At 40.1% G+C, this 67172-nt stretch overlaps 2 protein-coding genes across 2 annotated transcripts; one reads left to right on the plus strand and one right to left on the minus strand.

Annotated features, from left to right (window-relative positions):
• Positions 1–6774: 6774 nt before the first annotated feature.
• LOC149289302 (methylcytosine dioxygenase TET2-like) lies at positions 6775–22559 on the plus strand. Its single transcript, XM_089490717.1, has 9 exons — positions 6775–9826; positions 10221–10311; positions 12231–12324; positions 14276–14484; positions 15432–15582; positions 17709–17798; positions 18165–18302; positions 18910–19267; positions 21193–22559. Exons 1-9 carry the CDS (start codon positions 6775–6777, stop codon positions 22557–22559), a joined length of 5550 nt encoding a protein of 1849 aa, XP_089346843.1.
• Positions 22560–36984: 14425 nt separating this feature from the next.
• Positions 36985–58879, minus strand: LOC149289303 (inorganic pyrophosphatase-like). Its single transcript, XM_089490718.1, has 16 exons — positions 58741–58879; positions 53579–53643; positions 53308–53352; positions 51175–51228; positions 50957–51076; positions 50037–50123; positions 49058–49184; positions 48652–48779; positions 48090–48175; positions 47795–47864; positions 46933–46972; positions 38732–38893; positions 38489–38558; positions 37945–38068; positions 37268–37396; positions 36985–37116 (listed from the first exon to the last, which is right to left on the minus strand). Exons 1-16 carry the CDS (start codon positions 58802–58804, stop codon positions 36985–36987), a joined length of 1503 nt encoding a protein of 500 aa, XP_089346844.1. The 5' UTR covers positions 58805–58879.
• Between the last annotated feature and the right edge of the window lie 8293 nt (positions 58880–67172).

Consider the following 67172-nt stretch of genomic DNA (forward strand, 5'->3'; position numbering starts at 1 on the left):
CATTCAAACAGAATCAGAATTTCCACCAATAATTTGAAGCACTCACGGTTCTTGTATCAAAACAAAAAATATTTTTTATTCACTTCATAAAATCGATGTTTCTGTCCCTACACTGAGACCTTTATCAAAGATCCTTGATAAAGGGGCACCGGGGTACTTTGTATACAAATGAGACATTTTTTATTTATTATAGAAAAGGCGTAGACCAGGAGTTGTCTGTGTTTTCTAAGCTGACAGAGGTTGAGTGATCAGTTTAAAAGGTGGACTTTCAGGTAAAGAAGTAAAAGCTCCGGAGGACAGGAGAGTCTGCTGGAAAGGGACCAAAGAATATCCACAGGCACTTAGCCACTTTTGGAAGGTCTTGGAGATGGGACTGAGCAGGGAAATAGGAAGCAATGGATGCATAGGTCTGAGAATGAGTACCTGGGACTTCACTCTACACAGCTACTTTTCCATTGTTTTCTTTGGCGTAAATCTACATAGTGTTGAATAATGCTATTTTAGCCATTACTTTGAATCTTAGCATGGGACTTATTATTACCAGCAGATACCCCAGCTAGAGGAAGACTGTTGTAATGAACTTTGGATAGAATGAGAAAATATATTACTGGTCACAATTACTGAAATGGCCATAGCCTGTCAGTATAATTTTGAAAGGGTTTGTATAGTGCGAGGGAGAAAAGAGTGATGCAGGAACATGAAGTTGCTAAAATTGAGTCGGAGCTGGAAGTGAAGTGGAGTAAATCTTGGTCTTGGATAATAAAGTAATGACCCAGACAGCCCTTGACCCAGAGTAAGGACCTATATCTATGAAGTGTTGAAAATGCTGTCATTCCACTACCATTTCCACATCATCTTGAAGCCCAGCTACTGAGTAGTATAGTATTACAGTTATTCTTATCTTCATAACTAGTACAAGTGAAGCTTTAACCCCTTGATAACAATAAAAAAAATAATAGTTTAAAAAATGGTAACATGTAAATAAAATTTCCCACTGATGTCACCATCAGGGGAACCTTCAGTTCCAAAAATAGGCCAAAAAATAAATAAATATATATATATAAGTCCTATGATTTATCATATATGATAGTATGATTTTATGGGGTAAATTGTATTAGCCGGGTTCAACAATGTTCCAATTAACACGGGGGGAAGGATGTCCACACGTCTAATTTCCAATTTAAAAAATGCACACATCCCAAATGCGGCCTTTTAGCCCCCAGAAAACCTGGCAAACCCATGCATGTGGGGTATCGCTGTACTCAGGAGATGGATGTTGCTGAACACATATGTGGGTGTCACGTGACAGTGACATATACCAGGACCCGTTTATTTATACATGAAGTAAAATGTGTGTGGGGAAAAAAAAAGCAAAAATGACTACCACAAAGTTTGAGAAAGACTGGGGGTAGAATTAGTGCATGGAGTTAAAATACTAGCATTTGAAATACCTTGGGGTGTCTAGTCTTCAAAAACATATGGTTTGATGGGGTAAATTGCATTGGCCGGCTTCAAAGATGCCTAATGGGGGAAGAATGACCAGATTTGGAAATCTGGTTGCCCTATAATGTGCAGAAAAAAAGCAAAAAAACCATAAAAATTTTCATTTCAACTCAGGACAAATAGTAGAATCTAGTTGGCAGTTTTTTTCATTAGCTATTATAGATGAGTAAAAGATTTTTCAAGTAAGTCAGAAAAGGATTTTTTCAAAATTTTTCACCAGATTTTATACTTTTTTATAGTAAATGATATGATACAATCAAAATAATTACATCTAAAGAAGGCTATTCTTGTCCTGAAAAAACAATATATAACTTGTGTGGGTTCAGTAAACAGGAAAGAAGAAAATTACTGCTAAACACGAGCACTGCGGAAATCTTAAAACGGCCATTGTCACGAAGGGTACAAAAAATAAAAATAATTGTCATGAAGGGGTTAAAGGGGCAGGCATCTACAGTCCTTGGGGCTGCAAACAGGCCACAATTTTTATTATCCTAGCTTGAGCACATGCTCCTCACAGGTGATACAGGCACACTATATTCATTTTAAACATATATATATTTCTTGCAACTAAGAACTGTACTCCAAAATAAGTAAAGTATCAAAAGATATCACTAGTAGATCTTTTACTTTTATGTAACAACTGTAGGATTTAGCCATCAGAACTGGATAAGAATCCAAGTCTGTGCATCGTCCCACAGACAAAAGCTGTGTACCCAAAAGCATACCTAAAGGTTTGTCGGATATCTGTTTTTTTAGTGGAGCAGAAAGGAAAAAAAAAGGGAGCACATGGCCGCTGATAATAATGAAAAGCAAAATCATGGTATCGCTTTCCAGAAAAGGTGGCAACTCGGCATATGTATGATGTACTTAACAAGTTGTAGGACGCACTGAGAATGCCGAACAATTAGAGATCTGTTAGCAACACGCACTTTAAGTTCTAACAATACCAGTAAGCAAGAAACCTTGGGCATCCAGTCAGCTCAAGGATGGGGTTTACATGGAAGGCTTTGTGAGCTGAAATATTTTATTTATATGTAAACGATAGAAGTTTAGGCAACAGGTGTCCTACGTTTTCAGTAAAGAATTGCAGTGTATGTTTTTTACACAACTTCTGTATTTAGTTCATTTAGTGTTCTGTTCCATACACTGTCTAACCACTCACATCGTGTTTGATCCATCAGATGCCATTAATGCAGTAGGCTCTCTTGACCATGCAGTGCATGTATAGAAGAAGGCAAATGCTTGGCTCTCACTCTTGCTTAACCATACTGAAAACATATCGGATTTGTATCCAATATGTTGCTGTCAATCTTGGTAGGTGGGATCACTACATAGGTGTTCCTGAGATTAACAAGTCCTGCTTCACAGAAACTACTATTTAGCCAATGTGTCCAAGGTATTACTACTTTGCTGCAGGAGTCACCATGGTTGGCAAGACATGGAAACTACTATTAACCCCTTCAGTCCCCTATGGACGTACCAGTACGTCCAAAAAATGCATCCCAAGAATCCCCTATGGGCGTACCGGTACGTCCAGCCCTTCTTCATTTGACAGCCTGGACTCCCCCTTGCATTGACGGCTTTCTGCTGTCTGATCTGATGTAACAGCTTCTGGCATGAAAGGGGTACCAAAAACCCCTGAGATTGAAGGGGTTAAAGTTTGTGTCACACTCAGTGTACATTGTTGTGCCATCAACTGGGAAATGGGTATAGGTGCTGTGTTAGTTTATACATAGTGTGTGTGTGTACATGTGTTTAGGATCCAAATCCCCCCTAACCCCCTGATAGTGTCAGAAGTTACTATAATGTGTAGATATAGATATTTAGGAATAAAATACATATTCCGATAAATAGGAGTCACAAAGTAGGAGAAATGGTCCATGTGTTTTCCTATTCCTGGTAAAACTAGTATCAAGACATGGCACATTGCAGTTTATGCCAGCCTTTTCTTCAGGTGCTCTTTTTTTCTGATGCAATAATAAGTACAATAGAGAACAGTACAAAACCAACCCACCACTTTTTTTTAAATTGCATTATGTATTCTCCAGTAAAATCTGGTGCTCAAATATTATATGTGTTTGCATTTGTGTAACTTAAGTACCTTGGTATGTCGGCATTACTGCACAGTTAACAAAGACCTCATTTTTGTATATTGCTTAATGCTTATTAACATGACCTTGAATGGCTTCTGGAACTAAGAAGAAAAAAAAAGTTTATAGTTCTCTTTTGTCACGTTGGGAATACTGTGTCAATAAGGCTCCTAATATAAGAGAAACCTGGCACCCAACAATCAAATAACAGGATTATCTCTGATCGTTACAAACTTAACATGTGTGTTGGTTGAAGTCCCATTTGGAAAATAATTTTAGTGCCAACCAGTGTCTTACATTACCTGTTATGTTAGGTTTTTTACTATTCTGTAGTCTTCTTACAATGTTATAATTACTGTTATTGAGCATGAAGGATGGATGATTTATTCTTTCAAGGCACCGGGACATGCTATAACCAGATCTGTACTGTGTGGTTTGGGGCAGCACAGAGAACAACACAACATAGAGAGTCACACCATAAGCTTCCACGTGCATTAGTACAACTAGTAGTTTAAGAGCGATGCTGGAGTGTCAAAAAAACCAGTGAGGCGGTTGTGAGTGCACCACATTTAGCAGCATGATGCCCTCTACTCAATTTAAATGTAATATTGTGATTGAGGCAGCTGGAACTATAACCTTGCCATATGGAGTGCAGTTATGTTATGCCACTGCTCATGTACACACAGTTTTAGGGGATAGAGAAAATAAGTGGGCGCTGCTCTCGGTGTATTGAGGGCAGTACATCCTAGCCGCCTGGGATAACTACAGCAGTCCTTATTCAATGAAAAGATTCAAGGCAGCAACCACATAATTAACTTATAGTTACAAGTAGCCTGGTAAAAGGTTGCTAGAAACAATGTGGGTTGTTTTCAGTACCATACTGTCCAATTCCAGTTGGTGATGTGGATAAAAATCTGATCGTTTTAAAACATTCAACATAGGGATGGTAAAAAACACTTTATAAAACACGGCTCAGTTTTGCACACTCCATTGATGAATTTAAGATTACCCATTCATTTTTTTTATTTTTTTTTTTTAAATATATTTATTTAAACAACAAAAAAACAGAAATGGGTCATTCATATGCTGATGACTCGCTTTAACCAGGGAGAGTAATGATGTATTATGCAAGTGAATTTACAAATCAAAAGATGATAGAACCAATGATTTTGTATATAAGCGTGCACCCAAGCATTTCATTGTTACATGTGAATGGTGTACAGAAGGAGTCAGCACCTGTATTCTAATAGGAAATTGCAATTTGGCTAGCCCAACACATACGTGCATCAAACTGCCTGCCTGTTAAAGCGCAGCCCTGTCATTTTTGCATGGCAGGTGCATGTTAATGAGGATAACATTTACACAATAGAGCCTCTTCTATGTTATACGATAATTGAATATCTGTATTCATTCACTGTGCTTTTAGAAGATGCGTTATGGTCTTTTCTCTCGCAAGGTGAGGCTCATCTTAAAAGTGGTTGTCACCATTTTGTGTGCAAGAAGAAATGGATATTTGGACAGCAATCATCATAATGGCCAAAATTACTGAATAATAATTCACCAGATCTCCAGGGTAGTCAATGTCAGATGTCTTTACCCCATCATTGGCTACCTTTCACCTTTTTTATGATAAACACTCCTGTGATGGTCAGCCAGCTTGTAGCCACACATGTAGCACAGAAAGTAATAAAAGGTTAGACTGTAGCATGGTTCAAGGAATATACAGCTTGTACCTACACAAATAAAACTGTAACGTCATCTTTAGGATAGGAGGCAGCTGTGTTTAGTTCGCCGTAAACAGCAGTTTAGTAAATTAAATAACAGAGAGCCAGATGGGAAAAATATGGAAATAATGTGTTGTGTGTTGTACAGTGGTTTAGAGTATTGAAGTCATATATGCTAATTTGCAGCCTGCTTTCTTAACTTCAATGGTAAATGAAACATTGTAGCTGTACATAATGTGCCATTATTTGACCTGCTTACACTGTGTATGTTTAAATCTAACACCCCAATGAAATGAGGCATCTTACATTCAAATTGGACTTTTGATCCGTTATGTATGATATGTCTAGTATTTTTGGTGATAAGCATTCCACATCACTTTAGAGGGCTGTGCTTGATTTATGAAATGATACGTTGAATTGCCTGTGACTCTTACACGCTTTCATCTCGATAAGGATAAAGTGCAGAGCAAGTACTCAACGGTTTCATGGAGCAATAGCTTGTCTGCGTTGTCCACCAACACAGACTGCTAGCCTCAAACTTTCAGAAGCTTAGATTGTTTGGCCAGACACAAAGAAATGAATTGTGTAATGTAATAGTACCTACCAGCTTTACATGTAGGCAGAGGCTGTGTTAAAACTGTCAAAGGCAACAACTGACCCGCAGGTCTCAAGCCAGATGGGAGTGATGTGTTCATTTAGAAAGACCATAACATTATGTTTCATGTTACATTTTATGTAGAGGCCATCTGCAGAATCCGTAGCACTAGTACAATGTGGGGGTATAAGAAATTACCGATAACATAACATTTTACATAAACTGACAATAGACATACTGGTACAGAAGTAGGAGGATGTTCTGCATCTGCTAGCACACAGTGTTATCCAATGGCCAGCATAAGTAGCGTTGCTCTAAGAGACAGGTCTAAGCTCTAAGAGACAGTCACTACACCAAGCTAAGAGTGGGCTGCATAGGCAACTAAGATATATCAAGGACTGAGCTCAAGTCTTTTAGGGTGATGAACCTCTACACTTTATTATTATGAACACAGCGGAGTATCATTGTGAGAGTCAGAAAATAATCAGAAATGTGAAAGTAAACTAAAAAAATCCCATATGCTTATTTACAGGCATTTTATGTTATATTGAGAGCCAATATTGCAAAATTACTGGAATTTTCCAGCCATATGCTACATGTTACATGTAAGACATTCTGAAGCAGAATTCAAGATTTTTTTAAAATTCCGATCTCTTAGTGCTTTGTATGGTTCGTATGCATTTCAGTGTTTGCAGTATGAAAACTAATACTTTTTAAGACATTAATTTAAGTGTACATCTAATAATTTGACTCACAAGCTTTCATAAAATACATTGTCATGTAAAATAATGTTTTTTGTTTTTTTTTTATTTTGTAGATACGTTTGCAGGGAAGCCTTTTGGATGGCCCTGGAGCAGGCCAGATGGAAGAGGAAAGAACCAACCATAATGAGGGCAGTAGATTGAGTCCACTCTTAATACATCCAGCACCTGCTTGCCAAACCAAGATCACAAAGCTTCAAAATGGGAGCCTGCCAACTGAGGACACCCATATCCAAGTTAATGGTGACAAATATTTACCAATTAATAGCAGCTACAGTGTCCCACACATGAAAGGAAACCAGGAATGTGCCGGTTCTGATCTACTACATGAAAACAGACGGTTTTTTAACCATCTTCAAAATGGCGGGATAAAACGTACGTTTAGCGAACCTTCGCTTTCAGAATCCCATCTATTGAAAAAAGTTAAAGGACATGATATGGTTAATGGAGAAAATCAAGGTGACTTAAGAGATAATAATAATCCACAAAACGTCTCTGATTTCTGTAGTAAAGATGAATCGGCAAGAATATTAGAACAAGAAAATCCAGGGTTTCAGGTTCCCAGCAATCCGAGTAAAGATCATAATTCCCACAACGGAGACATTGTCTTATGTCGCAATGATAAGACAGTGCCAATGTCAAATGGTGCTAATGTTTCTGCCTCTTCCATGGAAACCATTCATAGCGAGCTCCTGGAAAATACACACCCTCAATATTATCATGACCAGGTTTCCATTGCAATGCAGAAGAATACACCTCACATGGATGCCATTAACACTCTAAATGATGCTAGTAATGACTTGTCTCCTCAGACAATTCATTCACCACATACCTCAGGGCAGGTCACTTCCCACCAAACCTTGAACTCGGTGCTGCCTCAAGGGCCAGATGCAATGGCTGTTGAGGCCTCTAATGGTGACAGTTTCAGCGAGCCAGCTGCATTACCTGAAAGCTTTTCACTTAACCTAAACGAACAGGAACAACTTCGAAAGGAGACACCCAAGTATAACTCCCATACGTTATTGGATGGAAACTGTGACTCACTTGATGCAGTGGGGCAGACCTCCGCCCAGAACCAGTCTGTTTCTACCAATACTTCTTTCCCATGTGTGAATAGGAGCTCTGACAATGAGCCTGCTGAGCACGATTCACTGGAAAAAGATCCTTTTCATTCATTGCAGTTAAACAAATTAATGTATTCCCAAGAAACAGAACAGTTAAATTCCAATCAGAACCCATATGATGGCCTGATATTTAATCCCACTCCACCCAATGAACCTGCTCAGACACATGATCCAGCAGTCTCAACGCACTCTGCTACTCCACACGCACATGGCACAAAACATATGTTGCAACCCACCGAGTTGCCCTCTCTGCACTGTTCTTCAGGAAGAGAGGCTGCATCTGAAAACACGGTTCCCAACATGTGTCTGTTTGACAACAGTACAAAGAGGCAAAATCAGTCTATCCTCCAACAAAATAGCAGGGAGAATTGCAACGGAGCAGGGAAAGGCACAGAAGAAAATAGGCAGCAAGCAAATCCTTATTTGAAACAGGACTGGTTAGAACGTGATCCTAATCAATGTAGAAAGAGAGGCTCTTCCCAGAATTCTGATTCGGATTTATTGCATTTGCTTCTAGAGTCCCAGTCACAAAACCAGATGAAGCTAAAGCAGTATACAAGAAAACAGGGTCTAATAAACGAGAGCCCATACAACCCAGACATGCCAAGCGACATGACAACACTGCAGCCAAACAGTCATGATCATCAGCTAAATTTCCAAAAGCACTTAAACGAGGCTAAACAAAATGATTCCCATATACAGTCACATGCACAGAAAAGCAATGATAATCTTTTTAGCTTCAAGGCAGCTTCTGAACCTGAGCAAGTGTTTGATCAAGGTTTAAAAAAGCACTTAAACCTGCAGACATCTCGAGCTGAGACTGGACCAGTTCCCCACAATTTGCAGCAGCCACTGCACCAGCAGAATACAAAACAATGTGAAAGCCCACAGCTAAATCATAACCAAAACGTTCAACAGAGGCATCAGCAAGAATTGCAATTGCAACATGCCCACCATCACTCACTGTACGGTAGCATCCAAACTAAGGAGAGCACTCAAAACTCAATAAAACATGAAGAAAACTCTATGGTTCTGAATCAGTACCAGAATTCTCTACAGTACCAGCTGTCAGCTCAAGAACTGGAGATGGATCCAAGGAAACATTCAAGTAACACAGATTCCACTTTCTGTCAAAATCAGGAACCCAGCACACATCACACAGAACGTCCTTTTGCAGGCAAAGAGCTGTATGCTCCTGAGAAGATGGAGTCTGGTAAATGTTATGCACAAGGGGTAACAGGTGCATTGCAGCACATGAAATATTATCAGAATAATAGTTCTCAGCAGCGAGACACACACAGTTATCAATCTACAAAAAACAGAGTCCCCATCCCTCAACATCCACATCAACAAACCCAAGAGAACAGTAGACTGAGCCAAGATGTTTTTGTGCCCCAGAGCACATCAAACCAAAAGAGATACCTGCTACAAAGCCAACCTACTACTCCATTTTCACAGGATCAAACAGGATATAATTTAGATTTTGCAAACCAAGTAGATTGTATTCCAAAACATGCTGCCCTTAGACATCACCTACTTCAACGACGGGAGCAACAAAGGCATGAAAGCCCCCTTGGGCTTAAAACTGCTAAAATGGAGAGCAGCTCCCACTGTATGCGTACACCCATGGAGAACAAAACAGGCAAAAAAACAATCAAACAAGAGAGTCAGCATTTTGGCACAGAGAACATACAACAAAAGAGTATCATCGAAACAATGGAACAGCAAATGAAACAGTATACTGGGAAATCATTGTTTCATCATCATGTGTCCACCATCAGATCACCCAAGCACGTGAAGGTGGAGTCCTCAGGTCCTGTTACAATCTTAAGTACACACACCGGTTCATCAACGTTGGATCATCACAGTGTTCATCCTCAAGAAAGAACACCAACCAAGAGGGCAGCGGGATCTGCCCTGAATCATTTTTTAGAATCACCTTCTAAGCTTCTGAGCACCCCAGTGAAAAATCTTTTGGAGACGACCCCTGTAAAAACACAATATGATTTCCCGTCATGCAGCTGTGTGGGTAAGTGGCATTGTCAGGCAAAAACTAATTTAAGAATTAGTTGTGGTGTAATTGTAGCTTCATTTTTAAGAGAATGTTAGACCTAGCCGTGTCATTCACTGAGGTATCAAAATAAATAAATAAGTATCACTATTTGATTTTAGACAGTTCCAAGATTACAAGCACTATGTAGTGCAGCATATGTTGGATTATTGTAAAGAAGAATAATTTCATATTACATTGACCTAGAATCCATGTTGTCTTTCTTTGATAAAAGACTTTTTCCACATATTGAAGTACAGTGTCTCAGCAATCTTTAGGTTAGGCACAGGGATGTTGAATGTAATGATTTACATGTAGTGTAAAAAAGAAGGCAAATTAACGTAACTGTTTGAAATCCTTTTGATTTGAACAGAACAAATCATTGAGAAGGACGAAGGACCCTATTATACACATCTTGGGGCTGGACCTAATGTGGCAGCTATCAGAGAAATGATGGAAGAAAGGTAAATGGCATTTTTTTTAAGTAAAGTGTATTTCCCAGGAAAAGTGTATCCTATGGACCAGTTGAAAGAGACGATCTATCAGAGTTAAAAGAGAACATCTACCGTTTTCTTTTTATTACTGTAAAAAAATTATGCAAAATACTGTGGAGAATGTAGTTATTTTTTAAAAAAAGTTCTAGTTTTCATTATTTAGTGTTTTTTAGGCAGCGGCATATTAGCCATTTTTATGTGCTCTAGCTATGTTATCTTAGCTTGATCTATGAGACAAACAACTTGATCTCATCTTACTGCCTGTGATAAACAATGGAACAGCTCATGTTTAATCACCCAGCGGAGCATTCTGCCTAATGAGTATGTATAGGAAGGAACTACCTAGCACTGCCATAAAGAATCAGCTCAGTGTGGTGATTGTGCAGAAAAAGTCACCTAATGTTTGCAACAGGGTTGACGTTCCTGGAGGGATAGGCCAAATGATTTAGGTAACCTGAAAAAATGGTCAGAGCTGTGGCAACTGGCATTTAATGTGGATAAATGCAAGGTAATGCATCTAGGGCATAAAAACCCAAGGGCAGAGTTCAAAATATTTAATACTGTCCTAACCTCAACGTGCGAGGAAAGTGATTTAGGGGTAATTATTTCTGAGGATTTAAAGGTAGGCAGACAATGCAGTAGAGCAGCAGGTAATGCTAGCAGAATGCTTGGTTGTATAGTTAGAGGTATTAGCAGTAGAAAGAGGGAAGAGCTCAGTCTCACTGGTGAGACCTCACTTGGAGTATTGTGTACAGTACTGGAGACCGTATCTCCAGAAGGATGTAGAAAGTTCAGAGAAGGGCTACTAAAATGGTTCTTGGATTACAGGATAAAATTTATCAGGAAAGGTTAAAAGAATCTTAACATATATAGCCTGGATGAAAAGGAATCAACACTATAAATGAGGAGAGTATAGTTAAAAGAAGCAGACTACCACAACAAGAGGACATAGTCTTAAATTGGAGGAGCAAATGTGTAAAAATGGGTCTGCAGGTAAATGCAGATTATTAGGAGATCAAACTGGATTTTGCCAATGCTTGATTACCTCCATTACTGTGTATGCAGCACAAAATGTTATGCTCAAGTTGAAAATATTTATTTCCATGGAAGTTCCCCTTCTTTTGTCCTAGTGAGAAAGTAAGCAATCTCTGGTTGGTCTACTTCCTGCGTTTACAGTGGGCTATGCTGGTTTTATTTAATTCTTATACAAACCACACTGTTCATGGAGATGTGTCATGATTCCCATTATTTATTAGGCTGGTTATTGTAGATTTATTGAAGCGGTCACTTTGGGGTTAGTTAGAATATCTGTATTTTGGAACATACTGGTTGGTTCTGTTTTTTAAGACTGAAGGGGACACATAGGCGTCTGTTCATTGACACCTGAAAATGTTTAGCAGTTGGTAAATTTAGCAGTTGGCCAAGCACTTTTTGCTTTTTATTTTTTATAGTGAAAATCGAAGGGGATCATTCTCCAGGATGATATCATATTTCAGGTCACCCCTGCTCTAAATACAGTATCTGCCGACATTAAATAAGGAGAATTGGTTAATCAAAGAGCATTATTACTTTGGGGTTTGGGACCAGAAAGTAGTCCCTTTCCCCATTAATTAACTGTTTCATTTTTAGCAACCTTCATTCATTTCCCCAATGGTGGTGATGGAAAGCACCGAAACTCCAGTAGAAAATACAAATATAGATTATAGTAGACATAAGGCTGAAAAACAGCAAATCCAAACTTCATTCTGCATATTTTTTTGTTAGAATCACACACATTTAGAAGCAGCAGGTAGGGTGTTCTGAAATCTGCATAAGAGACCCCAACGCATGCAACGTGCTGCAGAATTGTTTGGTGTTTTAATGTATTTATGTTCGTATTTGTTTTGTAGGTTTGGTGAAAAGGGGAAAGCTATTAGAATTGAAAAAGTGGTTTATACGGGCAAAGAAGGCAAGAGTTCTCAGGGATGCCCAATTGCAAAATGGGTAAGTGAAGGAATCGTCAACAAAAAATGCTTTGTTTTATTCATTAATTTTTACATGTAATAAAGTTCCCCTTTGTTCTCTGAAAAGAAGTGTTTTCAGAACAAAATGCTAGCCCCCCCAGCTCTGAGACAGACTATCTACGAACTATTTAAGATGTTGGGACATAAACATGGCTGAAAATCCAGCCTGTAATGTTTACTGAATGAGTCCTTCAAGCTTTTGGAATGTTCTAAAACAATAGCTACCAAGCCACTTGAATTTTAGCTGTGTCCCTATTTTGCACCGGCTTGCTCAGTGATGCCCCGCGAGCATGTGAATCTTAAGATGGGTTAAGAAAGTAATGTCTTTTAGCTCCAACCATTGCCAGAATGCAAGAGGAGCCAGGTTGTCACATTTAAAATATAATTTACTTTGATGAAATATACCTAAAATCCACTAATATGCTTACATTTTATATCTTCGTTGAAGTAATGAGATTGCTAACAAATGCCTATGCATTAAGATGTATTTAGCTGAGGTTTGCATACTGGGCTATGCATGACGGAATATGTCTTCCAACATGTTTTTGGTAAATGTAAGGATTTTAGATAATTTATCAAAGTAAATTATTTTTGTATATTTAGCAAATAAAAAATGGTAAGCAAAAAAACAGTATCACGTGACACCGGTTATTTGGGGTATTTTTTTGTATTATAAATAAAGCTTCTTACAGTTTAGGTATGTATTTTTTATTAATGGAATCTCTTAAATAGCCAACCATACTCTATCTAGATAACAACATAAAAAATGTGTGTTATGGTTTTTGACTTAATATACTTAATAATCCACATTACAGCAGAATTTATTTTGCTGCTGGATATACCTACATATTTTGTTTTCAGTACACATTTTTACACCATGATTCTAGTTTATAAATTATTATTTATACACAATTGCTCTTAAGGCGTCAGTTTTATCTGTGCGTCCAACATAGCAAACACAGAGTCTTAAAAGAACTGACCTTTTTTATGTAATAGCCATAAATGACGTGCAATATATAACCCATGTCTACAGATGGTAGAGTCTAAATATGAAATTTAAGTAAACTGAAATATATGGTCATCTAAACATATTACAAAAACATGTAAAACACCTGACTACATATCAGAAGACACGGGGATGTATTCACTAAACTGAGTGTGCAGGAGAGTCGAGTATTTGATTTCTCATTCTGGAGCAACCCTAGTAATAGCTTAGCCTATCCTACATTATAGATAATAAAAATACGTCACAACAGTCCTAAATTGGGACACATTTCTTTATCTATTAGATTTTGTGGTACATAATCTGTATGTCATTCCTGGTGGCAGGTGGTATCTTTTATGATTTTTATTTTTTTTTTATAAGTTGAATAACCAGCAAGCGAATTTCAGCCTTGTTTATTCTTCTGAAAAGGTTTTAGATAAATGCACCTGTAGAGCTTGTCTTGCTATCTCCATTTACCCAGCTGTGTGTGCACAGAACTCACGTGTTAATAAATTAAGATTTCCAGACACTCAATGGAATCATTCATCTGAACTGCAGTTTCTTTTTATTGGGATTATATTTAGATTGGCTGCAGCCATTTGTAAATTCTGATTTTATTGTATTATGTAATTGAATTAATGTACCTCTGAATAATTTATAGCCCTGCAAATTAACATTTTGGTAGCTACAAGGCACAGTCTCTGTCACAAAAATTTAACATAAGATGAGCTTTTTTCCGGATTCGTTATCTCTGAAGTTATCTCAGACACATTTTCAGCACGGTTTTGTGGGATGTTTTTTACATTATGATTACCGCATTTGTATTGAAGAGGCAAGGAAGTATAGTGTTCACAACAAGGAAAACATGTTTGTCTGTACACCTTTCATATTATTTTGCATTGTAACCTCACCTTGACTGCATGTGCCTTTCTTGGTATGTTGACAGGTTATTCGTCGGAGTGGAACGGACGAGAAGCTGCTGTGCTTGGTGAGAGAACGGGCTGGTCACTCCTGCGAGACGGCTGTGATTATTATTCTTATACTGGTGTGGGAAGGAGTTTCTTTGTCGTTAGCCGACAGGTTATACAGTGAGCTCACCGAAACACTTCGGAAATATGGAACCTTAACAAACAGACGTTGTGCGCGTAATGAAGAGTAAGTTCTGCCATTTAATGGGGCTAAAGGCAAAGCTTCGTATTCTATTCCGCTATGCGCCCCCCCTCCTCTGTGGACGTGTGATTAGACAGTAACACATCTGTTTTTATGTTTCATACTCACGCTTGTACAGTGTCTCAACCGTTTTAGTGGAATTACTACCTTCACTGGGTGATAGATAAGTTAAAGGGTTAAACAGTAACTTGTACTGGTAATTCTCAGGGGACCAAATAAATCCAGTGGCAACATGGATTTGTCAAATGGTCTTATCAGTTGTGTTATCAAGAACTTTGAAGATAAGGCTCTTTAAGGTCCCAGTGTTTTACTATATTAAAGATTAAACATGCTTTAAAAACGAGTTAAACAGATAGTATGCAGTGGCATGGTAACTAAAATGGTATCACCCCACTACCCACTAGAGCTGTGCAAATGGGCCAAAAACAATTCGGACACATTTTTTGGCTTATTTGCTTTCGGGCAACGAATTACGCTTCCTGCCCGTTTGTTTCGGCCGAATATTTTGGGAGCATTTTTAATTTGGGACCGAATCCGTCGCCCAGCGCCCACATTCCCACTCATTGACACTCTCACGCTTTCTAAATGGTACCCTACCTTCTCTGCCAACGTCTTTTGCTTCTGTATCCTCTTCTTCATCTTCTGTTTCATCTGCATCTCCGCAGCATAACCTGGTGGGAATTTCCCGCCAAAATGACAGCACTTTCGGTCACGTCCATTCTTCGGTCCTCCAATTTTACATGTTTTTTAATATGTTTAGATGACCCATCTCTACACATGGTTTCTATATTGCACTTGATTTATGGCTATTTCATAAAATAGGTCACTTATTTTAAGACTCTGTCAAGGTATAATTCATAAACTGGCATCATATTGTAAAAATGTGGGCACACTTAAAAATAATATCCTATGTTCTCCCACTTTCTTTTTAGGCGCACTTGTGCATGCCAGGGGCTGGACCCCGAAACCTGTGGTGCCTCTTTTTCTTTTGGGTGCTCATGGAGTATGTATTACAATGGGTGCAAGTTTGCCAGAAGCAAAATTCCACGAAAATTTAAACTTCTCGGTGATGATCCAAAAGAGGTTGGTGTTGATTTTTCATGACATACAAACTAACAGCAGGTAACTGTTAGCTATGATTCATTTGGCATTAAAGCTTGGCAGATGTGATCGATTGCAAAAGCTGAATGCATGACCCATGTTCCATGAGCAGTTCTGGATATTGTTTGAAAAAAGGGCTGTGTTCCCAGATCTCCAGTTTTAAATATGATCAGGGCTCTTTCAAGTGCCTGGAAACATTGCAAGGATCTGTTTATTTTAGTCCTGGCCTTGTCCCTCCACATGAACATGTTTCCATTTATAGTCTAGATTGAGAATTTTGCATGACTCATTCTGTTACTGTTTCTTCTGTGGTCACCTAGTTACGTCACACGATGTCTGAAAACTAATCAGAAACATTACCTTGCATTTTTTTCTGGCCTGTGTATTTCCAACTTCGTACACCGACCTACAATACCGTAGCTTATGCCTCCCACTGCTTCACTCTTTAACATGAATTAGGCATATGATGGGGTGATTTGAATCTACCACTATTACCTTACGTATTGTATATAAATTATTGTCCACTTAGTTACCAAATTAACCAAATTGAATTCATAATTGGGTTCAATTTCACATCCACAGATTACTGCCAGCCCTGTTTAATCTAAACATCAATTAAATAGAACCTGTCTTGCAAAATTAAGTAAACTAAAAGGTCTCAAAAAGCAGCACAGTTCAAAAACAGATAAGAAACAAAGTCGTTGACATCTATCTGTCTGACAAGGGTTTCAAAGCCATTTTTAAGGCTTTGGGACTCCAGCAAATGACAGAGCTATTATCTACAAATGGAGAAAACTTGAAACAGCGGTGAACCTTACCAGGAGCAGCCAACATACCAAAATTGCTTAGCGCTTTAACTTAAATAAATAAAATGTTAGTTGGATCATCTGAAACATGAAAATGTGATGGGAAGGGGGCAAACACTTTTTCAGAGCACTATATTAGGGCTGCAACAACTAATTGATGATAATCGTTGCCAACCAATTTCATTATCGATTAGTTGAATTGATTTTATCGAAGATAAGATGAGGGGTTTTTCAGAGCAGATGCTCTTAAAAATACCCCTCATTTTATAATCCGACCTCAATAGAGTGGCATATCTGGGGTATAAGGCATATCAGGGGGCACAGTGGCATATCTGGGGTATAAGGCATATCACGGGGTTTAAGGCATATCAGGGGGGTATAAGGCATATCACAGGGCACAGTGGCATATGGGGAGATATAAGGCATATCAGGGGAGGGCTGAGTGGCATATCTGGGGGTATAAGACATACAAGGGGTATAAGACATATCTGGGAGGCAGAGTGACAAGCCTGGGCTCAGATGTGCAGGTTGGGAAATGAAAACAAGAAATGCATTTTTCTCAATCAAAGTCTTTGTATTCTGCTGTTTGTTTGTACATCAAGTTACTTCATTAAATTATTTTAAATAAACAAGAAATTTACATTTTTTATCCGATTAATCGATGAAAATAATCGTTATTTGCAGCCCTACACTATATAACAGCTAATGGGAACATATGTTAGGGGGGGTTCCATTATTTGTATGTGGGGCAGGCTTGCTTTTCATGGAGTGATGTAAAAAGACAAATGTGCACATACTCTTTACCTTAGCTAAAAAAGTGCTGTAGGTGTTCAGCATAGGAAGACTTCTTAGTAACTAAAGACATCAAGATTATTCCTTGTAAATAATGCAGCATATTAATCTGCCTAAAAATCACAATTTATTATTAGAGATTGTGTAGACCTGTATAATCAAAATCAGATCAAAATAAAACTGTGATTGTAGTGTCCTCTACTGCTTGCCATCTGTATCTGCCTGAAAAACAAAAGAACAATTTTACAACAAATCAAAAAGTGGTCCACGTAAAGGCAGCTGAGTGCAAGAAAGCATATGAATAAACTAAGATTTTTTGTTATCAGTGGTCCAGTTTTTGGGGGCAATAAATCCCTGAATATAGCCTGCAGGTTGTTTTACATAATTTATGTATAGGAATTGTGTTTTTCTTAGCACATTTACATTGTCTAGTGACCTCATTGTGGAGTATTTGGAACTCCTGGACTGCAAAATGTTAATTTGATCACATTTTCTTTTATATTACCAAAGGAAGAGAAGCTGGAAGCCAATCTGCAGCACTTGTCAACCTTGATGGCTCCAATCTACAAGAAACTCGCACCTGATGCCTACCATAATCAGGTGAGTTTGCCAACATGGTCCTTCTTGTGGAACTTACTTGGGTCAATCACTTCCTCCAAGTCTCATAATGAGTTTTGACAAGTTGTTCAAGTCTTGGGAAATGCACAGCAGCCAAACGTTTCACTAAACGGCCAAGGTGCTATTGAATTCAGAGTGAGTTCAGTGGACGTTACTGGATACTGTGTGCTGTGCATATTTTTTTAAAATAAATTCAACTGTTTGGGAGTTGTCAGCTTATCCACGTTCCATGTTTCTTTCATGCACCTGGAAGTAACCATGATATCAGATGTTTTCAGAATGTAAAAGTATGCTTATTAGTATGTGACGTACAACGTTAATGGCATTTATTATTTTCCTACTGTATAGATCGAGCATGAACACAGAGCTCCCGACTGCCGTCTTGGTACGAAGGAAGGTCGCCCTTTCTCGGGAGTCACAGCCTGCCTAGATTTTTGCGCACATTCCCACAGAGATTTGCACAATATGCAGAATGGCAGCACACTGGTCAGTATCTGTGTTCTGAATAACTATATTTGAACTTATTGAGTAGCTGCAAAGACACTGAAATGAAAAGCAATCTGTTGTTATTAGGAAAGTCTACCCATTTACTAACCAGTAACAATGCATCTTTTTAATATAATAATCACATCAGTGCAGAGTGGTCCTATGATTCACGCACTAATTGGCTGCCTGAAGCAGCCAATCAGCTGCATTGATGTTCTCCCATTGAAATGAATGGGAAACCTTCCTTGAATCCAACCCTAGCCAAGCCAGTGTGGAAGCTGATTTGCTGTACGTATATCAAGAGATGTGTTCAGCTTAATTGCATGGTTAATAAAAGTAGGTGAGGTTTACTGTTTGCTATACATCCTTTTTATCACAATCTTGTCCTGATGATAATATTACAAATAAAACATTTATCTAATTAAACATATCATGGCTGGTGCAGAGGCACATGTATTACGGCATGTATTTGGCATTCTCAGGATTTTTCATAAGGCACTAGCGCTTTTGTTACAGGTATGGTTGTGCTTGTACCAAGGACCTTTTCATCCATGTACATACTCTGCCTCTGTCTATGTTAAGATATTATGTTTATTTTTTAACCTAGGTTTGCACTTTAACCAGAGAAGACAATCGTAATATCGACAAAGTGCCACAAGATGAGCAACTGCATGTCTTACCTCTATACAAGGTCTCTGATGTGGATGAATTTGGAAGTAGGACAGCTCAAGAGGAAAAGAAAAGGACTGGTGCTATCCAGGTTCTGTCTCACTTCCGCAGACAAGTAAGGATGCTGGCAGAACCGGTGAAGACGTGTCGCCAAAAAAAGTTAGAAGCCAAAAAAGCTGCAGCAGAAAAACTGTCTGCTGCTTTGGAAAATGGCACAGGCAAGCATGAAAAGGAGAAACCATCACGCTACAAGAATGCGCAGCTGGAATCGGCCACCCATGAGAAACCGCTGGCAGGTAAGTTTAGATGACAGATGGTCACCAGTTAGTTGGAGAAAGCGAAATGGTAAAAACATGTTTTAAACAACCCACAGTAGGTTCGCGAGATTTCTGTTTTGTTGAACAGCTTATTTTTTGTTTTGGTGCATGTGTTAACAGAATCAGTGTTACCTTTCAGTAAGGCCACCAATAGTTCATTTTAGTGACCTTCAAAACAATAAGGTGCAAATTGACAATTTGTTACAATGAGCATGCCAGTGAGGATTAACTTAAATCCCAGTGAAAAGGAACATACCCTTCCTTCAAGGAGCATGCATAGTGTTTTCATGAAAAAAGAAAGCATGACGATTACATAGCTATACCAACCCCTTTGCAGCGGGTGCCCTATTACCAGTGATGTACGCGGTATGCCATGAGTGACAGTGCCAGTTGCACTCAGGATTTCAGAGAGAGGGCTCTCCGCTAACAGATTGTCTAATAGTGCTGGTGTCCCTGATGAACTGCCTCTGACTGGTTACACATGCTGCTTACTGTATAATTTCATGTAAAAGATCTCTAGCGATGTCACACTGCCCTATGATTTAAAAAAAAACAAAACATTTTAAACATAAAATAATAATAAAAAGCAATACGGTTATAGAGAAATGCAAAAAATTCAGCAGAAATCTAAAATAAAAAAAAACTTTGTTGTCTACCAGCCCAACAGTATTAAAAAATGAATAGGATTCAATTTTTGCCTCATTTTTTATTATTCATTACTAATTACTAAGTATTATGTTATATGGTTTTGAGCAAAAAATACTAATCCTGGAAAAATTGCACTAAATGAGAACACAAAAAAAGCTGTGTTCTTGTAGGTGCAAAATAACACTTACGGGGTTAAAAGACCTACTGAGAAAAACTATAATTTATATTCTTCAAGGAGCTCATTGGGAATGATTGCAGGTTTTTTAATGGTGCAAAAAATGTCTGTTTTATTCATAGATTGTTGTGAAGTACACATTGGGTAAGTCCTTGAGAACTACACAAATAATTATGGGGCTGCACAATATTTTTCACGAACATCACAGTTGTTAAGGTCACAGATCACTTTGGTGACAGCCACTTGGATATTTGGTTTTTTTGGCACAGTGCTGCATTCACATTTATTGTCCAGAATATATTCCTAATAGGGGACAGTGTCTCGAAAATATGCACAACGTATATTGATATACATACCTACCTCACCTGGTAATTGCTTATTCCTGTTTAAGGTGGTGTTCCCCCATGCTAATATAATCTTATTGATAATAATAATAATGTGTCATTTTAGTCGTTACTAAGTTGTTATAAAGGTTTTAAAGCACACCAGGAAAAATAAGAAGTATGTTCAGCTGTTGTAGCAACATGTCAGAGCATTCTCATTGACTCATGACTGACCCGGAAAAATATGCCATTGGAAATGTTAATGGACAGTGCCTGTAAATGATATAATTATTTATGGACTTTGGAGTAGCAACAGAAGTAACAATGATTGCAGGCCTAGTGCTGAATGTGGTTATAAGTGCTATATTCATTGGAGGAAATGAAACACCACATTACTTACTAATTTAATTTTCTGAAGGAGCCCGTTATTGATGCAAAGGTCCCGTTCTTCCAGTAATGTAGTCCTGGCAGTTGCCTTAACTGAGGTAAGACCAAAAGGCATAATATTTTAGTACTTTAGCCTTCAAAGTGAAGGGTAATTGCAAATATAGAAGACCTACAACGATAGCGTCTCAAGGATATGTACATGAATAGAGATGAAGTGAAAATGGGTTCAAGGAGTACCAGGTGGGGTATGTTTTATCATAGTGGTTTATTAGGATATACATTTTTATTATGTTATAATTTTCCTAAGTATGTTTTCCAGTAAAGTATAAAAAGCTTTAATGGTGTTCTCCTTGTTTGTTTTTTATTTCCAGATATTTTACGGATTTCAGGACCTGGTGTGAACCATGGCTCCGTTACTAATGTTAATCATACCCACCCCATACGTTCTTACCCGGCATCAGATCAAACAAATCCTTATGCAAGAATTCAAAATCTGCCTGACCCATATCAGAATGCAGCATCTCCATATCCTGGATCTAACTTTGCCGACGTTTTCCATGCCCCCTCCAACTGTGCCTCTAACCTTATGAATCCCTACCAAGGATCCTTAACTCAAGGTAAACCATGCCCCCCTTATCCATGTAATGGAAATGCACCCTTAGACAACCACTCATCATATATCAGCCCATATTCTCCACACCCACCATCTATGGATTTCTGTAAATTTAAGAACCAAGACCCTATGACTAAATTAAATCTGCCTCCAGTCCATTCATTATACCAGCAGAGGTTTGCAAACAGCCAAACGTATGGCCACAAGTACTTGAATTACGGAAATGAAAGCATGCAGGTTGGTGATTTTAGTGGCTATAATCATAAACCAAATTCTCACCATATGGGGTCTTACAACCCCTACCCTTTGCATTCAGCAGATAATCACTTAATGGATGGTGCCTATAAATCCAAATCTGGCCTAACTAATCCAGATTACTCATCTATGAACAAAAATGGCGAGTATCCTCTTCCACACTCCTATCGTGCTCATGAGTCTTCAAGTACTTTAGGTGGCAGAGCAGGCTCTCTGCATCCTCATGGTAAAAACAGTGAAATACACTCACATGTATCCAACGGGATATCTGAAATGCTTCCAGGTCTTAACCATGACAGGACTACTGTTGGAGGCCTCAGCAGAACTAATGGTGCTAACGTTCAAGAAAAGATGACACAGGCCTCAGCTCCAGTACCAGAGGAGAACGAGGAAGTTTGGTCAGACAGTGAGCAAAGTTTTCTCGATCCTGACATAGGAGGTGTAGCAGTGGCCCCAACTCATGGTTCAATCCTAATCGAATGTGCAAAGCGTGAGCTTCATGCGACAACACCATTGAAAAATCCCAATAGGAATCACCCTACCAGAATATCCCTTGTTTTCTACCAACACAAAAGCATGAATGAGCCAAAACATGGGCTGGCGTTATGGGAGGCAAAGATGGCAGGTAAGGCCAGAGAAAAGGAAGAAGAGTGTGAAAAATACGGCCCAGACTACGTGGCTCCAAAATCTAACAACAAGAAAGCAAAGCGAGAGCCCATTGAGCTGGCACAAGAAACTGCAGAACCAACCTATCTTCGTTTCATCAAATCCCTGACGCAGAGAACAATGTCAATAACCACAGATTCTCTCGTTGCTACATCCCCATACGCCTTAACACGGGTTACAGGACCTTACAACAGATACATGTAGTCTGCTGGTTTACCTCATTTACATCAGAGCGGTGCAGCATTTTCTTACAGGGCTTGGCAATGTGGTTGTGTGTGGATCATTCACAGTGTGAGAAAGAGGTGAAAGCATTTGCCTAATTTACCAGCAAAGCAAGAGGTGTCTTTACTATCATTTTTTTAATTCTTTCTGACTTACAAATGGTTGCAGAACATGATGAGGAAGAAGATCTAATCATCCTATGCAAAGGTGTTCAAATGATACGAGACAGGTTTTACTGGATGAAATATAAAAGTATTTTTTGTATCCTCCTTGTACCAGTATACATCTGTGACCACTTTTCTAGAAAAAAAAAAACAAATAATGTCTAGCTAGGAGCCAGAGCTGAACTTACTGTAGTGTTTTGACATCAGGAATCTTAAAAATACCATCTGGTGCTGAATTCCTAATGTGCTAAATAATACTGGAATTGTAATGTATGTGGTTTAATATTGACCTCCAATGTATTTAAGTAGCTTTTATGCACAGATCATTGTAGAGAGAAAAACAAAACATTTAAATTACACTGAAAATGTTTGGACATTCTTTTAAAGATTGGTGCTATCAAGTGTGTCCTTATAAATCTAAATTATTTTATGCCTTGAATTACACAAATAATTTTAATCAGTGTACATGAATTCAAAGATTTTTTTTTTTTTTTAAAAAATATTAAAAAAAGCTCTTCTCGTTTTTAAATGACAATTTATAAATGCTTGTTTTGTATCCATTCTGTTCTATTTACATGGTTTCCCTTTCACCATAAGGATAAGTGTTCATGCCAATAGCTGAAAAGAGAGGATGACATTGAACCAACCTGCCCTCCTATTTATATGTACATATGTGTTTGCATGTGCATAGACATGCACAAAATATCACACAATAAAAAAAACACACGTTAATAGCGTTCAAGCTATATGTTTTAGTCGGAGAAATACCTAATAAATATATTCCTCATTGCTGAGGAATGAAAACAAAAAAAAAAAGTCTCTAAAATATTTTCTGATTGTAAAGGAAGGATTGTTACATTTACGAATATGATTCATTTAAGTTATTCTGATATTTTTTTTTAAATGTGAGGCATCTTTCTTACAATTGGCGTTACACTAAGTTTAGTGGGCAATACTTTGTATTATTTTGTAGGCCCTCTTTGTGTGTATACACATATATACACATTTACATATCCATGTGTATATAATAAAAAGTATGGTGAATTATGCCATATAAAGCAACTCCTGAACTACCTGCTAAAAGTAACAGTCGTATCTATTTATTGTCATTGCTGTTCCTTTTTATAATATTTTAAAATCCCCACATACATCTCGTGCGATCATAGAATCATAGATGAAAAGGCAAAGAGTATTTTAATAGGTTGGTCCTTTCCACCGTCGTGACATCTATTTGAGGCCAAATGTGAAGGCATCATATGTGGAAGGCTAGCCCGTTAAAATCCCCCTTTCCCCTTGATCTATGCATTTGCTTACAGTTCTGGTAGTACAATATTTCCATTCTACTCGCTTGTCCAAAACACTGTCTACGTGACAGCTGATCCTCTAATAAATACTGTCACAGAAGTAACATGGAGAATTTCTGCAGCTGTTGCCTTGTTGTAACCATGTTTCAACAATGCGCAATAGTTGGTGTGCTTGATTCTTCAAATTGTTACATTCCCATGATGCATTTGATACATTTAAAAAGGTGCTATTCCTTCTAGACAAAATCCTTGCTTGGGTGCTGTAACTTGCAAAGGCAATATTTATTAAGAAGGTGGATTTGTGGGTTTTAAACCAGTTAATGCCCCCCTACTTGTATCACACGGCTACTCGGGAAAAATACAAGTGGAACAAAAAATGACATTATTAAAAATACCTTTTGGGTCGGGCTCGGACATACCAAGTTTAGAGGGGGGGGTATTCTTAAATGCTATATTTAATTTTGAAAGTGTCAAAGTAAGTGTACCCCCCCCCATTTCCGTATGCAAGAAAGCTATGATAAGATCTTTGTCTGTAAGGTGGAACTTCCTAGTCGCAGGTTGGGCTCTCACCTTGCGTTCTTTAAACATGGATCTAAAAGCTTGGATTCACACATTTTCGCATCTTTTAACAAACATTTCTCCAAGTGACAGGAGAGGCAGCAATGAATTCTTACATCTCTTCATGTTCTACCCGAGTAACACTTCTTTCTGTTGTGTTACTTTGGGCTGTGCTGTTAATCAAATTCATCAAAGATTATTATCCCAAAACTGGCCTAGACCATCATAGTTATATTATAGCATATTAGGTTGTGGTTCTTCATTAGGTGATTACATGGGGAGTTATGTTACTGATGATACATTTTGCCGATGTTTAAATGTATGGGTAAAGGTACACCTATCATGAAAATGACTCTGGGGTTCTTTGGGAGGATAAGCATCCGTTTATATATGTTACTAGACAATAATGGACGATGGAGAACATTCTACTACTCATATAAAATATAGATAAAAGCTTGTGACTGAGGTCCATTTATACAGCGTCATCTGTATTTTAATTGAGAACTTTAAATGGTGTTTTTTTTTTATTTTCCATGATAGAGCAACCACTTCTGTTGTTGCATAGTGTGATAGAGCAATTTGTAATTAAACCAGGAATTGTCTTGAGCAGTGATCGCTGACTGTGTATCATGGAAAAAGAGATTGATTTACGTATTTTTTTTTTTACTTTTTTCAGCACAAATTGTCTACCAAAGCTTTTCTTTTAAGTAACTTATACATGGTGATACAGTTTACATACAAAGAAAATACATTTTTACATGTAGTAGTTGTGTTCAACTCTTGGCTTGGGGCTACACATAGAAAAGTGGACGTTGGAGTTTCTTGATTGATAGCAAATGCCTTAACACTGTCACTGTTCCAAGGTCCAGACAGACTATAGCAGAACAATTTGCTAACACGATATGACTTAGTTGCACTTTTCATTTTGATTTTACATTGATGCACGAGAAACTTCTCAAATGTTTTCTCGACAAACAGTTCAAGTAAATGTCTAGGCCACCAGGCCTATGGAACTACCTAAAAATTAAAAATATAAAAATTATAATGATTAAAAAAATATATTGTTTATACCTAAATTTCCAAGATGATTTTTTTTCCATGGTAAATTCCCTTTAGTTGCACTATTTTAAGTAAACAAGATGCATTTGATGCTTCTACAGCAATCATATTGGACTATAGATTAATACTAAAAAGTATTGAAAAAAAATTAGTAATTACGGTATTTTCAACCGAAGGCTTGCAACAAAGTACTGCCTTGAAAGGCTTATGCTTAGCCTCTAAAATAAAAATCCATGCATTCTAGTCGTTCTTTTCTAGGTTTTGGCAACACTCTGTCCCGAGATCTATGTTTTTTAAAGATACTTGTTCTGCTTATATGGTCTCAGTCCTCAGTCAGTGAAGAATAGCATACAGGGAGTAAATGAAATGTGTGGTGCTCATCTCACAAACTTAAAGCTTGTACCATGTGTGAAGCTATAAAACACATCAGTGCTTGATGCCTGGGGTTCAGTTCTAATGCAGGCAACGTAGGGTCATGTTAAAGCCTCACCTATTTCTTTTTAATATATACATTTTGTAGATGAAAGATGTGGCATAAACCCTGCGTCTCGAACGCCAACAGCCTAATCTGTAATCCTAATCGGAAGAATCAGTGTAGAACTCCACTCGCTAACACGACAAATAAGGCAGCTGTCTTGTTACGTAATTTTAGAATCATGAATTTGTAGAAGAAAAACGAAATAATTTAATTTGTACTTGTATAGTAAACCTATTTTTAAATGGCTTTTGTTTTCTGCAGTACTGTATTTTTTCCTTTAAGTAACAAAAGAAAATGAAATTGGAGATAATTAAGCTTGTAAAATGATGGTGCTACTCAACCTGTTACCGATTCTTATAATGTGACTTAAAGAAGCATCGCGGGTGTGAGTGATGTCTCTACTTGTCATATACCTCAGCACTAGATTGGCAATAGGACATTTAGAAGTTAAGTGAAAGTGTTGCTTTTGCTAATCTCAAATTCCCTAACAACATAGACATGGCTCAAGAAATAGATAAAACAAAGACTATAGGTGACATCTTTACTTAATACTTGATATCTTAACAAGTATAACTTGAACTTTAATCTTTTCTTCTAAAAATTCAGGGATATTGCAGTTCGCGTTCCTTTCCGCCAATATATCACATGCGTTTCTGTGAGACTGTCGTAGTCTAATGCATTTTCTGTGTGTGTGCGTTTTTATTTTTATGCTTTATTTTAGGGATAATGCTCTATTGAACCCTGTTTTTTATTTTACTTGTGTTTAATTGATGTAACTAAAAGCTAATTTTGTATTTGCTGGCTTTTTATTTTTACTGTAAATATGTAAAGTACGTTTGTGTTAAGTAATATAAATTTAATGCACTGAGCTAAATTAAAGGGACAGTTTTAAAGCAAGGGTTTGGCAACTGATAGTCTTACAGGACATGTAAACTATGGTGTGCTATTGCATTTAACAGACATTAAATGTCATTGCCCTGGAACACATACTAGCAGAAATTTTTCCCCCCCAAAATCTGTCACCTGAGATATTTAGTTATCCCATTAAACACTTAAATGAATTTCATTGCACAGAAATCAGTGCAAGCTTTCTTTCGAATTTTTTTTAGTAAATCATATTTTCGTCCTCATACTGCCTGCCTCTACCAGGAAGTGTAAGCAGGAAGCATACTTAAGTATGCTTCCTGCGCATTCTCTGCAGCACTCCCTTTCAAGTCAGCGGGAGGTGAGTTCCCATTAAGTCTGTTGGAGTAGCGGTAGCCAATTGCATGTATGCTAGATGAACGTCAATGTTCAAACAGCAACTACATCGAGCAGATGGAAACTTATTTCCCGCTGGTTACCACTGTTACTCTTTTGAATCGTCATTTCCATAAACTGGGGATAATGGGTTTGATTCAATTGCCAGAGATAAATAAATTAAGTTATTAAATACCAATCCTCCTATAGACTGTGTTGGAAAAATACGGTTAAAACAGTGGTACCTTTTATCTGTTCTTTTTCATCCCACACTTTCCCATTGCAGTCTAACAGGAGATTGCTACTCAGTGGCTTGCAATAGAATTATCTTTGGCAATGGAATCTAGCTCAAAAAGTGCTAAACCAGTGACGTTCTTATCCACCTGGAATATTCCTGTGAATGCTACATAAAACCAGAGCCACTGATATTTGCTGAAATGTACCCCATTGCATATCTCTTCTTTTTATGAACTTGATATGCGTATAATAGGCCATCCCTCATTAAGCAAAATCTAAACCCTTTTATTATTTAAAAGTCACTCTGTGCAATAATTAAAATTTATTGGGTTTCTGATAAAAAAAAACAAACCACAAAGAAAATCCAACTGCAGTTATCCAGATTACATAGAGGCTTTTTTTAAATATAGCAGTCACACATCAATATATGTATATGTGCATTTTTTATGAATATTGGGCATGTGCACACTATAAAACTTTTAAAATATGTATTTTTTAATTATTTAAAAAAAAAAACCTCACAGAACTGAAACACTTAACTAATGTATTCTCAAACAGCTTAGGTCACTTTTATTTAGCTATAGAGACCATAAATAAATTTGCCTCATTGCAGGCAAGCTTGAATGTAGTGATTAGCAACGCTCTTTGGGTGCCACGTCTTCAAAATTCACAGTCGTTTTTCTTGCAATTTAATAAAATTTGCATGACCATTTTTTTCTATTTTTTATATTCATATATAAATATATTTTGATTTTACAACTTATTTTATTGTAGACACCATGCACCATCATTTGCCAAACTGCTTGTAAGAAATTAAAAAAAAAAAGGTTAAAAAGAAAGATTCACTTAAAAAAAAAAATGTGTATATAAAATCTGTAATTTTGCTGTACATATCTACACGTGATAGAAAACAGACATGAAATAGCTTGTATAGGATTTACCAGGTTGACTATAGCCATACTTGAAATGCTTTGGGTGGTGTCAGCTATACTTGAATGAACCTTTTCATCTTGATGGATGCACCACAATGTGTGCGTGTGGTTCACTTCTAAAGCTAATGGTTAACTTGTACAGGAAGGTTTGACACTAATAGTAATGATTTTTTTTTCTGTGTGTGTGTGCGCATTTTCTCTGCTTTCTTTCTAGGAGATTATTTTTTAACCCTGTGAGTTCCAGGGGACACACAACACACTGCAAAGCAAATATGTTGGGTATGCCCCTGGCCCTCAACAGGGTTTTTGGGTTTTCCACAACATGTTGGTATGTGTATAAAATCTGAGGATGGTTATAAATACTGTAAGTATTGTAATGTAATGAACGCAGGCTATTTGAAAACTGTTTATTATATCATTCCCGATAATGCTGAGATGTGGGTGTTTTTAATAAAAAACTATATTTATTTAATGCATTTCAAGTCTGACAGTTTTTTTTTATTTAGGCCTATGTTGTGTAATTTCTTTTAAAACCTACCTTGCCTTCCTACTAAAATAGCCATAAGTGCATGACTCATGTCCTTTAGTGGTTTCCTGTGAAACTACACTAAGCTGTCAAAAACATTTCTTTTAGTTGACCTTTTTTCTGAGCTTTTTCTCATCCACCCGTCTTATGCGACATATTCTCTTTGGTTTGCCTCTCACATTTCTCTCATATTTAGATTCTGCCTTATTCTCTAGTCACTCTCTCTGTGCTTTTGGATTACCAAAATAAATTTCAAATCCATTTTTGACTTGTTTTGACGGTAGTTGCAAATAATAATTATGAAGTTACATAGTAAGGCTGAAAAAAAGACGTGTCCATCAAGTTCAGCCTTTCCCATATCTGTTTATTTCTTGCTGTTTATCTAAAAGAAGGCAAAAAACCCAGTTGTGGCTCTTTCCAATTTTGCACAAACTAGGGGAAAAATTCCTTCTTGACCCCAGAATGGCAGTCAGATTTCTCCTTTGATCAATAAGCTGTTTCCCCATAATTTAAATATTATATCCCTGAATATTATGTTTTTTGAAGTATTCATCCAGTTGCAGTTTAAACGTCTGTACAGACTCCGATAAAACTACCTCTGCAGGCAGAGAATTCCACATCCTTATTGTCCTAACTGTAAAAAACCCTTTCCTTTATCTTAGACTAAATCTCCTTTCTTCTGGTCTGAACGCGTGACCACGTGTCCAATGCATAGTCCTGTTTATGAACAGATTTCCACACAATGGTTTGTATTGGCCCCGAATATATTTATATAATGCTATCATATCCCCTCTGAGATACTGGTTTTCTAAATTTAACAGATTTAAATTCATTAACCTTTCTTCATAACTAAAGTGTTCCATTCCTTTTATTAATTTTGTTATTGAAGTTATTGAAAATATGATAAAATTGCCCTTCCCTACTTATTATGGCCACCTAATGACTTTCTACCTACAAATACATCATGCCTTCTGTCCACACATTAATACACCTTGCTTAGATAATGCATATTTCACCTTTGGTCTTGTCTGCCATATTGTCTTTCATAATCCTTTTTGTGTGACCAGTTTATTTCATTTTCTCTGACATTTGTCCTATACCGTTCCGATGTGAGCAAGGCCAGGTTACAGAGGTGCCAGAGCTCTAATTCAAAAAGGGCACACATAAAACATAATGTAAAATAAAACAAAACATTTTATTGCAGATTCCTTTACATTCCTTCATGTTTTCACATTATGCCCCATCTAATATAAGGCCTGTCCATTGAATAGTATTTGTAAAGTAGGCTCCTGTAAACTGACCAATAATTGCATTTGAGGACACTGCCTTGCTGTCTGGGGGCTGTAGTCCTCTCACCAGCAGGGTACAAGCTCCTGCACAGCCTGGGTCTACAATCAAATGAAATAGATGGACACCAGGAGATGAGCTGACTCTGAACTCGATTAATCAGGTAATGCACATACCTGCTGTAGACCCGGCTCCTCTTTGCTAGTGTCTGACAGTCCCTCGTATTAATACAGATCTCACAGGCAGCATAGTTCATGATAGCAATGGAGTAGCTCAGCCTTCTACAAATCAAGTATGTCTACTACAGGATAGGGGTCTAAGGGTCCCTTACCATTCTAGGGCCCAGGAGCAATTGCTCCATATGCTCCGTGTTTAATTCAACCCTGGATGGGAGGTCAGGTATTGATGTTGGATACAAAGACCTGGCTCGCAATGGGCATTCCAATTCTTCCCGAAGGTGCTCAGCGCCAAACCCAGATTCTTCTGTCAGACTTCTACATAGTGAAGAGCGATTCATCACTCCAGAGAACACATTTACACTGCTCCAGAGTCGAGTGGCAGTATTTACCCCACTCCAGCCAGTGCTTGGCTTTGTGCATAGTGATCTCTGTGTAGCTGCCCAGCTACACCCAACACATTCAGTGAAGCACCTGACACATGGTGCATGGTGTTGCTTCCAGAGGACAATTTGGAACTCTGTAGTGAGGACAGGTGATTTTTACACACTTCAGGACTGAGCAGCCCTGCTATGTGAGAGCGCGTGGTCTACCACTTCTGGGCTGAGCTGTTGTTACTCTTAGACACTTCTACCTCACGATAATAGCAATGGTTCGTCTCTCTCCGCAGAACACAGGACACATATAAAACACAGCACAGTCTTCATTAGCACCTTACTGATTAAAGGGCGTTAAACATGTTTCTAGAGATTACGTTTTATCAATATGTAACACTTTATTGGTATGAATTCTATCACTTTCATAAGATCAGGATAATTGATTTAACAGTAAAATAGCTGCAACCTGTATTTAGGTGCCATAGAGGGTTTCCTCAGAGTGACATAATTTTGAGGTAAGCGAGGTGCAGGTGAGTCAGACTGCAATTTTACACTTTTGCATTACACTTTATAGATCGCCAGCAAATTTTGTAGCTCTATTACAACATGAGAGATATGTAATTCACCCCGTGCTTTCCCACAACTCACCATGTTTTCACACACGTCTTGCAACTCACCATCTTGCAACTCACCATCTTGTCACATTGAAGAAATAAAAGGTATTCAACCTCATTAAATGTCTTTATCAGAATTGTAAGTCATTATCAATTCATAATTTGCTGAACTCGACCATTATATTAGACATACTGTTGAATTCCATTCTTTTTTCGGTGCCACTAATCCTGCATGATCTACAACAGTTGTCTGATTTTCTATATGCGACAAATGTTTTAGAGAGCTTAAAATGAATTCCCATCTTCATCATCTACACTACTATCTACACTTACTGTTCTGGGTATGATGAGTGTTACGCTGCAATAACGGACGCAGTAATGCTTGTGCACTTATCATCAAACGTACTGACAGGTTGATATTTATCGTAGGTACCTCTGATTCACCTTGTCCTCCAGTGAACCTCATCTTACCTGTGCTGAGCAGAGATATGTGGCTTTGCCAGTAATGTTAGGAGCCATGCCCTGCATGCATAGCCTGTACTCCTTGGTAACGAAAGGAAGTGAGAAATAGCATTCAATACCTCTATAAACAGAGGATTGACACAGGACATAACGGTTGGGCGTGTTCTCTTGAAACCTTACAAACTCATGGCTAATCTTCATGTTTGCAATTGCATTTGGGTATCATTGGGGGGACAATTCTTACAGTTTATGAATAAACATATGCTTTTCCTGCTGGGGAGAGACACTCCTGATCTTGGAAATTGGGGGTAATTGATAGCACCATTATTTTAGAAAATCTACCCCCATGAAGAAAGCCTATTTGACAATAAATTATTCCTCCTAGGCAGACAAAAAAGGAATATATGTCTGGCTCTTCCTTAGACCCCTTCTTCCAGTACTCCAGTTATCCCATATACACATGCCACACATGAAAAGTATGTCACATAATAATTTGTGCTGCCCAGTGATAAACACTTGGGTCTATCCTTACATATAACCTCAAAAAGATGAAGGAAACGTGGATGGTAAACTGCGTGTAGTCAATTACTTACACAGTAACATAATAATCAAATTCAACCCTTCTACCTATCCTTCTTGCTTCCCGTCCACAAGAAGGCTAAAAAAAGACCCCTAATTAAGCTATTTTTCAGATTTTACCACTTAGGGGGGAAAATTTCTTCTTGCCTCCAAAAGGCAATCTGGTTTATTATATATAGCCTTGAATGTTCCAGACCCTTTTGAAAGGCATCCTTTTTATTTGATAGCACCACCTCTCTTGGCAGTGGATTATTTACTTTCGTTGCCCTTACTGTAAAGAATGCCTTTCTTTGTTGCGTATGAAATCTTCGCTCCTTCAGTCTCAGAGGATGACCTCTTGTTCTTTGTACATTTCTGTTAATGAACAGCGTACTGGAGAGCTCTTTATATTGGCCCTGCACTTCAACCTCTACTTTGCCTGAAAAGAGTAACACAGGACTTCAATGCATGGCCCTACCCTTTGCTTTGTTTGGGGTGCAGTGTGTATCCTTGGCCCAGCTGCCACTTATAGCTGCTGGACGATGGTTCTGGCCATGACAGGTGGTACAATTCCTGAGGGAAGCTAGACTGCAGCCATGTTTCAGGTATCTGGTTAAGCCTGCGTTACACCTTTTTTAAAAGCAACATCAGCTGTTTATCATGCTTTGTGAAGCTGCTTCCCTCCAGGGTCAAGATTCACACGCACCATGCTCCCTGTTTCATCTAAATATCATTAATTTGCAGGCATTTTAAGCACAGATGTGCTATGTGTTGTTGGTGGATACCTGCTATCCAGTGATATGATGTTGGTAGGAGCCCGTAATGGTGCATAGGTATGTTACTGAGGTGATAAATTGGTCCAAACAGGTACAAGTACTCTTCTTTGGAGAATGAAAGGTGATGTTTCGAAAGTGCAGAAGAGTCGCAGCTTCTTTGTATATCAAACAGGACATGTGTATAATGGTATGTGAATGGTATATGAATATGAAATTGCCTCTATATTTGCCTCTCTAGACATGGGGGGGGGTATATTTCACCTGTCTATATGAATACAATTGATTGAGACTTGTCTTAACCCCTTCAATCCCAGGGGTTTTTGGTACCTCAAAGCCCGGAGCAATTTTGCCATTTTTGCGCTATGTCGGCTCAGAGATTATTCTCTTTTCCTGTGAATAGTGTACCCATGTAAACTATATATTGTTTTTTCAAGGAGAGATAGAGCTTTCTTTTGAAACCATAGTTGGATGATTAGCTGAAAATTTAGAATAAGAAATTTAGTAAAAACGAGAGAAAATAAAAAAAATAAAAAAGATTTTTTTTACATTTTCCCTCTGAATCCTCACAAAATTAGGTAAAGTGATGGAAAATCCCCTCCAAGTTTATCAATTCAGGTGATTTCAGAAATACCTAATTTATATAGATTTTCCATACTTTCCCAGCACCGGGGACCATACTATAAGGTGTACATTTTTTGTATAATTTGTATGCCTATGGCTTAACGGGTTTGGGGGTTGTGAACAGGGGCAGGAGGGTTATACTGGCTAGATGTTATGCTAGGGCAATGGGATGTAAGGTTTTTTTAATTATTTATTTTTTATTATCATTTTTTATATTTTTTTTATATTATTTTATTTTTATTTATTTTTTATATATTTTTTTTGACACAAAAATGGTTAGAGGTCCTCTTAGGGACCTCCTGAACATGCCAGTGATGTCACAATGTCACAATTATTATTTTAATGATTTTTTCACTATTATTTTTTAAATGAATAAACTTTTTTTTCTGCTTTTCTGTTTCAGGACGGGGGGGGGGGTGTGAGAGACATGGTTTCTCACTCCCCTCCCTGCGATCCCCCTGCACCAATCACACTGTGATCTCTATGCAGGTCCTCACAGGGGATATCCTGTCCTCTGATGACCTTCCGGGTAATGTCAGCAGTGATGCAACCCAGAAGGGAATGCCCGATCGCGCGATCGGGCAGTTTGAAATGTAACAGCTTTCCGGCTTTTTTTGGACGTCCCGGTACGTCTATAGGGGATTGGAGGGGTTAAAGAGTGTTCAGTAATTTATTTAAAACAGTTGAAAATGGTTAATTTCGTTTTTCACATTACTTGGACTGTAATAGTGCTCTCCCAGTCGGTGTGAACCCGTTACATGTCATGGGCCACTGTCACATCAAGGACTATGTGCTTTCATATGTACCTTATTTATGACTAACGTGTTCTTCAAATATAGTTTAGAAGATGTTGGCGCTGGGACCGCACGCATGTGCCGTGTACACAATAATAGCGCCATGAAATTCAATTATTTCCAGGGCTGCTTTTTATCCCTAGTTTGGCCCTAAAGCCATCCCATAGGTAAGGTGAGCTCTGCCTCCACCACAGCCTCGGGTGTCATGGGGTAAAATAGAGCCCCAGGTTAGGAGAACTTGTTCGGCGTGGGGGGCAGATGAGGGTCAGATGACCCATGTGGATAAAAACAAATCTATAGTATTTTGGCGGGTAAGAGGGTCTCTTACTGATATCCCAGAGCTTCCTACTCCGTTATGAGACATTGTTACTTGCACACGGGGTAAAAGGGAATCTTACTTACCCTGTACATTGTACGCCGGGGGTAATGGTTCCAGCCACATTCCCAATAATATTTCTGTATGAATCCTCTACGTCTCTCCCCATTCTGCCCAGTGTCCATTCAGCCTTTACCTAAACTGACCAGCTGCAGCGACACATAATAGACGGAATTTACAGGACAAGCTGACAAATACCCCACTCAGGGCAAAATATTCTCTTGGTTATTTCAAGACATGAAAGAGAAAGTTATTGTTGAAAAAGTTTTTATTGAGGAACATCTGTCCGAGGCCTGCTGGGTGGTCTCCAGCCTCTGATGTACTGAGAGAGGCGAGGGCTGTAGGGTGGTCTCCAGCCTCTGATAGTATATTAGGCTGAAAAAAGGCTTCCGTCCATCAAGTTCAACCTTTCACACCTATCTAGTTCTAAAGAAGGGAAAAAAAACCCTACTTGGGGCAATTGCCAATTATGCCACAACAGGGGAAAAAAATCCTTCTTGATCCAATGGCGGCAATCGGATTACTCCCTGGATCCACTTTCTAATGTGTAGAAAGTACTGAGAGAGGAGAGGGCTGTAGGGTGGTCTCCAGCCTCTGATATACTGAGAGAGGTGATGGCTGTAGGGTGGTCTCCAGCCTCTGATATACTGAGAGAGGTGATGGCTGTAGGGTGGTCTCCAGCCTCCGATGTACAGAGAGAGGAGAGGCTGTAGGGTGGTCTCCAGCCTCCGATGTACTGAGAGAGGAGAGGGCTGTAGGGTGGTCTCCAGCCGCCGATGTACTGAGAGAGGAGAGGGCTGTAGGGTGGTCTCCAGCCTCTGATGTACTGAGAGAGGAGAGGGCTGTAGGGTGGTCTCCAGCCTCTGATATACTGAGAGAGGTGATGGCTGTAGGGTGGTCTCCAGCCTCCGATGTACAGAGAGAGGAGAGGCTGTAGGGTGGTCTCCAGCCTCCGATGTACTGAGAGAGGAGAGGGCTGTAGGGTGGTCTCCAGCCTCCGATGTACTGAGAGAGGAGAGGGCTGTAGGGTGGTCTCCAGCCTCTGATGTACTGAGAGAGGAGAGGGCTGTAGGGTGGTCTCCAGCCTCCGTTGTACTGATAGGAGAGCTGAAAAAGAGAAGAGAATGTATTTAAAATGAGGTCATGCCGGCAGTTTATAGAAGATGTCTAATGTGATCTCCCTTATAAACCGTTCAGACCCTCAGTCCAGAGCCATGTGCCAGCCTGTATTACTATTTTTATCGGTTTATAAAGCTCCTGCATATTCTAGAGCGATGTACAAAAGGCAGATGGCATGTAATATGAGTCGCAGGCATTGCTGGATTACCATAACGGGAACTTCTGGGCTTCGGCTACCCGGAACCTACCCTTGCAGGGCCCGACCAGGTGCTGAAACACAGAGAATTTCCAGGTTAGACGCTGATTAGCTCACGTGAGTTTACACGCTCTAAAGTGTATTCCCTCCCCATGGCCTCTTGGCTTTCCCTTCCCCATTTTACACTCTTCTACTTCCTCACTTACTTTGGGAGAAGCCGACTTTGTTTGCCTGATTTGCCCCAATGACTGAAGTAGTGGATTCGGGCTCTTCTACTCCATGATCTGGACCTGTATGAGGAGGTAAAAGTGAAGACATGATAAAGATGTGAGCTGTAGGGAGGGTGTACGTTACAGACGGCAGGAGGGGACAATCAGGGGGATCAGGGTAATGGGCAGATGGTGCCTATGGGGTATTTGTTTCTTTGGGTGGGTACTAAATGAATGAGGGAGGAGAGGTTAGTAAATCACTGTGAGACTGGGCATCTCTAGTCAAATACGTACATGAGGTGCGACCGGCCTCGCCATCCTGTAGAAGCAACTCCACGAAGACCTCTAGTCCCGCAGCTTTGGGCTCTCGAATGAGAAGTTGGGGAGACGCCGACTGTCGAGTGGAACAAAGCTGTCCTGGGTGTCGTTCAGGAAGGACGGGATCTCCTGGAACCGCTTCAGTTTCCTTTCAGGAATCTACAAGAAGAAGAGACACTAATGGACAGAGTTAATGTGAAGTCACCTCCATCTGGAGGACGCAAGAAAGAGACGTCAGGTCTCGCAGGCTCCATGAATAACATGAAGCCCAGTTTTATCGTTAGTCCGGCTTGGTTATTTCTTTACTTACTTGAGGTGGTCTTAACGGGGGAGTCAGACTCCTGCTCTCCATCGCTTCCCAGTTAATGTGTTGGAAGAACGGGTGATGTCTGATGGAACCGGTCACCCTGAGGCGTTGGAGAGGATCCTTGGCTAAAAGCTGTAAAGGCAGACGAGAGGAACATGTTATGGATACGTGTTAGCGTGTTCTTCGTTTCTCTGTATCTTTATATAACGCCCCCTCCCAGTGTCTCCCCAATTGGCGTCTCCCTGTACCTCCCGCCATTAATGTCTGATACTCACATTATTCAGGATGTCCACAGCTTCACAGCTGAGCTCCACGGTGTAAAAAGGGCTGTCGTTGACGATGGAATAAACCACAGCTGACCTGACGCCGCGATCAACGAAGGGAGAGGATCCGTTGAGCATCTTGAATAGCACCACCCCAAAGGACCACCAGTCTACAGCGGCGCCATAACCGCTCGCATCCATTAAATGCATCAGAGGAGGCAAAGAAACAATGTATCAGACGCTTCCGAGGCATTCTACCGGAGCCCGTAACCACTTCCATTCTTTATCATTTGTGGATCAACACCTAACTCTAGCCCTCCCCGCTCTGAACTTTCATCCAGTAATTCCTAATCCGTATCGGCCCTATTACCCTGCAGGGCCCATAATAATATATGAAACACAAGTAGATCCCCTCACCTCTGGAGCCATGTAGGCGAAGGTCATGAAGGCGTCTCCGAATATTCCTTCCCCGACCAAACCAAAGTCGCCATTTTTAACGTGCCCGTCCTTATCGAGCAAGATGTTTTCCAGCTTCAGATCTCTGAATGAGAGAATAAATATCTGAGTTATTTGCGCTTATTATACGATTAAGAACCGTGGACTCCGACAACAAAGGGGGCATCGGAGGAGGAGAGAGAAAAGGAAGGCGAGTGCTCGCTCACATCGTTTCATATTTATAGGGGATTTATCACAAAGACATGTTCCGGCCATCTAGCCCTTCGTTGTGATCTGGCCCGTTCTTATTATTCTAACATTAACTCTGAGAGAGGGGAGGACTAAGACCGATGGACAATGCCCTGGGAGTGGAGATACTGGATGCCGCACACCATTTCTGCTGCATAAAACCTACAGGAGAGAAGAAAACACTCAGCGAGATGCATCGTCCAATATAATCGTCCCGTGATAAATAATCCCAGCGCGTGACCATCTGTGATTTACATGGCCGTGGTCTCCTCCATACAGCCGATCCTGTCCAGACAGGTCTTCAGGCTTCCTCCAGCCATGTACTCCATGACCAGGAAAGCGCAGTTCTGTGCGGGAGAAAAGAGAAGAGATGAAGATGCGGGAGAAGTGGGAATGAAGGCGAGACATTTGGATGACATTGTATAGAGGGGCGGCAGTTATCTAAACGGGCAGCGCAGGGAGGTATAGATTAATACTATGAGGGGCTTTTATTCAACGCAGGTGGGTAACAGAACAGTACCTTCGTCTGGAAGGCGGCGTATCCGTGGCATAGAAACGGGCTGTTTCTTGCCACCTCCAGCGTCCTTCTTTCTTTCAAGATGGACGCGGCCTTCACGGCTTTCTCGCGGATCACCTTCACTGCCACCAGGGAGTCCCTGCCAGCGAGAGACGCCAGCATCACCTGAGAAAAGCAAAGGGTTAAACTCTGTCATAATGTTCCAAAAATGTACGTAATGGCTATAGCTGTATGACCCGGGAGAAAATGGAGTCTTTAGACCAGCATAGAAAAGGGTGCAGGGACCTTAGTGGTCTCTTCTTCAAACACACCCAGGATGGAAATCTGGGATCGGATACATCGTTACTAAAAGTAAATCGAGCGCTCACCTTCCCAAAGGAGCCTTGTCCCAAGAGCGCGTGGAACTCGAAGCTAAACGCTGACGGCTTCCTCCTATTGGATAAAAACAATCCTTATTACAGATACGTCATACTCCGCAGCGCTGTACACTGTGTGTTATTATTATTTATATATCGCCGTCATACTCCGCAGCGCTGTACAATGTGTGTTATTATTATGTATATATCGCCGTCATACTCCGCAGCGCTGTACAATGTGTTGTTATTATTAATATATCGCCCTCATACTCCGCAGCGCTGTACAATGTGTGATTATTATTATTTATATATCGCCGTCATACTCCGCAGCGATGTACAATGTGTTATTATTATTATTTATATATCGCGTCATACTCCGCAGCGCTGTACAATGTGTTATTATTATTATTTATATATCGCCGTCATACTCCGCAGCGCTGTACAATGTGTGTTATTATTATTTATATATCACCGTCATACTCCGCAGCGCTGTACAATGTGTTATTATTATTTATATATCGCCGTCATACTCCGCAGCGCTGTACGTGTGTTGTTATTATGTTTATATCGCCGTCATACTCCGTAGCGCTGTACAATGTGTTATTATTATTATTATTATTTATGGATTCTAGACAAATCTTTTGATGGCCTGGTGTGTACAAGTCAAAATAATACTACACCAGAGAACCACTTAGGCGTAATTATTTTCTATTGATTTCAATTTAAGTCTTCTTTAGCGGTTGCAGTGCAGAATCTGCAATCACTTTTTGGTAATTAGTGAAGGCTTTAGATTCCAAACACCATCAACAACAATGCCCAGAAAACAGCAGCAATTCAAACATTCTGAGCTCCAAGAAAAGTGGGACAGGAGGGAGGAAAGGGGGATGGACGGATCGGGGTCCCAAAAAACTGCCCCACATAAAAAGAGGCTTTATCTCTATAAGCACGGTGTAAAGATTTGTACTGACAACTGATAATCATTATTTCCGTTGGAAAAATAATATGCATGCAGTGGGTATATAACTACACATATCAACATACAATAGACTTTAGATTTCAAGTTGGCAACAACTTCCTGTCTTTGTAGTAATATAAAACTAAAAGGAATTCGTAGCCCTAAAACCAAACTTGGATATATCAGTCAAATGCCCCTTGTAACAAAGTAAAAATACACTGAGGCAGTGCATGCAGATATAACACTAGTTCCTGGGTTTGGCAGATGTGGAAATGCAAATGATGGTCTGTTGGCCCTGTGGCTCTTCTTGAAATCAATTGATGCTTAATCACATTTTGCCTTTTATTTCCCTAATGTCCTATTCATTTGGTTCTTTGCTAAAGAGGCTGAAATCTGCAATCTGCTCTTCCTTGTAACGCACAGTATAGCTTGCCCACGGTTGATCCCCTTCGTAATAAAAACTTTGCTGTTCGTTGCAAGTCTCTGTTCAAGGCATCATTTAGCCTGGGCAGAGACTTGTGGGTGATATTAGGCAGATAACAATGATTGAACAGTGGATGTATGTAATGAATACTCTTTTTTAAGCAGAATTTTATATATATATATATATATATATATATATATATATTTATGATTACCGTATTTGCTCGATTATAAGACGACCCTGATTATAAGACGACCCCCCAAAATCTAAATATTAATTTAGGGAAAAAACAAAAAGACGACCCTATAGGAAAAAAAGTTTTACTAGTAAATATTAATTAATGTAAACAATATTTTCATATTTAATAAAAGCTATGATTGAGAAAAAATATTTTTTTATTTCCTTTTATTTGCCAACCTGCCCCCCCAGTTATGCACATCTGCCCCCGGGGTTGCCACTCTGCCCCATGATGTGCCTTTTAACCCTCTATATGCCACTCTGCCTCCAGAAATGTCTTATACCCTCCTAAATGCCACTCTGCCCCATAATATGCCTTTTAATCCCCTATATGCCAGAGTGGCATATAGGGGGTTAAAAGGCATTTCTGGAGGTATATATATATAACTGCTAACAGCAATCACACTCCTATCAAGCCAAGGCAGCCAGTACATGCTGGAACCTGGGGAGGATAGTAGTGGGATTACAGCCTCCCTATGCCATGCTACCACCCCCACCCCCCTTACACATCCATGCTATCAGGGCCGGACTGGGACTGAAAAGCAGCCCTGGAAAAATTTGGAGACCAGCCCCATATAGTTTATCTCACGGTGAAGCTCTTATACCCACACGCACCATTTATTCACACCCGAGTCACACTATGTGCCATTCTTTTTATCTCATTATTTGTATTAAAATGCCAGAAAGCAAAAGTGTTAAAAGGCCCTAATAAATGAAACACATTACACATAATAGGATCAAAACATTTACTACTGCGAACATTTTTAGATGAAAGAGTTCCATTTTATTTAGTGGAACAAAGCACTGATCACATTATTCTTCCTGATATTCTGGTAAGAAACTTTTATTTCTTTATTAATTCATGTAGACTATTTTTTCCATATTTAATAAAAGCTATGATTGAGACATGTTTGGTTTTTATTTCCTTTCATTTGACAACCTACCCCCGAGTTATGCACCTCTGCCCCCAGGCTTGCCACTCTGCCCCCCTGATATGCCTTCTAACCCCCTATATGCCACTCTGCCTCCAGAAATGCCTTATACCCCCTATATGCCACTCTGTCCCATGATATGCCTTCTAACCCCCTATATGCCACTCTGCCATATAGGGGGTTAAAAGGCATATCATGGGGCACTCTGCCTCCAGAAAAGCCTTATGCCCCACTATATGCCACTCTGCCTCCCTGATATGCTTTATACCCTCTCTTTATACCCTCACTCTGCATCCAGAAATGCCTTATGCCCCCTATATGCCACTCTGCCTCCCCAATATGCTTTATACCCTCCTATATGCCCCTCTGCCCCATGACATCCCTTTTAACTCCCTTTATGCCACTCTGCCTCCAGATATGCCGTTGACCCCCTATATGTCACTCTGCATCCAAAAATGCCTTATACCCCTATATGCCACTCTGGCATATAGGGGGTTAAAAGGCATATCATGGGACAGAGTGGCATATAGGGGGGTATAAGGCATTTCTGGAGGCAGAGTGGCATAAAGGGGGTTAAAAGGCATATCATGGGGCACTCTGCCTCCAGAAAAGCCTTATACCCCCCTATATGCCACTCTGCCTCCCTGATATGCCTCAACCCTCCTATATGCCACTCTGTCCCATGATATGCCTTCTAACCCCCTATATGCCACTCTGCCATATAGGAGGTTAAAAGGCATATCATGGGACATTTTTGTTTACTTTATATGGCAAGCCGATCCAGCTTGCCATATTAAATAAAAAATAATATATGCCACTCTGCCCCATGATATGCCTTCTAACCCCCTATATGCCACTCTGCCATATAGGGGGTTAAAAGGCATATCATGGGACAGAGTGGCATATAGGGGGTATAAGGCATTTCTGGAGGCAGAGTGGCATGAAGGGGGTTAAAAGGCATATCATGGGGCACTCTGCCTCCAGAAAAGCCTTATGCCCCCTATATGCCACTCTGCCTCCCCGATATGCTTTATACCCTCCTATATGCTCCTCTGCCCCATGATATACCTTTTAACCCCCTTTATGCCACTCTGCCTCCAGATATGCCTTTTGACCCCCTATATGTCACTCTGCATCCAGAAATGCCTTATACCCCTATATGCAACTCTGGCATATAGGGGGTTAAAAGGCATATCATGGGACAGAGTGGCATATAGGGGGGTATAAGGCATTTCTGGAGGCAGAGTGGCATATAGGGGGACACACATACACACACATGCCGATTTTTTTTGTTTTTAACAAATACAAAAAACATTATACAGTACAAAAAATACATTATTTTACTCACCTTCTACTTCTCTTGACTTCCTGGTAGCTGCACACTGTTCTCCTCTATGCTGACAGGATGCCACTGACCTGACATCCGGTGCTGCAGCAGTCTGAGTGCGAGGGGGCGGAGCTTCCACCTCACGCTGCTCCCATCACTATGCAGCCATCAGACTGCTGGGAATGTAATCTAAACGGCCGGTGCGTGCTGATGCCGCCGGCCGGAGCTACTTTAACACTTTTTTTTTTAATTTATATGGTAAGCTGGATCGGCTTGCCATATAAAGTAAAAAAAAGTATTAAAGCAGAGCCGGCCGGCGGCATCAGCACGCATCGGCCGTTCAGATTACATTCCCAGCAGTCTGATGGCCGCATAGTGATGGGAGCAGCGTGAGGGGTGAAAGGTCAGTGCGAGGGGGCGGAGCTTTCACCCCTCACACTGCTCCCATCACTAGACGGCCATCGCACACGGCTGCTGGGTGCTGATGCCGGCCGGCCGCATCAGCACCCAGCGGCCGCTTTGATTAGATTTCGGGAAGCCTGGGGGGCAATTGCCCCCCTGCCCAGCCCGCCCCTGGCACCGAGGGAGGCGTTCATTGCCATTTGCAGCCGCTCAGCGGCTGTCTTCATGGTAAGTCTGCCGGCCGCCCAGCCCACGGACCTTCCGGCCCACCGGGAAATTTCCCGGTATCCCGGTGGGCCAGTCCGGCCCTGCATGCTATCACATACACACTCATTCACAAACATTTAAATACTCATTCATTCCATTAATCACACATACTTCACACATTAATCACAAAAATCCTCCCCCACCCCCTTACCTGAACTGCAGATCTCTCACTCGAAGACTTCTGCAGGGGCCCGGCTGTGCGAGCAACTTCTCTGGCCCCGCCCCCAGAGGAAGGAGGGGGGAGGCAGAGTTATGTGACACTCTTCTAGCTTCCTGTTCTCCTGCTGCTCGCGACCAAAGCACCGGTAAGCAGCCTGGCCCCAGCGGACATTTTGAGGTCTAATTAGAAGACGACCTCGATTATAAGACGAGTGGTATTTTTCAGAGCAAATACGGTAATTTTTTTCATCTCAATGGTAGATGGACATGAAGGTTCCACTTTTAATGAGGAAGTTATATATATATAATTTTTTTTAATGAAATACCAAGAAATTATTCCACTGTTTAATACATCAAATAGAACCAAGCTGCATTTCACAGAAATTAGAAGGGAGTGTTGCTTAGAGCACAGCACAGCACAGCGTTACAATTACATGAGCCTGCAAGAGTTCTTCTTAACCAATGCTAGATCAGTGAATCATCTGAATGGCATCTAGAATCTTGATAGAAATCCACAATTAGGGGGTAAAAACAGGTTAGCATAGCATTTTATGACAAACAAAAGCAATGACAGAAGTCTTCATGAGTATATTAAACACTATTATTAATATAGTATAAATAAGGAGAATTTGATGCGCAGGGATAAAAAGCTATTTGAAATTGTACTAGGCTCGTTGTAAATACTTCCCACAACACAATTAACCCATAATCCACAGCAACTCTAACTGGGCATTATGCATTCTTGTTCCAAATATCCCTTAGGGTTTTTTCAACACTGATCGCTGTTGTGGCATCTTAACACGATAAGATTTTTATGGAGCATGGCTTTCCATACTGTGTTCCCACCTGATCTGTAAAGTGCGCTCCAATTAACCTCGCATTAAAAACAGCCAGTGGCTAATTACTGAAATTGTACAGAGTTGAAAAGCAACTATCAAGGGAAATAAAAATTCACCAGCCTGCAAGAAGACTATTTTGTCATGCGATGGTTTGCACAAGTTACTTTGCTATAAGGATCTAGGAGTCTGACAGCTAGCAGGAACACTTCTTTCTACAGATTAGCACACAAAGATAGCATAGACTGACATATCTCTGCTCATGTGGCTACAAACAAATTTATTTTTCATACAGATCCATCTTTTCCATGGGGCAAAAGGGAGAGCGGCCCAGGGTCCATACACCATCAGGATACACGTTCAGCCCTCTGTTCACCGTTTGTCTTTCAATGACCTGGTTAACGCCTGTATTTTAAGGCATGAATATAGGCAGAAATAGCGCTAGGAAGGTTAGGTAAAATGCCCCCTTGTCCTCAAGGAGTTTGTTCCATGGCCAATTTCTGGACTGTGAGCAGAGTTTGCTGTGGCAGGAAATGTCTCGTAGGCTATTTTCTGGGGTGCTCCTTGTGAGTTCAAATGCAGATGAAGGCAGTATACCCACCCTATTATAAATCGATATTTTCTTGAGTTTGTATAGTCTGTTGCAAAAATATCTATCCTGTATGGGAAGCTTCTAGAACGTTTCTGTCTTTTGTAGAGAGTGACCGCTGATATTGGAAATAAGCTATTCGCCCTCCAACAGGACTCAGAATTTTCCCTCATCGGCTGGGTTTCCCTTGAACTTCCCAAAGTTTCTATTGGAAGAAGACTGGGGGGGGGGGGGGGTCTGGCTCTGATGTGCAGACTTTTCTTTCGTGTATCTGTAAGGGGTGAAAAAAAATTATAATTCCATCTCTTCTTCCCCTGAGGCAAGGTCTTTTTCCCATCCAATAATTTTTTTTTATTAATTTTGACAAGGGCAAGGTTTAGATTGCTGGGTCAGAGTATCTCAAACTGCGGCTCGAACATTCGTCTAACAGATGAGCTCCTGTAGCTCAAACTGCTGAAAAAGTTAATGCTGGTTCATATAGGTGTCAGAACACACAGTGCATCGCGGTTTGTTGTGTATGGGGCTGCATAGACGCAGACCAGTTAGGGTGCCCCTTCTGACCCCTGTCCACAGGCTGAAAGGCCTACAACGGGCCTGTGAGCATAAGAACTGGACCACGGAGCAATGGAATAATGTGGCCTGGTCTGATGAATCACGTTTACTTTTACATCACAGGGATGGCCGGGTGAGTGTGTGTCGTGTACCTGTTGCTAACATCTAGGTGCCAGATACATGAGCACACCTTCGGAGGTCTAGTGGAGCCCATGCCTCAACAGGTCAGGGCTGTTTTGGCAGCAGAAGGGGGACTTTCATAATATTGGTGTAAACTTTACTACACTGAATGCGCATGGCCTATCATCCAAACATAACCCAAGTGGAAGAACTAAGATTTTCAATTCCTGGCTTCGACGCTAATATTTATAGTGGTTCTCCAACAGCATATTATTTACATTATCAATGTAAAAAGGTTTTAATTGATCATAAAAGGTGGTTGGTATATACTGTACGGAAGTTTTGGGATAGGGTACTTTTGCAAAAAGAATTTTAATGAGGTCATACATGTTGGGTACAGTATTCACACAGCAGTAGAGTTTCAGAGTACTAGTTGCATAGTTGAACGTTAACATACCCTTAGTTACAAGCATATGGCTTTACTGCATGTAGCTACTTTGTAACCTTTCTCACTGCCTTCTGAAAAAGATCACGTTAACCTCAAGGCTTCTTTCCCCCTGACATTTAGTGCTGTGGTCACTTGGTAGAACCTGCCTGAAGTACCTCCAATTCTCACTACCAACATGGGAAGCTGTGTGGTGAACACCCTGGTTGGAGTCTTTAAAACAAACAAATTTGGAGGAAATGAAAACAAGACACAATTATAAACAAAAGAAAGTGTGTTTTATTTACACAGATGTCATTTAGAAAATATGTCATGACATTAAAATAAAACAAATAGCTTCTTGTGTCCACTTTAGAAGGATCACATTAGTGGCAGTCATTTTTTCAGGAAGTGCCATATATAAACTGCAAGGGAAGATGAAAACAGGTTATTGATAAAACCACAACTAAAATATTTGGAACAGCATGGCTACATCATACATCAAAACATAAATGTTGACAGTGTAATGTTCAAGAACACATTCAGTCAGAGCTTCTTTTGCATAGATCTGTTACATAGTGTTAAAAGTGACTGGACAGGTCGGAAGTTCTTTAGTGACCTTACCTTCTGCTGGTACGGGATTAGCATTACCTGCTGATGGGGCCTGCAGGGTTAAACACAAATTAAATCAGTATACATGAGTTCCACTGAGGGAAGATAAGTCTTACAACGGATAACACCTTTAAACAATTTTAAGCTGTGCCTGAAGAATAATACTGTACTCCTACTTTTTGGTCCATGATTTATTGGTATTAATACAGAAATCTTCTGCCGATGTGGAATATAGCACCAGGGTTTAGGGGTAACTAAATCAGCAATGAGCTTAAGGTGACAGCGTTCTGGCGGCTAAGGTTAGCACCTAACAAATATTTAGGGTCAACCTCAAATTGTATACAATTGGTAGTGTCTATCGCTCTGCTATTACATTAAGTAAAGGTTCTCTTTAAAGTTTGGATTCTCTACGCGAGATCATACAGTTAAACATGAACATATTAACAGTAATACACTGTAGTGACACTTATTTTCCCCATTTCTGTTTCATCGATTAAAATTAACGAAAGTTCACTCCAGCCATAGTTTCATGTTAAGTGTATAAAACCGCAAACAAATCAGCACAGCGATGGCTTTGCTCCAGGAAACTTCAGCCTCACTGAACTCCTCTCCAGCTGACTTTACAACCTGTAGGAAACAGGTGTATGCACTTTGCACGTGCTCAGTAGCGTTCGCATTACAATCAATGTTACTTTTACTGAACATGTACAGAAGTACGCCAAGGGGGAGGAGTCAGGAGATACACAAGTATTATTTCCAAAAGCCAATAACTGGCCACCTGTACCAACTTGCATGCAGTAAAATAAAATCTTTGGGAAAATGGAGAATATGCAAACTGTTTTGGGACAACACAAAAAAAAAGGGAGTAACTTACAGATTGGACAATTGAAGTAGCTTCCTCTTCACTACAACAAAAAGGACTTTCACTAACCATCACGTTTTTACTAGAAGAAGAAAAAATAATGTAAAGACAAGATAAAGTAAATCATAAACAGGTTTGATATAACTTCAGCTGTAGCACGAGTGGCAGTACTAGCAAAAACAAAAAAAAGCTATGAGTAAAGTAAAATTGTGTAAAATTAAAACTATTACACACTAAATAGAACTTCCAAGACTTAGCATAATGCAAATTAAACCTTTATGTTTACTTCATAAATAACAACACTTACCATTCTATCTCTCCTTGGTCTGATTTTTTATGAACCATATCTTTCCAGTAGTTGTGAGTAGTTTTGATCACATCAACAGCAAATGTCTAAATACAAAGTTACAAGCAAATTATGCATGAGACCAGAGCGACACTGGCACCAAACACCTGACCACTATGAGATTTACAAATATCGGAAAGCAAGTAAACCCACTGTTTTAGGTTCCTTTGAAGAGAACACATTGACCAACGCAGGTTTGCTTCTCAGACCTGCCCCAGTTATTATTATTATTATCCTTTATTTATATAGCGCCAACAGTTTACGCAGCGCTTAATACAATACATAAATTCAAGGGATATGACAAGACAAGAATTGACAGACTAAAACAAACCAATACATTTGGTGGAGAGAGCCCTGCTCGCAAGCTTACAATCTAGAATCTGGTTAAAGAACCAGTAGTGAAGAGAACCAAAACTGGGTACCACTCGTAAAACGAAGTCCATTATCCAGGCAAAAGGAATGAAATGAGGGGAAAGGAACAAACAAATCTAGCAAAGCCCCTATTATATATTAGTTTTGTTACCTGGTCTTTAAACTCCCCATTAAAACCAAATTGGTTTTCAGGTTTCCCATCAGGGACTTTATAGGACCTGAGCCAGTCAACAGTAGCCTCAAGATAGCCAGGTTTATATTTTCTCACATCTCCAATGTCTGCAACATAAAACAGCCTATGAAACTATTCACTAATAATAAAACACTTTCGATTTTAGGCCTAATCCCAATATGATAGCTTTTTGGAAAAGGAAATATCAGTCTCACAGAACAGAATATATTCTGTCATCTGATAGTACCCAACACACCCTAATGAACTACAGTTTAGCAAAATTGCTGTAGCAAGTCGGCGCACTGTATTCATTTATACAGGTCAGATCAAGCAAGCCACCAAGACGTATATTCCAAATGTATTTTAGGAAAATGGCTCTACTTACCATTAAATTTATCAGCTTCTGGGTCATCAATGTTAATTGCAATTATCTTCCAGTCCATTTCTCCTTCATCTATTAAACCCAGCACTCCCAGAGCTTTTACCTGAATTACATCTCCTCTTGAGCAAACCTACAATGTACAAGACTGTATGATCAAGATCCAGGTAATGTTTTATGCACTTAAAAGATGGGTTTGTAATGGATACATATTGCAGATTTCATCTGTTAACAGTATTAGCATTCTAACACTTGGTGATCCCTACTTTAAAAAAAACAAACAAAAACACACAACAGCAGCTAGCCACCGTAGAGAAATATTAGCCTATCACACCTCTGTTATTATACACAATTTATAATGGAGAGTTATAAATAAATAATAAAACATTTCTCTTGCATGTTCTGCCACTTTTGCCAACAGGTATATGATCTATTCAGGCACATTCGGTTGTCAATAAGCTGTCTTTTGCTGGGTGGATCATAATAGTAAACACACAGCTGTTAAATGATTGGGCCATGAAGAGATTTCCAAGTCAATCCTACAAAATGTATTTAGAACAATGCAGCTATAGAAATTGGGATTATTGCTATATAATTTTGACGCTCAGACACATGTGAAAGACGACGTAGTGCGTAATTATTAGAAATTGAATAATGGCTCATTTGAAGTACAATGAAATCTGCTATTCACAGAAAGCTGAACAGAGAGGTCAAGGAAATTAAGCACTGATGAAAGAAACATCTGTTTTTCCTAGATACCATGCATGAACCATAGGCGCACTTTGAAGGTTGTTCTATAAAGTAGTAAGTTGAACAGATCTTAAGGATTTGATGCCATTGAATACATCTTGAATCTTTATGTTAGCAAACATTGAGAATGTGATAAATCATATGTTTTTATTGCAATACAAAGTGACCCTTCCAGGCAGTAAAACCACAATAATCTGGTATATTCTACCTCTCAGATTTGGACAAGAAAAGCTACCTTTGAGCCAATTTCACAGACATCGATGGGATCGTTATCTCCACAGCAATTCGTATCATTATCTCTGTGTTTAGGATCTTCCCAGGTCTGTCAAATAAAAGAAAAACAAAAAAAAAAACAAAACACCATTTAATTTCTATGTAAGGAGCATACAAATGTGCAAGTCATTCCAACTACTGATCCATGTCAGACAGCAACAGTTAATACCGCACTATAACCAAGATGGACACCACCATGATCAGTGGTACATCACATAACAAACCTTACATTTAGCCTACTATAAAAGTTGGTTGATACCATGGATTATACTAGGATACGAAGTGTAAGAAGCATCAAGAGAGCAAGTGTTTTCCGTTGTCTATATTTACTAGCAAAATAGCTCCCACTAATTTGAGTTCCATGCAGATCACTAGAGATGCAGGGAATCCCCCTTCGGTGTGCAGCAGGCACGGTATTAGCAGTGACGGGCAGGGAGCTTTATGTCTGATGGAGGGATCTGCCGCTTTTGCTACATCCATAAATGAAAAATACCTATAGCTTGTGTTCTTTTGTTTGGCAATCTGTATAATTTTCTGAAGAAATTGAAACGTTAGCCTCATGGAAGCCAAGATTTGTGTATCGGAATGGCAACACCAGCCACCGATTAACTTCCTGCCATTCAGTTCTCTAGCTTCTCATCTCATATTTACAAAGGCTGCCTAAACCAACCAGTCAGCAAGTTAATAATAGAGAACAGGGAAATATGCTGTTTAACATTCAATACAATTAGGTTGAAGTTTTAATTACTAATTTTAGTGCATTTCATTTATATTTGTGTATTTTGCTTAAACTGCTACATTTAAGAAAACTGATATTAACTTGTCCCAAATATTTATCATGTATACCTAAGCTATCCAATTTATAACGTGTATCATTCATACCTGAGGTAGGGCGCCGTAATTCCATATGTATCCTTTATGAGGGAATACATTTGCCACATATCGAAGCTTGCCTTTCTTTACATCTTGTTTAATAGGATTTAGAGGCTCCTTTGTTGCAATCTAAATACGGCATCAAAGAATCCAGTTACAAATCACAAATGTAGAGAGCTAGACAGCATATTAAAAGAGAGAAAAAAATAAATAAAAATAAGAAGTACCTCCATTTTAGCATTTGTCCAGCGGGGAACTTCTACCACCATATTAAATACATTCTAAAATACAAAGAAAAATTATTGAAAACATAACTACAACGAAGACAATAAGGGGAATATATACTTAACTAAGAACATATTATGGATACATTAATATAAAAGGGGATTGTACAAAGCCCTCACCGAGAAAAAGTGGATTCTGTTAAGACAAACAAACAAGTACTCCTGCTCCTTACACAGGTACAGAGTGACCAAAGGGGAAGAAAATTCCCAAAATTAAATCAGTTAATCTGACAATAGACAAAACTAAAACAAACTTAAATTCGAGCAACATGGCAGAGGTTTTGAGCTAGAAAGCATACCTCACTAGCACATAGAATATGCCAAACGGCTAGAAAGGAGACAGGGGCACAGAAGTGGTTGGCTGAGAAGGCAGTGAGACATTGAGAAAGAGTATGAATGAGAGCAAACCCCTCCCCCCTGCTTAGATTGTTTGTTTCATTGGGGTTCCTACTTGTTTTCGTACATTCTTCGAAAAGACAATTTTTTTTAAATTCGTACAAATTCAAATAGAGAAGTCTAGTGCATAATATCCTCTTAGGAAACCATTTGTTTTGTTCGCAACCCGTCTTTTTGCACTTTGCTAGGTTTTATCAACAAGGCAGTTCATCTGACAGAGAAGGTCATGGATTAATAGCATGAAAATAGAAGCAATCAACACATGGACACATATCTGTCCATACTGAATCTGGCAGGATTAAAGTGCACATTCACAGAATGATTGTGGTTGGTTGGCGGTACCCATAATAGTAGGGCTGTCAACGATTTTCATAATCGATAAGTTGAATCGATTTTTATCAATTTATAAAATGATGTTTTTCAGAGAAAATGCTCTGAAAAACTCCCTTCTATAATCCGATCTCAAATAGAGATCGGATTATAACTCTAGAATCCAGACCCCCCGCAAAGCTGCAGGAGACCCGGATCCTCTCTGCCACCCGGTGAGGGTCTGTGCAAAACCCGCAGACATCCTCCGCTTCTCCTCTCCCCTTCCGACGGGGCTTCTATTACTGAACCCGGCGTCACGTGACCTTCCGGTGCGGCTTCCATCATGGAAGCCCCAACGGAAGCGGAGGGGAGAAGCGGCTGTCTGTGCGCATCGCACAGACCCCTACCGGCTGCCGGAGAGGATCCAGGTCCCTTGCAGCGCTGCAGGGGGTTTGGATTTTAGTGCGTGATGTGCTCATTTGCCCTGTGTTTCTTCTGTTGATATATTAACCCTTGGTGGGGCAAGTATAATTTTTGCGGTATCTATTAATTATGTGCATTCTTTAATTTGTTTTTTTATTTTTTGATGTCTGTAATATTTGATTTATTGTTTATATGGTCCATATATTTATATTGTATATTTTTTTGTCTATATTTAATAAATATAAAAAACCTATTTTAGCGATGATCAGTTTTTCTTATATCGGGGGGGGCATAAGACATATCAGGGGGCACAGTGGCATAAAGGGGCTATAAGGCGTATCAGGGGGCACAGTGGCATGAAGGGGCTATAAGGCGTGTCAGGGGGCACAGTGGCATATAGGGGTAAAAGCCATATCAGGGGGCATGGTGGCATATCAAGGGTAAAAGGCATATAGGGGGCTAGAAGGCATATCAGGAGGGGTATAAGGCATATAAGGGGACAGAGTGGCATATTGGAGGTATAAGGGGGCACAGTGGCATCTCTGACATATAGGAGGGTATAAGGCATATATAGGGGCAGAGTAGCATATAGGGGGTATAAGGCATTTCTGGGACAGAGAGGCAAGCTGGGGGTGAGATGTGCATAACTGGGCAAAAATAGTTTACATGAATATTTACTAGTAAAGCTTTTTTTGGTATTTTTGGGGTTCTTAAAATATAGCTTTAATTATTATGTCAGTAAAATAAGGCGGCAAATCGTGAAATGCCATTGTAAATTATACGTTTTTATTTTAAATAAACGAAAAATTTGCATATTGTTTTTTTTTTTTTACCCGATTAATCGAAAAAAATAAAATCGGCCAACTAATCGATTATGAAAATAATCGCGAGTTGCAGCCCTACATAATAGTCATTTGTAGCACCAGTGTAGTAAACCAGTGAAAGTACCTTATTCCAATTAGTCTTTGATTTTTTTGCAGGCACATCACTGTCCTGAAATAAAAATAGATATACTGACAATACAGAAAAAAACAAGTAACAGCAAAATAAATGGACCTGAGAAGACGCCCTAAATACCCCCATAAGAAATCACACAGCTTTTAACACTTGGGGATTCTCTAATTGTAACGCATATCTATCCAGCAGAGAACATGTGAAATCCTCAAATAACTCAAGTCCGGGACATCAACGTCACTCTATAATAATTAGGTATCGGTACCTCTTGACTTAACGCATACAGAGGGATGTCATGAAACGGTGATATGAATTTTCCTTCCTCATTCTCTGAAAGAAAAAACAAAAAACAAAAAAACAAATACATTAAAAAAAAAATAGTACATTTTTGCAGCACTACAGAACAGCAACACAGCTAAAAGAAACCCATTATGTTAATTTCTATTCATTTTATAACCATTTCAAAGCCAGCTAGGCAAACCAGAGCACATGGGGCTGAAAAGGAGGGAAAGGAAACGCCAGCAACCAGGTCTCTGCATAATATCAAGCTAGCAAATAAATTTACATGGGACAGTTATGCCCACATACACATTACTGTTCAAAAGTTTGGCGTCACTTAACAGTTTTCATGGAAACGAAGGAAGTTAGCGAAGACAACGCCATTGGAACACAGATAGAGTACCTCCTGTACGTCTGTGAATATATTCCATTAAAAATCATCCGTTTCCCGTTACAATAGTGGTTTACAACATTAACACCGCCTGCACTGTATTTTTGAGCCATTTGAGGTTATTTTAATGACTGAAATTGACTTTTCCTTCAAAAGCAAGAAAATTTCTAAGCGATCGCAAACTTAAAGGATAGCGTACGTATACACAGTGCATAATGACAAACGTAATGAATGAATTAGAGCTCACCCCCTGCTTGAATGCTCAGTTGACTATTCCGTTGGGTCTAATGGTGATAACCCCACTTTTCATACTAAGCACCAGCCCAGGCTCACTTCCACTCATTTAGATGGGGGCGCTTTCTTATCAGTAATAACAAGATGGCAAGACCTGCACATAAACTCAGACTGCGGGAAAGACTGTGCACTGCAGCTTCTCCTTAAGGTAATCCCCCCCCCTACAGGTTGAATAATGCATTTCAAAGTACTTGCAAAGAGCGTCAATGTCATTTCTTCCTTAGTGGAGCAGCAATTGCCAAAGGTTGACAATTCACGTGTTTGAGCCGATTCCGACACAGAAGGTTAAAAAGTCTTATATCAGCCAATGTTCACTTGACGATTCCATTGGTTCTCATGCTGATAAACCTACTTTAATAACATCTCTACATGTAGTATATTACAAAGATATATTTAGATCCCATGACATTCACGTTTATCGTATGGGCATTTATTTAATGCAAATTGAACTATGATAATCAGAATTCTTTCAGAATCGATGAACAGTTCACAGAAGGAAATTGGTAATTGGAAACGGTTTCACGGCTGACCCGGGGACTGCTCACAGTTTGACAATCATTCCAGCTGTATAACAGTATATCATCACGCTCGGTCCAGTGACCTCATACAAAGAACGTCCCAACTGTAAAACTGAGGATAAAGCCAAAACTGCACTAAGGAGTCTGGAGTTTAATTTCTGCATTGCCTCATAGATTAAATGAAAGGCAGCACAGCACAATCATTGGATAAAACCATGTATTTAGTCATTTTTTGAACTTACCATTTGCAAGCAACATTCCTATTCAAGACCTGGAAGTCACTAGATTTGCCTCAAAACAGTACCCCCCCCCCCAAAAAAAGTATTTGTTAGTTCAGTCATTATTCTCTTTTCCTGTGAATAGTGTACCCATGTAAACTATATAGTGTTTTTTTCAAGGAGAGATAGAGCTTTCTTTTGATACCATAGTTAATTAGCTGAAAATTTTGTAAAAACTAGAAAAAATTAGACCCCCCCCTTTTTTTTTTTTTTTATATATTATATATATATATATATTTTCCCCTCCGAATCTTCACAAAATTAGGTAACGTGACAGAACATCGCCTCCAAGTTTATCAATTCAAATGTCGCGATTTTAGAAATACCTAGTTTATATAGAATTTTCATACTTTCCCAGCACATACCATAAGGTGTATATTATTTTTTACAAATCCGTAGAATTTTTACATTAGGTATGATGGGATTGCAACTCTAAGTTTAAACAAATAAACCAAAAATACCCACAAAAGGTATAGATTTCTGTAAAGCACACAACCCAGACTATTGTACCAATCACTGTCAAAGGTGGCCGCAGAAATTATTGCCTGTGCTTTTTTTCCCCCACCAACACTTCTGTGCTGCTTAGATTTATTTTGTACAGGATGTGTGTTATGGCAGAGAAACACGGCCAAAATTGTTTAGCTGCATCTCCTGATTATGGAAATACCCCACATTCTTAGATTATTTCTTTCTAGAGGGCCATTTTTATATATATATATATATATATATATATATATATATATATATATATATATATATATATATATATACACACACATACATACATATACAAAGTCCAAAATTAACAATTGCACACCAATCACCACTTTTTTAGCCTGGTGCCAAGTAGCTGCAACAGCAAATCATATAACATCCAAAAATATTTTTTTCTTCCATGCCTACAGAAGTCATCAAAGGGCTTGTGGAGTGGCTGTGCTGGTCTGCCCAGACTCCTGGGCAGACAGCAGCAGCAGCGCCCCCGCGTCACCACGCTGTTTTTTGTGGATGTAAGAGGCTGACAAACACCTAGGCGCCAGGACAAAATTCTGTCGCCATGGCGACCTGGGATTTGTCGAGCCCAGATTTATTGTATTTGTAATTTTTTGTTAAGGGTTTTTTTTTTTTATTATTCGTATTTCAGCTTGTGAGAAGAGCTAAACACAGTTTCACACTCTCCTCCCTTCACCAATCACACTGCGATCTCCATGCAAGTCTCGATAGATACGTGCCTCATCGGAGCGATCAGATATCAAAGCAGGGGATATCCTGTCTTCTGATGACATTCTGGGTGTCGCAGTGACGCTACCCGGAAGGGAATGCCCAATCGGGAATTTAAAATTGTAAGTTTTCTGGTGCTTGCGCAGGCAGCTGTTACAGCAGATCTAGAAACAGAAAGCCAGAGATGTTAGCTTCTGCTGACAGAGGGGTGCCGAGCCTGTCAAAGTCTGAGCTCCCGTGTAGCAGAACGGATGCGTCCCCGTCACTGCAATGGGGTCAGGACGTACCGGTACCTCCTTATGGGTTTCTTGAGATTTTTTTTTTTTATGGATGTACCGGAACTGAAGGGGTTAACTTGGTGGCATAGCTCGTGTGCAAATTTCACGGACGGGATGCCACTGGGTTCATTTATGGACAGAGAAACTAGAAGAGAGCAGATGTGTCACTGCGTAAGTAAAACAAGCAATCTCAGTGAAATGTTGCTCAGTCTAAAGAGATAAAGAACTTTGGCTGTGACTAGCAAATGGATATAGTCCACAAAGTCACAAAGCTATGATTTCTACTCTTCATCCAGAAAGGGAGCAATCGTGTTTCCTTCAATAGGAGGTGGCTCCTGCCAACCAACCACATAGGAAAAAGTAGGTGAACGCTTTCAAATGACTTGGATTCCTCCATAGAATTAAAGTTGTGAAAATTTGATCCGATGTTGAACAGACAGTCTGCCTCAACTATTAACGCACAATGATAAGTTTCATGTTCTTTAAAACACACAGTGTAAATATAACAATGAAGAGTGGGAAAAGGTACTTGAGCCATTGGATTTAGTAACCGGTCAACCCTCCTTTGGCAGATATGACCTCATCAACCCAACAGGTCTTGTAGTCGTTGGATCAGACCTGCACAAGGATCCTTCCAACATATAGTCAACTTCAATGTTTAATGTGGAAAATGGGATTGTTAACCGAAGGAAGGACAGGACGTGTGGGTGTATATGATTATACATACACCGATCAGCCATAACATTATGACCAGCTGCCTAATGTTGTGTAGGTCCCCCTTTTGCTGCCAAAAGAGCCCTGACCCGTTTAGGCATGGACTCCACTAGACCTCTGAAGGTGTGCTGTGGGATCTGGGACCAAAATGTTAGCAGCAGATCCTTTAAGGCCTGTAAATTGCGCGGTGGGGGCTCCATGGATCAGACATGTTCATCCAGCACATCCCACAGATGCTCAGTTGGATTGAGATCTGGGGAATCACCTTGAACTCATTGCTGTGTTTCTCAAACCATTCCAAAACCATTTTTGCTTTGGGACAGGGCACATTATCCTGCTAAAAGACGCAAATGCCATCAGGAAATATGTCCATGAAAGGGTCTACATGGTCTGAAACAATGCTTAGGTAGGTACGTGTCAAAGTAACAGCCACATGAATGACAATGCCTCTGCCGGCTTGCCTTCTTCCCATGGTGCATCCTCTTGTCATATGTTCTCCAGGTATGTGACGCACTCGGCCATCCACGTGATGTAAAAAAGCATGATCAGACCAGTTCACCTTCTTCCATTGCTCTGTGGTCCAGTTCTTATGCTCACGTGCCTCTGGAAGCGAACAGGGGGTCAGCATACGTACCCTGACTGGTCTGCAGCTACCCGGCCCTATAAGCAACAAACTGTGATGCACCGAGTGTTCTGACACCTATCAGAACAAGCATTAACTTTTTCAGCAATTTGAGCTATAGTAGCTCGTGTGTTGGATCTGACCACACCAGCCAGTGCCCCCCCATGGGCATCAAAGAAACTTGGCAGCCCTGTTTCATAGTATTTCCTTCCTTGGACGACTTACTCTGACCCAGTCGTCTAGCCATCACAATTTGGCTCTTGTCAAAGTCGCTCAGATCCTCACACTGGCCCATTTTTCCTGCTTCTAACATATCAACTTTGAGGATGAAATGTTCACTTGCTGCCCAATACATCCCGGCGACAGACAGATGCCATGATAAGATTATCAGTGTTATTCACTTCACCGGTCAGTGAAGGTGGCAATGATTCATACCCATAGTGTGTGTGATATATATATATACATACATATATACACACACACACACTATGGGTATGAATCATTGCCACCTCAAATAGCATGTGTTGCATATGAAGTAGACTTTCATACTTCATTGGTTTGCATATATACACACACACATACATGTGCTAAACATGAGACCGTAATACTAAGTTGACACAGAGTGAGCCACGCCTGCAAACAGCCGGCAGCTACATCACTTTGACAGTGACAGTACCACAGGTGCAAGGTCACGGCGAGGCGCGCGCACAAGGTCACGGTTACACACCAGGTTACGCTGCCCTCCCCGTGGGCTGACACAGTATTCACGGTACCGGACCAGCTCATAGACCGGCATGAGGAATAGCACACACTGGTCCCGCTAGCCGCTACTTACTGAAGTAGAGTCGGTACTCGACCGTGTTGGGCCGCCCCCTCTCTTCGATGCCGTAGCGCTTCATGCTGAGCCAGCGGCGGGAAGCAAACGCGGGCCTTCCGGGACAGCACGTCAAAGCAGCTCGGCAGAGCCTGAGCGAGCCGCGCCACCATAGCCCACACATGGTTTATATCTCCACCTCTGACAGGCAGTGGTTCGGCCCCCCCTGCGCCGGATCCATGGCGATCCCACACTGCCATCTACACGCCTGGAAGGGGGAGGTGCAGTCACCTCCAGAACATGGCCGCCTGGGGAAGCGTGTCCGCTCATAGAAAATGGCAGACTAGAGCCAGGGAGCGGACAGCCGGGTCTCCCGGGCATCACCACGCTCGGGCTGCATGTCCTTAACATCCTCCGCGGGATTCGCTTTCAGTTTCATTCGTAACAGACTCTGGTGATTAATACTTTAAAACTGTGGGACAAGAATACCTAAAACAGCTAGCCTTTAAGAGTAATGTGTATGTGCTTTCAACAAAACCCATGTGTAATAGACAGACGGTGAGGATGTCCCCATAACATAAGAATGATACGTGTACCAAACCAGGAAAAATACAAAGAATGTTTAAACAAGTGTGGTTAGATCACTCTATAGTGTGTTCACAGCATCACCGTTAGGGTCTGAATGGCCCACTTGCACATTTTTACCTGTCACCGCATTTCAGATTCTTCATAATCCAACTTTCAACATATTCACTTTAATCTCTTCCACTCAGTGCCTTTATTATTTGTTGGGCTGGAGGCAGGGTGTTTGCATCCACCCATCAGTTTGTTACTTTCTTCATACCTCCCAATAGTGATGGGAAGTTCGGATCATTAAAGTGAATCGGATCATTTCGATTCGTTCACTGAAATGATCCGATTCATGATCCGGATCTTCGGATCACTCAGTGTGTCTGCACGGAGTTACTGTTTTCCAGTAACTCCGTGCAGGCACACTAACGATTGGCCCCGCCCCTTTCATTATGAATCCTCCCCCCTGCCTCCAGTGATGTCAATGAAGGCAGAGAGTCGTTCAAAGATTCGGATCTTACAGGGATCCGAATCTTACAGTGATCCGGATCACTGTAAGATCCGGATCATTGTAAGATCCGGATCATTGTAAGATCCGGATCTTTGAACGACTCTCTGCCTTCATTGGCATTGTAATCATTCAGAGAATGTCACCATACTGTTATAAATAATACATTCATAATCACTGCCCCCAGGATTTACATTCCCCTTTACCTGCAACTGCACCTTAAGCTAACTTTATTAAATTAATTAAATTAACCCTCACCATTAAATTAACCCTAAACACCCCATCAACCATGACTGCCCTAAAATTAACCCTTAACACCCCATCAACCATGACTGCCCCTAAAATTAACCCTTAACACCCTATTAACCATAACTGCCCCCAAATTAACCCTAAACACCCCATTAAGCATAACTGCCCCTAAATTAACCCTAAACACCCCATTAAGCATAACTGCCCCCAAATTAACCCTAAACACCCCATTAAGCATAACTGCCCCCAAATTAACCCTAAACACCCCATTAAGCATAACTGCCCCCAAATAAACACTAAAGACCCCATTAAGCATAACTGCCCCCAAATTAACACTAAAGACCCCTTTAAGCATAACTGCCCCCAAATTAACACTAAAGACCCCATTAAGCATAACTGCCCCCAAATTAACCCTAAACACCCCATTAAGCATAACTGCCCCCAAATTAACCCTAAACACCTCATTAAGCATAAATGCCCCTAAATTAACACTAAAAACCCCATTAAGCATAACTGCCCCCAAATTAACCCTAAACACCTCATTAAGCATAACTGCCCCTAAATTAACACTAAAGACCCATTAAGCATAACTGCCCCCAAATTAACCCTAAACACCTCATTAAGCATAACTGCCCCTAAATTAACACTAAAGACCCCATTAAGCATAACTGCCCCTAAATTATCCTTAAACACCCCATTAAGCATAACTGCCCCTAAATTAACACTAAAGACCCCATTAAGCATAACTGCCCCTAAATTATCCTTAAACACCCCATTAAGCATAACTGCCCCCAAATTAACACTAAAGACCCCATCAACCATACCAATTTATTAGGTAATTTATCTGGAGTACATGCAATTAATTTAGGGGCAGTTATGGTTAATGGAGTATTTAGGGTTAATTTCAGGGGCCGTTGTGGTTAATGGGGTCTTTAGGGTTAATTTCAGGGGCCGTTATGGTTAATGGGATCTTTACGGTTAATTTCAGGGGCAGTTATGGTTGATGGGGTATAAGGGTTAATTTTATGCTGATGATTGAGGGTTAATTTAATTAATTTAATAAAGTTAACTGTAGGTGCAGTTATAGGTAAAGGGGGGCAAACTCAGGGGAATCTAAATCCTGGGGGCAGTGTGAACATTATTAATGTATTTATTTATAAAAGTATGGTATCAGTGATTTTCTCTGAATGATTCGAATCTCTGTAAGATTCGGATCCTTGTAAGATCCGGATCCCTGTAAGATTCGAATCATTCGACTCTTCGGTTCATTCGACTCTTCGGTTCATTCGACTCTTCGGTTCATTCGACTCTTCGGTTCATTCGACTCTTCGGATCATTCGACTCTTTGAACGAATCTCTGACTCTATGAGTCATCGTTCCTGTGAGAATTAATGAGCTGTAACCTGACCCCAGAGTGCTCTGCAGATGACTCACAGCTCTAGGATCAGGTTACAGCTGCATGATGATTCACAGACTGAACCGCTACAAACGAATCGTTCAGTCTAGTGAACCGACTCATCCGGATCACTAAAAAGAACCGGATCAAATGAACGATTCGTTCATGATCCGGACATCACTACCTCCCAAGTGTCCCGGGTTTTGCAGGCAGTTGGGATCGTGGGTCTGTAGGGCCAACCCAGGGGATAGTGAAATTGATGGAGCTCAGTGTTGCTTTTCATAGCGAACCATACCCCTTCTGAGTCTGACCATGACCTTCGCCTTCACAACCACCAGCACAGACTTTCCCCAATTTGGACACCTGAAATGTTGGGGGAGGGGTATGCATTGTTTATATCAGCGTTCCACAACCCTCTCCTAAAGGCACACCTAATGGTCCAGAATTTAGGTATTATTCTGGTGTGTCTAAAGTAAAAAAAAACACCTTAGATACACCTGAGTAATACCTAAATCCTGTTAGGTGTGCCTGAGGGTTGAGGAGCACTTCTTCATATTACGCTTTCAGTTAGTAAGCTTTGCACTCCAGCATTGAAGAGGCCATAGAGTTGGAAGATTTGTAAGTTGACAAGGAAAAGGTTAACTACACACACAAATACACTGACCTTCGGCACTCCAGCACTGCAGGGGTTAGCTACACAAGACACATGACGGGTAGATGTCTTTGCAGGGGCACTATTACAATTTATCCTTCACACTGGGTGAGGACCTAGCAATCAGCTCCAGATGTGAGAACCCAATCATTTCTCTAGTGCCCCTTAGTTTCTTTGGGGGTCGCACTCCACCAATGGATATGCGATCCCTTCCCTCCCCGGCCGGAAGGCCCACAGGAGAGCCGGCTCTTCTTGGTTCTTCCCTGCAAGGGTAGGGACCACTGAAATCTTTGACAGAGGAGGGGTGGGCACTCAAAAGTGCTACCAATCTGCCCTCCTCCATGTCCCAGAGAATAGCTGCCCAGCCTCTTAGATGGTGGCTACCTTTTGAATTCGATATCTGGCTTGCCCAACTATTCACTTGTGCCTATTATGTATTGAGTAAAAAAAAACAATAAAATACTGAACTGTTAATGCTTCATATGCCAATTATGCATTGACAATCAATAAAAAAAGAATTATTTAAATATCTCTTAGGAAATATATATGCAGCACATACAGAGAAGATTATTATCATCATGAAGTAATATAAAATCAACAACAATCACAAGATGTTATCACATATTAATCCACAATGGGCAATCAATTACCTTCTGCTATTAAAATGTCTTTGTTCTAAGTGATTGAGTGAAGCTGCACTGATAACAAGCAAAAAAGTTTAACCCCCCCAAAACATGACAACCCTCTAAAACATAAAAGTTGGATGTAGATGGAAACCTCTGGCACATGAATTTCCAAACTCACGCTGTGCGCTAAAGCAGGCATATGTAAATGAGCAAGCCCATGTAACCCTGGGTAAGGAAAGCGATATATCTTGCGTCTTAGAACCATGTTACCATAACTCAGTTTTCATTGCCTGCTTTGTGTTGGGCGACATTTTTTTTAAATTTGATATAGTCTTTATATTTTAATATTAGAAGTTATGTAACGTGAGTTGACAATAGTTCTCATTGTTCACAGTTGCCATTGCTACCCAGCCTTATGGCTACGATTAAGTGAGTACCTGTGGCAGAGGAAAGCCTGATCCTTAAGGCAGGAGGTGCTACAAAGCCCAGGGGTGGGTTTTTTTTTTTTTTTTTTCGGTTGCACCGATATTTGGCTGGGGTCTGCACACAAAAATGTATACTGTGAAGTAGGGCAAAGTGTTAATTTTAAGCACACTTGCACCAGGTGCTTCTCATAAGAAGGCTGAGGCCTCGATTGGCATATGTTTTTGTGCCCATTGCACAAACCACCACTAGCGATGAGCAACCAGATTTAATACACACTAGCACTCACAGTGATTGGGCTGGTAAGTGCGCTATAAGCACACAGACTCCACACTGGCCTGCCATAGCCTATGGCTGGTTGGTGATGGTTCAGGTTTTATAATACTAGCAATATGCTGGGGCTGCAGTGGCACCTTTTTCTCTCCCGTACACTGCACTTGTTTATTCTTGCGTACCTGTGACAAGAAAAAAAAGTTTTACCAGTAAATTTTAACTTGCTTTACCAGTAAATTTTAACTTGCTTTACCAGTAAATTTTAACTTGCTTCACCGAACTCCCTGCAATGAAAATGCCACAGCCAGGGCCCTGAAGACTTCTCACATCCACATTCCTTTGAAGGTTTCAGTATATGTTTTACCAGATTGTCATGACAACCTGGTAAGCAGGTCGGGTAGGAGCCCAGCTGCAGGGGATACAAGGGGTCCTGTCTGTACCCCACGAAGCATGAAGGCTAGAGGGATGATACAGACAGGCGCAATGAAACACAGCACAGGCAGAATACTTGGTAAGGTACTGTATTAAAGAAGGTGACAGGAACAACAAGTGCAGGCGGTAAGTCTCTAGGCAGAAAGCCCACTGGCAGGGCAGACAGCAGGGCCAGGTACAGGGCCAGGTACAGGGCCAGGTACAGGGCCAGGTACAGGGCCAGGTACAGGGCCAGGTACAGGGCCAGGTACAGGGCCAGGTACAGGGCCAGGTACAGGGCCAGAGCAGTCCAAACACAAAGGCCCTGACTGAAGGGTAGGGCAGGTTTATATTGGCCAGGTTCCACTCAGGTAATCAGGCTCAGCTGTCACAAGCAAATAATAATTACCGTATTTGCTCGATTATAAGACGACCCTGATTATAAGACGACAAAAATCTGAATATTAATTTATGAAAAAAAGTAAAAGCCTGAATATAAGACGACACTATAGGAAAAAAAGTTTTACCAGTAAATGTTAATTCATGTAAACTATGTGAACAATTGTTTCTTAATAAAAGCTATGATTGAGAAAAATATTTTGTTTTTATTTCCTTTTTTTTCAACCTGCCCCCCAGTTATGCACATCTCTGTCCCAGAAATGCCTTATACCCCCTATATGCCACTGTGCCCCATGAAATGCCTTTTAACCCTCTAAATGCCACTGTGCCCCATGATATGGGTCCCCGGTGCTTAGTCCAGACAGCGTGTAGAGCACCGGTAAGTTGGGGGGGGTATAACACAGGAGGATCCAGGTCCTCTGCATCGCTGCGGGGGATCTGGATCTTAGTCTAATAGTCATACCTATTTGAGGTCTGATTATAAGACGACCCCGATTATAAGACGAGGGGTATTTTTCAGAGCAAATACGGTAATTGGTGCTCCAGAGAAGGAAGAGCGGCCACTAGTGAGTGCAGACACACATGACAGCAAAATAAATATGCATGGTCCGGGCTAGTAGGGTAGAATCCTGACACAGGTAGGGAAGTAAGGGTCCAGGCCCCAGAAGAAGAAGAAACCTGGGGACTTGGTGTTCCTTTGTGGCCTTCTGTGAATTAAGCTTTCGTTTGGCATGTTAAAGTTGCTGTTATTTTTGGATATTTATAATGTTGTCTTTTATGTGACTGCGCTTGAGATGCTCTCATTACAGGAAATTGCTTCTGCTTTTCTTGTTATTTGACAATTCAAGCTCCAGTCTTAAACAATAAATGATCTGAAAAGCATTCAGATCTACAAATTGGCATTGAATGGGCAGTCTAATCAAACCTGAAAATATCATATGGGGCAGACTGAGACCAAGCATTATCTCACCTGATTTTCATTCTGAACTCTAATGAGAATATGCCTTTTGTAACAATACTTTGTTAATAGTGTTGGCTCATATTACACTGTTATAAAATGAAGTCTAAGAGACATAGGATTTATGGACACGGTCAAATTAATATATTCCTTGTAGATAGGCGTGAACGTATCAATGACTAGACATTTTGTTTGCATTATATGGTTGGATATTATACAGAAGTGGTATTTTGTACTTACTGAGGTGAACAATGTCTTAGAACAGAGAGCCTTCTGACTATAGTTGTTCTATAATTATTTAAGACACACACACATTCTACAAAGGACACTCAAGATCGACCCCTTGTAGTGAGTCAAATACATCCCAAGTGTTCTGTTTTTTGTGGGACAGTCCTAATTTTTGGGCATGGACCATTTGTCCACTTTTATGGGATCATGGTCTTCCCTGACCAGCCCACTGAGCTGTTAAATCAATTGTGGTCTGTGCTACTGCTCACCTGTAGACACACCACCCAATAAAGATGTCCTGAATAGGACACCTTAAATGTTATGGGTGGTATGCGGTGATTCTTCTGCACACATAAGCGGAATATCGGGCATGACAGCTGGAAAATTTCAGCTAGTACCTGCCAGGTGAGAAACCAGTATTTGTTATTTGTAATACAAATAGCGACACAGAAAAAGTAGACATTTCTTAAACAAAGCCTTCTGTTAAAATTATTTCCATAAAGCCTGTGCCAATACCAATGGCCTACTGCACTTTTACTGTTTGATACGTTCTGCATTTGCTTGATTATAAGACAACCCCAAATCTTGGATCTTAAGATTTCATATACAACAAAAGGAAGGGATTCTTTACCGTAAGGGCAATAAAAGAATGGAATTCATTGTCAAGAGGGGTGGTGCTATCAAATACAATGGATGCCTTCAAAAAGGGTCTGGATATTTTTGGTGGCTAGCAGAGGCATTTTTAATCAGTAATCTTTAACCACCAGACAAGCCTGGAGACTTGCTTTTCCCACATAAATCTTGTAGTGCTGCCACCATATAGGGCTATACATGGTAGAATGAACATTAATATTTTAGAGCTTCTTGATCCAAGAAGAAATCTGATTGCCTTTTGGACTCACAAAAGAAATGCCGCGCAGCCCCGTGGCAAAATCAGATAAATTGATTAATTGGGTGGAAGGGTTGAATTTGATGGATTTAGCTATTTTTTCAACTTAAATTCTTATGTTACTATTGAAAAAAGAAAAGGCATGAATATAAGATTACCCAATGGTGAAAAAATGATGGCAGTTATTTAATGCACATATCATGAGTACAAAATCTTGTATACTCGCCTGCCTATCCAAAACGTGTCTCATTTGGGGACCCGTAAAATAACTTAGTTGGCAAATGCCCCTCACTGTTGAGCCTGTACAGGATCACAGGTTCAAATCCTGGCAGGGTCAACTCAGACCCCCATCCTTCCAAGGTCTATAAATGCGTAACATGTCTATTTGATTAATTCTGAAAGCTTGCACTAAAAATGCTTTTTTTAGAGTCCCACTAGGAGAAAGGCTATATAAATGGTAATATATATGTGTGTCATGATGCTTAGGCAACCTGAGAATCATGAGATATGTAGTCCACAAAGATTTTACCAGCGCCACAACTTGTGAAGAGGAGCGCAGACTTATAGGCAAGACTGTGGGAGATCATGCAGCATACACTTTATGAAGGTCGTTGCATAACTCATGTGACCTGTGCCCACGTTTGTCTGCATATTGGCTTGTAGTTCAGAGTCTGGCAAGTCTTTGAATGTCATATCGGAAGGATCAGCTATGCGGATGTGAGGTCTGATTATAAGATAATGTTTTTTAAGATGATTTTCTTTAAAAAAAATAAAAAAAACCCTAGTTTTATAATCAAGCAAATATGGTGATACAGACTGTTCAGTTATTTGAACTGTCTCAATGTGGGAATATTCTTATAAAGCATGGCCA

The sequence above is a fragment of the Sceloporus occidentalis genome, unplaced genomic scaffold, assembly GCF_023333645.1.
Source record: "Sceloporus occidentalis isolate IW3139 unplaced genomic scaffold, rSceOcc1.0.p SCAF_46, whole genome shotgun sequence".
In the NCBI taxonomy this organism is placed as follows: Eukaryota; Metazoa; Chordata; class Lepidosauria; order Squamata; family Phrynosomatidae; genus Sceloporus; species Sceloporus occidentalis.

Excerpts from the sequence above, each read along its gene's own strand:
- LOC149289302 (XM_089490717.1), top strand. The coding sequence starts at position 6,775 with ATGGAAGAGGAAAGAACCAACCATAATGAGGGCAGTAGATTGAGTCCA. Across the intron at positions 10,312-12,230 it reads AGAGAAATGATGGAAGAAAG|GTTTGGTGAAAAGGGGAAAG; the intron begins GTAAATGGCATT and ends TTTGTTTTGTAG. Across the intron at positions 19,268-21,192 it reads CCATGAGAAACCGCTGGCAG|ATATTTTACGGATTTCAGGA; the intron begins GTAAGTTTAGAT and ends TTTTATTTCCAG.
- LOC149289303 (XM_089490718.1), bottom strand. The coding sequence starts at position 58,804 with ATGAAGCGCTACGGCATCGAAGAGAGGGGGCGGCCCAACACGGTCGAG. Across the intron at positions 53,353-53,578 it reads TGTATGCGTTAAGTCAAGAG|GACAGTGATGTGCCTGCAAA; the intron begins GTACCGATACCT and ends TTTTTATTTCAG. Across the intron at positions 47,865-48,089 it reads GACCAAGGAGAGATAGAATG|TAAAAACGTGATGGTTAGTG; the intron begins GTAAGTGTTGTT and ends TTCTTCTTCTAG.